At 54.1% G+C, this 52,383-nt stretch overlaps 1 protein-coding gene across 1 annotated transcript; it reads right to left on the bottom strand.

Moving 5' to 3' along the window:
• Positions 1 to 21,414: 21,414 nt before the first annotated feature.
• LOC123950513 (solute carrier family 2, facilitated glucose transporter member 5) lies at positions 21,415 to 40,079 on the bottom strand. The gene is made up of 12 exons (XM_046018347.1): positions 39,924 to 40,079; positions 33,962 to 34,060; positions 33,207 to 33,367; positions 30,923 to 31,047; positions 27,069 to 27,221; positions 24,544 to 24,669; positions 24,224 to 24,411; positions 24,007 to 24,117; positions 23,487 to 23,588; positions 23,087 to 23,162; positions 22,270 to 22,397; positions 21,415 to 22,177 (listed from the first exon to the last, which is right to left on the bottom strand). Exons 1-12 carry the CDS (start codon positions 39,954 to 39,956, stop codon positions 21,974 to 21,976), a joined length of 1,506 nt encoding a protein of 501 aa, XP_045874303.1. The 5' UTR covers positions 39,957 to 40,079; the 3' UTR covers positions 21,415 to 21,973.
• Positions 40,080 to 52,383: the final 12,304 nt, after the last annotated feature.

Genomic DNA, 52,383 nt, shown 5'->3' with positions numbered 1-52,383 from the left:
AGGTGGTTGACAGTGTGAATTTTAAAAAATATTTTTATTAATTATTTCTCTTATTTAAAATGTACAAATTGATATTTGGAGATATGCATACATCTGTGATCTTACTACCGCAGGCAAGATGATGAATGTTTCCATTATTCCAAAAGTTACGCCCAGGCTGCAAATGACCTATTTTCTGTAACTTTAGATCAGTTTGCATTTTTAAAAAAGATTTTATTTGAGAGAGAGAGAGAGAGGAGCAGAAGGACAGGGAGAGAGAATCCCAAGCAGACTCCCTGCTGAGCATGGAGACTGACGTGGGGCTTGATCTCTGACCTGAACTGAAATCAAGAATCAGGCACTAATTGATTGAGCCACCCAGGTGCCCTGATTTGTTTGCATTTTCTACAATTTTATATAATTGAAATAATACAGTATGTACTTTTTTGGGGGGGTCTGGCTTCTTTCACTCACCAGAATACCTTGAGATTCATGTCTTTGAAACACTTGTCCATCATTCATAGCTTTTTATTGCTGAGCGGTACTCTGGTGTATGGATATACCACAACTAGTTTATCCCACTCCCCTAGGGACACACTTTTACATTGCTTCCAGTTTGGGGCCGTTACAAATAAACCTGCTACAGACAGTTGCATTCAAGCCTGTGTATGGACAAATGTTCTACCTTTTTGGGGTAAGTACCTAGGAGTGGAAAGTGGGCTCACTCATAGACGTACCATTCCATTTGTAAGAGACCGGCAAACTGGTTTTGCAAGGGGTCATTCCATTTTACAATCCTGGCAGCAGTGCTCAGGGGCTCCTGTCTCCACATCTAGTCGGCACTCGATGTAGTCAGTCTTGGTGAGTTCCAGCATTCTAACAGGTGTGTTGAAGTAGCTCTTTGCATGGTTTTAATTTGCATTTTTCTAATTACTAATAAAACTGAGCTCCTTTTCCCATGCTTATTTATGATCTATTTCTCCTTTGGTGAAGTATGTAAATCTTTTGCCCATTTTTTTTTTTAATTGGATTGTAAGTTTTCTTATTATGGAGTTTCGAGGATTCCGTATACTTTAATCCACCTAGATGCAAATCTTTCTTGCTATATGATCTGCAAATATTTTCTGCTGGTCTGCTTGTCTTTTCATTATCATAGCATGTCCATGTATCAATATTTACTTTTCTGAATTGTGCTTTGGGCATTGTCTCTATGTAACCCAAATTCACAATTGTTTATTTCTCATGTTCTATTCTACAAGTTTTAGAGTTTAAGGTTTTAACTTTGGCCTATGATCCATTTGTAGTTAATCTTTATATATGGTGTGAGGTAGGGATAGAAGATATTATTTTTTTTACACATGGATATAATTGCGCATTTGTTAGAAATACTACCCTGGGGGGCCTGGGTGGATTTATCGGTTAAGCGTCTGACTCTTGGTTTCAGCTTGGGCCGTGATCTCAAGGTCAGGAGACCAAGCCCGCCTGGGGCTCTGTGTTCAGCATGGAGTCGCTTGTCCCTCTCCCTCTGCTTCTCTCTTCTGCTTCTTCCCTTGCTCTGTCTCTTGAAAAAAGACATAAAGAAAATCTTAAACAAACAAAACCAAATACTATCCTGTCATGGGGCTCCTGGGTGGCAAAATGAGTTGCGTGCCCGACTCTTGGTTTCGGCTCAGGTCATGATCTCAGGGTTGTGAGATTGAGCTCCAAGTCGGGCTCCGCACTTAGCACAGAGTCTTCTTTGGTTTTTCTTCTTCTCCCTCTTTCTCTGTCCTTCCCGCTCATGTTCTCTTTCTCTCTCCCTCAAATAAATAAAAATAAATCTTAAAAAAAAAGAACTGTTATCCTGTCACCATTTAATTGTTTTTGTCAAAAATCTGTTGTTATGTGTGTTCATTTCCAGATACTTTATTGTGTTCCATTGATCCATTTTCTTTTTTTTTCTTTTCTTTCTTTTTTTTTTTATTTGACAGAGAGAGATCACAACTAGGCAGAGAGGCAGGAAGAGAGAGAGGAGGAAGCAGGCTCCCCGCAGAGCAGAGAGCCTGATGCGGGGCTCGATCCCAGGACCCTGGGATCATGACCTGAGCTGAAGACAGAGGTTTTAACCCACTGAGCCACCTAGGCACCCCCATTGATCCATTTTCTACATGTACTGTTCTGATTACAGTTTTATAGTAAGTCTCGACATTAGGTCATACAATCATCCAACTGCATCTTTTTCAACATTCTTTTGGATTATAGTTTCTTTGCATTTCTATGGAAATTGTAGAATGAGGTTGTCAATTTTTATCTTCCCTAAAAAAGCCTGCTGTGACTTTGGTTGGAGATGTGCTGAATTTATAGATGGAGTTGGGGAGGATTGAGCCAACCTTGCATTTCTAGAATAACTTCCGGTTGGTCATGATATTTTATGATCCTTATATTATTGGATTCTGTTTGCTAAAATTTGGTTAATATTTTTGTATCTATGTTCATGAAGGATCATGATCTGTGGTTTTATCGTAATGTCCTTTGTCCGGTGTTGGTATAAGAGTAACACTGGCTCCATAGAATTACCTCTCTTGCCCAGCTGCCTGTGCAGGCATTAGATGGTGACACACGGCATCCTGCCACAGGGTGAGAGGAGGCCACCTCCCCAGGAAGGCGGTGGAGTCCAGAGCCCTGGTCTCAAGCTCTTTTAATTCTCTAACCAATGCATTAATCAGGACTCAGGCTTCCTCATCAATCATGAGCTTGAACAGTTTTACTTGAAAGAAGTGAATCCACACATCATTTGGGATTTGGTGCTAATGTAGAATCATAGAATGGAGCTCTGATTGGCCAACCACTTCTCAACCAGATCAGAGACTAAAGTTTCCGAAGTCTTCCAGTTGCCAAGGTTGGGGGGTGGGCACCAAAGTCTCTGAGCTCTCCCCCTCCCCCAAGGCCAGGGGCAGAGTCCTTCTCAGAGAAGGAGGTCTTGAATGCACCACCTGGGGACACGAGCTTCCTTGGAGGACAGGGACAGTATGTGAAGCCCAACATCTGTGATTTCTTCTTGCTTGTCAGGAACTTCCCCTCTGTTTCTCTCGACAAAAATTCGGTTTACTCCACAAATGTTTGGCCCTTGGTCTCAGGGATACCACATCGAAGTAAACAGGAGTGAGGAAATAGATTCTAGTGAAGAATGAGACTGTAGACACCAATGGCCTCCCACACCAAGAGACAGGAAAATGGGAGAAGAAAGGAGGAAAAGAGTGACAGGGATAGTTCCGGGCGAGGCCTTTGTGAGTCACAGAGGAGTTTCTTGGAGGCCAGTTTGACTTTACCTCTGAAGGAGGGAAATAGCTAGAAAACTGGGTCCCACCTCATGTCAAAAAGGACTTGTTAGCCCTTTAACAACAGGGACGTGGTGTTCTCTGGGACAATGTACATGCCCTCAGGTCAGGGGAAGGAGGTGGGGTGGGGCACCTGCTCCCTTGGCCCCGGCTTGATTTCTATTGCCTTTGAATATGGTGGACCAGAGGTTCCATGTAATTAGTTCTTCATTATCATTCATTATTATTAAGTAGGAAACCGCCTTATTTACAGAGTTTGAAGCCGTGCCTAAGTGTCTGAGAGTTGGCCCCTGATCGAATTTATAGAAGGGGAAGTGTTGCATCTTTCCTGGAGCTCCTTCTGCCTTGGGGGTGGTGGGGGGGACTGGGAGTGGGGGTAAGGGGCTGCCCACACGTGCTTCCTGCTGTACAACCCCACACACCTGGACGGCGAGGACAAGAACCCCACAGCGAGGTTGGAGAGCCCCCGCACAGCCCCATCTACCATGAAGGTGGCCGTCCAGGAGGACTGCAGGAAGACCTCAGTCCTCACCACAGAGGCGATGACCTTGAGGCAGAGAGCACAGGACGAGTGGAGCAGAGAGGGGCTCAAGGGCCCTCGAGGACTAGTGGTACCTGACTGGCTCTGGCCCCAAACCTGGACCTCCCAGAGCATAGTCTGTTCCAGGTGGCCAAGGGAAGAGGCGGACATCTCTCACCCTGCTTCCTATCCTTCCAGGCTCCTCCGGGGTGCGCCCGCAGCTGCAGGGCATGGAGACAACCTCTGTGGGGGGACGTCACACTGAGTTCACTCTCCCCTGGTGTGGGTGCCAGTTTGAAATTCTCAGAGAAGGGGGAGCAGAGCTCGAGGGGAGCTTGTGCCTGGGAAGGGCTGCCCCCCTGTGGTGGGCATGGGGAACTGCAGGCACCTGCGGCTTGCCCCTTGCCTTGGGGGTTTCTCAAACTTCTTTCCTTAAGTTTTGTCTAAAATGTCCTCACCCATTTTCCCCCCCCAGTCACCATCCTTCATGAAATTTTAATGCCACTGATATGCTGTATATCTGTTTTATATACTGTATGTCTATCTATAGCTTTATATATAAAAAGAGGCACGTTCTGTCCCTGCCCCCAACCACCTCTCAACCCTTGACGGTGATACCGCCACGGGGAAAATGCACAGTCTCACTGGAGGGAGACGGGCGGGAACTCAAAGCCCCAGAATGAGCTGCCCTTAGGAAGTCAAGTGTGAGACGCCTTCCAATCTTCGGGGCTCTGGACCCCAAAACGGTGAGAGCAGTTATCTGTGCTGCCCACTCTGTCCGGTTTCCCTCTCCCCTTCCAGAAGTCTGGCAGCCAAGCAGTCCTTTAGAACGTGGCTCACCTGTCAGATCCGTGCAGCGTCTGATCTGAGTCTGTGGGGGCGTCTGATCACCCCCACTCTACAGGCAGGACCCTGAGGCCCGGAGAAAGGGTCAGGAAGGGGCAGAACGCAGGTTCCTCACACACTCACCAGCGTTCTTCCCACTGGGCCCCCCGCCTCCACATTCGAGGCTCACCGGAAAGGCTCCTGGCCAAAAACCCCACTTAACTCTCCTGAAACGTGGCTGTGTCGCTGTGGTTCGCAGCTGTATCCCAGGGCCTGGGGCAGCACCGATCAAGGTGGGTCTCCATCCTCGTGTGCCGGAAGGATCAGCCCCTTCGTTCTGGTGTTCCAACAGTTCCTTCAAAACCGAGATTCTGCAGGGAACGTTCTGGTCTTAGGAGTCGCATACCTTCTCCCCAGCAGTGAGAACGGGGTTTGAGCCTCAGGAGGACCCACAGGGAGAGGGAGCCCGGAGTCTGGAGGCTCCTGAGGAAAGGTCTGAGGCTGTGAGCAAGTAGGCGTGGGGGGCACAGAAGACTGTAGCCGGGGGTCAGGGGACCGAAGACACCTGAGACTTCGGGGTGCTGGAGGCTAAGGCAGGCGTGTAGAGGGTTTGGCTGTGAACTGAGGTGTCCCCAGGGGGATCTGGAGGGCATGAGCTCCTTCTTGGCAGATCATCTCCCGGTTGGGCATCCCTGGGAGCGCCGGCCCGGCTGTGGCACAGGTTGGCACCTGGAAAATGTGTGTTGACTGAACGAGCCTGAATTGGAACGGTCTTCAAGGGAAAGGTAAACCGTGCTGAGCCTTCAGGTATGGGCCGGGGCTGGTGTGGGAGCGAAGGGAAAAGCAGAGACAGTGTCAAGAGCATCACCGACTGAGGACTTCGTTCATTCAACAAGGACTTCCCGAGCACCTGCCCTGTGCCAGGTCTGGAAGACGTGTGGGGTGTGCAGGCGCTCCAGACCCGAGGGGACGCCCCGCGATGTAGGTGAACGCACGGGAGATGCCAGGGTAAGACGGAGCAGGGACCGTATTCTGTGGGGACAGGCAAGGCTGTCTGGGCCTGATGGGGCTGGCCTGGGACCGCTGAGAGCTCAAGGCCAAGAACCCCGCGCACAGATGAGCCCACCCGCCGGTCCCCCCTCCCCGGCACCAGAAGGAGCCGCGCCGCATTTCTGAGCACCCGCTTGGGCTTCAGGGGCTCTGCGGCAAGAGAGAGAGGAAGATCGGGGCCCCGAGCGACGCCCAGTCTTCTCGTGTCCGGGGAGAGGGCTTCCCACGCCTCACCTAATCGAGAATAACGCAGTAGGAGCGCCCACCGAGGGTTTGCCGTCTGCCCTTCCCAGCCGTCGGGCCACTCGATTCATGACACGCCTCTGAGGGAGGCTGTTAGCTGTTCAATGCCACAGTGTGGGATCAGAGCACAGAGACCCCGAACACAGAGCACAGGGACCCTGGGCCTCTCGGGGATCGAGCGGTGTCCCAAGTCAGACGATCCTCAGGGGCTGGCGGTGGGACCTGGCCCTATGCTCCCTGACAGAATCCTTCTAGAAGCCACCAGACCAAGAGAGCGGGCAGACCACCGCCTCCACAGACAGGGCGACAGCTGGCTGCGAGGGCGGCCTCCCAGAATGGGGGACACATGCCGGGTGACGCGGGCAAGAAGAGCCAGTGGAGGCTTCCGACTCACGTTTCCACGGACAACTGCGAGCTGGAGCAGGAGAAGGGCAAGAGGAGGCGGCTAGGGCTGGAGGGGCGGCGCCCGGACACAGAGCCGCAGAGCCGGAGGACGGAGGCGGCGAGGGAGAGAGCTGCTCGGTTAAGCCGCTGCCTTCGGCGCAGGTCATGATCCCGGGGTCCTGGGATCGAGCCCCGCATCCGGCTCCCTGCTCAGCGGGGAGTCTGCTTCTCCCTCTCCCTCTGCCCCTGCTTGTGTGCTCGCTCGTTCTTTCTCTCTCTCTCTTGCAAATAAGTGAATAACATCTCAAAGAAAAAAGAAATACCTATTTTACTGAAAATGTTTCTCGTTTTGCCTTCACGAGATGGTCGCAGCGTCAGTTACCTGCTCGTTTGCCCGTGTGTGGAGGTGAAGCCCCCCAGCCTCGGTTCAGGTCGGGGCATCACCGACGACTCACATGTGAGGGGTGCGGGGGCTGCCCGGTGTAGGGGGCTCCAGGGCCCCCCCACAGCTGCGTGCTCCCCCGCCGAGCGGACCAGCCCCACGGTGCCAGCCTGCAGGGGAAGGGAGGACGGTCAGGCGCCCCCATGGCCCTGGCACCTGGAATTCTTGGGCTTCCGAGAGGCTTCTGGCTCTGCTCCCTCGGCCAGCTGCTCCTTATATGACTAAGCCTGCGGCCCGGGGAGGATCGTTCCTGCTTGTCGTGCCAGGAGCGTGATGTTGGCGCGGGCAGGCTCGACGCCACCATCCTCCCTGTTCTTGTGATCCACAGACCCCCAGCTCTCCTCTCCCCGACCCCCACACCCTCCCCACGTAGGAACATGCCCACTGGGAGGCACCAGGCTGGTCAGGAGGCTGGGGGGACGGGGAGGAGCAGGGGAGGGGTTAGAAACAGGGAGGAGACTTTCTTGTGCTTTCCAGGGGAAGGCCGGTCGAGCATTGGCTGGTCTGAACCATCTCAGCAGGTTCTGGGGGTACAGGGGCTGCCCCGCCCCATCTAGAACCTGCCCTGGGGTGGTTAGGGCTGGTGGGTCGTGGCCCAGAGCATGAGAGCCTGTGGAAGACGGGCCTGGGCTGTGGGCTCCCGATTGACTGATTTTCTACAGAAGGTGCACTCGTGGGCCAGGCTGTTTTGCTCTTTCTAGAAACTGGCTAATTGTGGGAGGCAGGGGCCGATCCTCTGGGGTTAGTAAGGCCCTAAGAGATCAAAGCATCAAATACAGAAACTAGAACAGGTCCCCTCCCTTGGAGCTGTGACGGTCATCTGATTGGCCGCCTCCCCATCCCCAAATGATCCTAAAACCTGTATTAAAAAAGAGCCCCCATTACCTGCTGCTTTGATTCACGGTGTGGCCGTTGGAGTCTGGCTTCCCATCGTGCTGGTCCCACTCAACCCATACACCCCCTTTCCACTTCCTGGATGGGCACGTTCCTTCTTGAATAGTCCAAGCCAGAGCCCTGTTCTTTCCAGCTAACCTTCCCTCCATCCTTCCGGTTCCCATAACACCTCCAGTTCTAGCCCAAGCCTGCCCCCAGCTTCAACAGCGGTGTCCCCCAGAGGGCCAACCCAGTGCCAGGCCCTCATGGTCACTTCCAACCCTCCCAACAGCAAGGCGTGAGTGGTGCCCATGTTACATATAAAACTCAGATAAGTTTTACAGCAACAATCCATCACTCCCACATTAGTACAGCGAGTAATGGAAACACCACAACCTCTCTACGAAGAACTTGAATCTGACGGTGAAGCGACCCGGTCAAGGTCACATGAGTGGTCCCAGAGTCCACGCCCCTCAAGTGACCTCAGGACCAGTGTGACCACACCTCTCTGTGGACCCCTGGGGCTGCTGTGTGGCTGCTGGGCCCCTGCTTGGAGACCTGAAAGGGGAAGGGCGCTTCCCGGTCACTCACCGAGATGATGGTCATCACTGCGTTGACTGTGGCAACACCAACTGTTACATACCGGAGTGAGTGGCCTCTACGCCCACAGACACGTCGTAGATCATGTCTGCATCATGGCTGATCTAAAACAAGGGCTCAGGGGTCGTGAGGAGAGGCCCAAAGGCCCAGGCCCCTGGCTTACCCTTCCCAACTTGACAACAGTCTTGAAAGCCTGGACAGGAAGGAGGCGGTGGGTGGGGGGAAGAAGGGCTGTGACCTGGAGTCTGGAGGTCTGGGGTGGAACCTGCCTCTGCCCGGGCCTCCAGTGGCAGCAGGGACCCCTCTGAGCCCCAGATCTGACTCTGTAAAATGGGAGCTGGTTCAAAAGTTGGAAACAGAGTTACCCAATGACCCATCAATCGCACTACTGAGTATTTACCCAGAAGACACAAATGTAGTGACCCGAAGGGGCATGTGCACCTCAATGTTTATAGCAGCAATGTCCACAGTAGCCAAGCTATGGAAAGAGCCTTGATGTCCATCCACAGATGAATGGATAAAGAAGATGTGGTCCATATACATAATGGAATACTATGCAGCCACCAACAAGAGTGAAATCTTGCCATTTGCTACGACGTGGATAGAACTAGAGGGTATTATGCTGAACGAAATAAGTCAGAGAAAGACAATTATCACATGGTCTCCCTGATCTGTGGAATTTAAGAAACAAGGCAGAGGATCATAGGGGAAGAGAGGAAAAAATGAAACAAGATGAAATCAGAAAGAGAGACAAACCCTTAGAGACTCTTAATCACAGGGAACAAACTGCGGGCTGCTGCAGGGGAGGGGCGTGGGGGGCTGGGGGTCACCAGCAGATGGACATTAAGGAGGTCACGTGATGTAATGAGCACTGGGTATTATATCAGAGTGACGAATCACTGACTCTACCCCTGAAACCAATAATACATTGTATGTTAACTGAAAAATAAAAATAAATAAAATTTTTAAAAGAGGAAGAAAAGAAAGAAATGGGAGCCGAACCAGACTGTTCTGTCACTTTGTTCCTTTACATCTCAGGCCTCTCCACGGACTCTTCACCCCTCAGTCTGGGTGACCCAACCCGGGGCAAAGTGCCCCCCAGCCCGGCCCCCAGGACATGGGCGCCCACCGCACTTCTGAAGGCCACATGTGCTGTTGGTGGTCCCTGCCCAGGCTGTCTGCTGCTCCTAACGTCACATAGGAACGTCCTCGAGTCCCCGAAGGCCAGATGCCACCTTGTCCTGACAGGCTCCTTGAACACCAGCTGGGTTACCCAAACAGCCCGTGATATTTTGGGAAGCGACCCTCTTCCCTCTTTTTTCCAGATCTCCACCCTTCTTGCCATACCACGGATGGAGTTACAGTGAAAGAACCACGTTCGTGGTGAGGCCACCATCGGCGACCATCGGCCACAATCGGCCACATGGTGTGGTGTGAGTCCAAGGTAGGTTCCTGACCCTCCCCCGGGAGCCTGAAATTTGACCCCCCAGCTCATTCCAGCCCAGCAGGCCTCCTGCAGAAGCGGGGAGAGGACAACTGGCTAGAGACTGGGAGATTTTGGGGACTGAGCAGGAAAGAAAACATTCCTGTTGCCAGAGAAAAGCAAAGCAGGCCTGGAGGGGAGGCGGATCTGGGAGACAGAACCTTCCGGCTTCCTCCCTGTGGTGGGGACCCATCCGGCAGGGGACAGGATTCCCAGCCACAGGGCACCAGAGGGCAGAACCGCATTGCCCAGCAGGGCGCAGGAAGCGTTTGGCGGGTGTGATGAAATCAGATGGCTTTCAGGCCAGCCTCACAGACAGGCAGGCAGCCCCCGCAGGCCTCACCCCTGCTGCTCACCCCCCCCAACATGCTGCTGGGTGCACCGGCCACCCCTCACCGCCCAAGTAGTGCCTTGATCCCAGAGGGATGCGGAGGCCCAAACGGGAGGAAGTTGAGAACAGTCAGGCCGCCCTGGCCTTCCCCGCCAGGTCCTCCAAGTCACTGACCACTGATGGCTGCTCGCCCGCCCTCGGGACGCAGGACCTCGGCCCACCTCTGGCCACAGCCCACTGTTCTCCTGGTGTGGTATGCTCGCTTGACCCCAACTGGGTCCCCAACACTGTGATGGTGCCCGCCGGTCACAACCGCACCCACCTGGGTCTGGCTCCCAGCTCACAGCCCTCAACACCAACCAACCCTGAGGCCGACTCTGACCTTGATCGTCATCTCCACTGACCACGCCCACGAGCTGCCGTGAATGCGCGAGTACCAGGGCCCCTCCACCCTGTCGCACGGGCACCAGCGTCTTGGGGCGCCTCTCCCGTCCCAGCAGCGGCAGGTCCCCTGCTTGGGCGCCATCGAGGGCTGCCTGCCGGCTTCCGGGGGGCAGCCGGTGAGCCTCCAGAGCCGCCGGAATCTTCCCCATCTTGCTGAGCTGTTTCTTCGTCACCTTTCAGAACAGCCCCTGGAGGCTCTGGGCGGCCTCCCACGGACCTCCCCGTGTCCGGACTCCTTCTCTACAAAGTCACTGTCCCTCCTCCCGCATTCTGCACCCCCCAACCATGAGAGCCAAGGGCAGCAGGGACCCAGTCCTTGACAGGATGGGGCTGCCTGAGACCCAGCCACAGAGGGGCTCCACATTTTAAATTGTAGAAAATCATTATAGTTTAAAAAATGTGTCATTAATTCACTTTGCTGGAAGAGCATCGTTTTTCCTCATAATCATATAATTTAAAGGTTGAGCCCTAAAAGAAAGCAAGCTGCGTCTTGTTCCTAAAGTTATGACTGGAGCATACACTCCACCTCACGGGATGTTGGGGTCGGGAGCAGCACGGGCCCAGCGTGTGGGAGCCCCTTCTGGAAGGTCTGGGGTCGGGGACGCTGCCAGGGATCGGGGAAGTCCTGGGAGCCAGAATGGGGACTAGGCCCAGGCGGTTAACCTCTGGGCATTGTGTCTCCGGGACCAAAGATGAGCCGCTGTGGGGCAGGGGGTGTGGCGTGTGCGGTGTGAGGAGAAGGGCGGCAGGGACTCCTGTCGGGGATGGCCCCCTCCCAGATTCCAGCTGAAGATCGCCCGCACAGAGCTAGGGGATCCTTACCACTAATGGCCTTTAACTGATCACCTGCTGGTTCTGAGTCTCTTCCAAGGCCCCTGGTGGTGAATCCACCCATACAGGAAACTGTGTGGAATTGGGGGAATTTGAAATGTTTATGAACAAAACAAAACAAACCCCACTGTGTTCTTTTTTTTTTTTTTTTTTTAGACTTTATTTGACAGCAAGAGAGAACATGAGTGCTGGGGACACGAGGAGGGAGAAGCAGGTTCCCCTCTCACCAGGGGTCATGGGATGGAGTCCTGCACCGGGACTCCATTCCGGACTGCATCCCGGGACCCCAAGATCCCAGGGCACCAAGATCATGACCTGAGCCAAAGGCAGATACTTAACCCACTGCACTACCCAGGTGCCTCCCTCCACTGTGTTCTTGTGGGCTTTTCGTCCCCCCACCCCACCCACAATGGCCTTGCCTCCTATTTCCTGAGATATAGAAGCAACCAGAAGAAAACGTCCAAGGGCCCCCTCCACCGCTGCTTCCTCCGCACCCACGGCCCGGCCCGGGTTGTTCCGCTGGCAGCCGAGCACCCTGCCTCTTTCCTGCCAGAAAACCCTCTTCCCTCCAGCCCCCGCCTGCCGCCTTCTCTACTGCAGAGCCCCTGAGCTGTGCGCCCCTTGTCTCCAAGTCTCCCCCCTCCGTTCCCAGGCATCGTCTGTCCGCGTCACTCACCAAAGCTGCTCTCCTCACCCACGTCCCCCAAGCTGCTCATCACCCAACCAGAGGTCACCTTGCGGCCTCATGGGTGTCCTCCAGGAACCTAGCAGAGCTGAACGCTTTGGCCACCCACTTCCCCTTTGACCTTGGCGGGTCACGGTACCCGTGGGCTTGCCTGGGATGGCCTGCAGCCGGAAGATCCGGGCTAGGAAGAGTCCCGCGATGACAAGAACGTCCATCAAGGTTCCTAGAGTGCCCCTAAGGGTCTTGGCAGCCACCTCGCCCAGGGGCTGGGGAAGGCTCTGTAGGAGATGCTTGGTTCTAGCAAGAGAAAGATCAGAGAGGAAAAGCAGTCCCAGCCTCCCGAGACCCAGAGCCCGGGCTGCGGCTCAGTCCCATCTGCTACTCCCTCAGCTTCCCCACGGCGCCGGCCTTGGCTGCCCGGCAGCTCATGGAACCCCCACCTCCCCTCCATGGAGATGGCACTGGGCCATGTGGGCGGTGTCGCCTGCACTGATAAGGAAACCTTTGCAGGATCCTCAGACCAGGGTCTCAGGAGCGCAGCCTCTCCTTCCCAGTGGCAGAGCCCAGGCCACGCGTCACACACGAGGAGTGTGTCCCTGGGTAGCAGGACTTGAAGACAACTCTTTTGCTTTGACTTATTTCCTGATTTTTCTAAAGCACAGATGACTTGTGTCATTTTTTTTTTCTAAATAGAAAAAACCACTCTAGTTGAGAAACCTGCCTCCCTTGCTGACCGAGGCTTCAAATTCCGTTTCCTCCCGCTCGAAGCCCTTTCTCCTCAGTGTAAACTGTACGACCACCTCGGAAGATACCGTGTTAAACCTCATCGATTATTTATGCGTCCAGGCAAAGTGTATTTTGAGAAATCCTTCCCTGATAGGAGGTCTGGTTACATCAGGGAAGGGGAGAGGCTCGAGGTTTGCAGTGACCTGAAGCCCTGTCTCCCTGCTTCCAGCCTTGGCCAGTGGAGCAGGGTACGTAGGACTTAGATCCTTCCTCCCGTGGCTGAACCTGAGCGTGGCCTTGGGACTGCACCTGTTACCCCAGGTGCTTGCATAGACCCCCAGCATCACTTGAGAAAAGATGATTAGCTTTGGCCACAGGGCCGACTCCCATCAGGATGGCCGGGATGATGGCAGGAGCGTTGTTGAGCTGCGGCGCTCCCTTTCTGCAAAGACAGCAGGGCTCAGAGAGCAGGGGGCTGAGGTGGGCGAAGCTCCCTTGACCCGAGGTTCTCCAGGTCGGCCATTACAGATGTGCGGGGAACGGGCCCAACAGAGGCTGCTGGCTGGCAAGAACCAGTGGGCAGAAGTCCCACGAAGGGAACTTTGGGGTGACCTGGGGGGTGGAGTGGGGTGTCAGGGCATGGTGACAGTTGGTGCTAACTGGAAACAGCAGGGAAGGAGAAAGGAATGGCCATTTTGGTAGATAGGGAGCTTCCCATCACTGGTGGTATTCAAGAGAGACTAGCCTAGAGGCAGGGTGTCAGGAATGCCAAACAGGGACTCCCGCAGCAGATGTGATGCAGAGTTGGACTAGATGATCTGTAAGACCCCTTTCAAGGCTCGAAAGCCACGAGTCTGTGAAGGGGAGTGGCTGAAAACAAATTTTGGGGCTGGATGTTCCCTGGCTGCCCCCAGGATCCTCCGCCCCCTTCCAGACCGTTCCATGCCCCATGCCGACTCGCAACAATGGCGTCCTTGCCTACCCCACACCCCCAGCTTTGACGCAGGTCTCGCCAAAAGAGGTCAGGAAGGGAGGGAGAGCACCAGCTGCGGAGCGGCGGTGGGCTCTGCACCACGCTTTGTGGTCTCCCTGCTCCCTGCCCACCTTCGAGAGCCGTCAGGACCCTGATGGACACGGATGCGCCGCGTCAGTCAGCAGCAGGGTAGAGGGGGGCACTCTGCTGCCGGGAGCGGGTGTGTGTGTGTGTGTATGTGTGGGTGTCTCCAAACAGAAACCTAGGAACCCCTCCTGCTGCGAAAACCACCTGCTAGGCAACACTGAAGGTTCAGCAGGTAGGCACACCGGTTTTCTCAAACACCTGGGGTGGCCACGCCCCCGCGAGAACTGCCATCAGGGCCCGAACCCTGAGAGTAGGTGACCAGCCAGCCCCCGGCAGAGGAGAACCAACAGCCCGCGCGTGCCTGCCACCCCCCCCCCCCATCCCGGTCTTTCTCGAGCACCAGAGAGCCTCAGCTCCGCTCAGGGCTATCCAGACCCCACGGGGACATGGCTGACGCCACCGCCCTTTTGGGGCTCAGGGTTCTCAACTGTAAAATGAGGGCGGTGATGAGACCATCACTGAGATCCCACATCCTGGGACTGAGGGCTTCAGGCAAGGGAGTGGCCGCCAAGCCTGAGCTTCGAGAGCAGCTCGGTCACTCTTGGTGAAGCTGAGACCAGCTCAGCCTGAACGACAAAGAAGCCTCGTTCCAGAATCATTACACTATGCTGCCTGTTTTCTTCGTTCAAGTTCCCGTCGGGCAGATTGCTAATCAGGTGCTTAGAGGAAGAGGTCCTGTGGTCCCGCTATCATAAAGAATTAATTTTCAATTGGCAATGCTTTCTTTTGTGTGTGAAAATTGAATGGCCATGGTTTGCTAAAGGATAGTTTTCTTTAGAGCGCTTTCTGCTCCCTCCTAAGAACTACCAACCTTGGCACATCAAGTCCAAGTGTGATTGTGAACTGCAGAGAGTAGGTTGGAGGGTGTCTGGCTGGCTCGGTCCGGAGAGCCTATGACCTTGATCTTGCCCTTGTGGGTTTGAGCCCCACACTGAGTGTAGAGATTACTTAAAAATAAAATATTAAGGGGCGCCAGGGTGGCTCAGTCCTTAAGCGTCTGCCTTCAGCTCAGGTCATGATCCCAGAGTCCTGGGATTGAGCCTGGCATTGGCCTCTCTGCTCAGCGGGAAGCCTGCTCCTCCCTCTCCCACTCCCCTGCCTGTGTTCCCTCTCTCGCTGTGTCTCTGTCAAATAAATAAATAAAATCTTTCGAAAATGTTTAAAAAAATAAAATAAAGTATTGAAAAAAGAAAAACAAAGAGTGGACTCCAAAGGGAAGGCCCTGACATCTCGGCTCACGCCCCTCCCTCTGGGAACTTGACCTCGGAATCCCTCCTTATCTGCAGAGTCACGTCCTTGCAGCACCCGGGCTGCATTAACCAGGCAAAGTACAAAGAGCTATTGTTCACTCTCACACGAGGCACGAGACAGGGGCATGTGCAGTGACTCAGTCTGAACCCCAACCTCGGAACCACAATGCTGCCGAGACCGCCCAGGGAGGGGCTGGGGCTGTTACAGCGCGGAGTCCCTGGGCACCTGGCCAGGAATGCAACCCCATCAACAAGCATTTATTGAACGCCTGCTGGAAGCGCCGGGAAGGCATAGGCTAAGCGCCATCCAGCACTCTGCTCTCCAGGGCTGTGCTGCCTCCATGGGGTGGCTGACGGAGGGAATGCTGTTCTGTGCAAGGGACCTGGGGAGAAATCCCAGGAAATTCAAGGGCTTGCTTCCAGGACATGGTGTCTGTGGCCAAGTGGGGACTAGACTTCAGGACTCTTGATTTCCAAGATCACACCAACCCCCCCCCCCCCCCCACCAAATGCACAACTGCCTAGAGAACAGTGTGGCTTAAATGACAGCAACACATCTTTATCGGCCACACCTGTCAACCGGCAGGCCAACTATCAACGACCCCAGCAAGCTATCAAGAGGGAACACAGACAGAGGGCAAAACCATGGGAGCTTTGGGATCTGAATGTTCTGTGTCTCCCCAAGTAGTTTATATGATGAAACCTCATAATGACTTTAAGACCTGGAAAACATTGCTCCCTCTGCAGCCAAGAACACTGGGCATCTCAGGAGAGATGACGATGTAATGTTCTCAGCTGCCCCTTGTCATTGTACTGAAGGCTGTTTCTGCCAGTAGCCCAGGACACAATTGATTCTCTGTTGTTAAAGCCTACTATAATGTGGGGTGAGATGAGGAGCCAGACTGCACAAAAAGTTGCTAAAAAGCCACTGTTAGGGATGCCTGTGTGGCTCAGTCGTTCAAGTGTCTGACTCTTGGTTTGGGCTCAGGTCATGATTTCAGGGTTGTGAGATCAAGCCCCACATTGGGCTCCCTGCTCATCGGGGGGTCTGCTTGGGATTCTCCCTCTCCTTCCCTACTCCTGCCCTGCACACTCAATTTCTCTCTCTCTCTCTCTCAATAAAATCTTTAAAAAAAAATTTTTTTTTTAAAGATTTTGTTTATTTGACAGAGAGAGATCACAAGTAAGCAATGAGGCAGGCAGAGAGAGGGGAGGGGGAAGCAGGCTCCCCGCTGAGCAGAGTCCGATGTAGGGCTGGATCCCAGGACCCTGAGATCATGACCTGAGCTGAAGACAGAGGCTTCACCCACTGAGCCACTCAGGTACCCCACTCTCTCAATAAAATCTTAAAAAAAAAAAAAACATGCTTTAAAAAAAAAAAAAAACAAGAAATGCTGTTACTAATTGTGTGACACTAGGCAAGGGATCCTCCTCTCTATAAACCCTAGTTTCCTCATCGGTTGTGGAGATGACGTAGGCAGTGTGATATGGTGATGGTGCATTCATGACCGAGAAAAGATCACTGTGGGTGTGTTAACACCTGCCATGAGCCACTAGGGCAGTGCCCCTTATGAAACATTTGTGAATAAAATACAGCTATAATGAATGACATCGTAAAAGTAGGGCAGAGCTCATGTACCAAATGATGGTAATAGACCATTCATAGACTTTTTCCCACAGTTGTGCCCTATGTGTCCTGCATCACTGCTCCTTCCTTTTTTTATTGCTTACTCCCTCTCAGTACACAAACAAGACTCCTGCCCTGTAAAACCTAACACGACTCCCTCATCCCCTTATGCAATAAAACTCCTGCAAGTAGCTGCCGGTCCTCGCTGTCTGTCCTCCAGTGCGCCCACTGTCCCTCGAACCCACTCTGGTCAAGCTTTGGCTTCCCGCTCTCACCTTGGCTGCTCTTGTCAAGGTCATCCATGCCCTCCATGAGGTCAAAGCCATAGTCAGTTCTCGCTCTTCATCTAGACTCACCAGCAGGGACTGTCCCTCCCCCCTGACTCGGATGTCTTGCTAGGCCTTGGGGACACTCTGCTCTCCAGATCTCCCCCACCCGACACGGACCCCTTCTCCTTTTCCTTTGCTCCCCCTCATCCTGGTCCCGATCCCTTGATGCTCCATGCTTCAGGGAGGAACCTGAACATCCATGGTTCATTCTCTGACCCCATTCTCTGTGCCATCTGCAAGTGGCCTTCCCAGGAGAAGGGCAGTGGGAGGAAGGCTCAAAGCCACAGATGGGGAACTCAGATCTACTTCTCCCCGACCCCTCTGTCCCAATATGCCTGGAAAGGATGACACTCCGGGGAGAAGCAACTCTAATCAGCCCCTGGTCTCCTGAGGCGGGCATCCGGGGGCGTACGGCAGGAAGAAAGATGGGCAGCTGCCTCCTACCCGCCCTGCGCCCACCCTGTCAGGCGTGTTGACCATGATGATGTTGTAACCACACTGGAAGACCAAGCCGAAGGCTGTGTTCAGACTCACTAGTGCAGGTATGGGCTGGAGCCTCTGTGGGAGACAGGGCTATGGTCAGGGATTCTGGGGGGCCACTTTTGGCCCCTGGAAATGGGGAGTAGCAGAGACGGGCTGAGCCCAGCTGGAGGCGGCAGATGCCTGGGGGGCGAGGACGGCTGCCCACATACCCATTTCCTCTTGGGAGACCTGTCTATGCATCTCCCTTATGCCTGGCCCTGGGCCATGGGGGGCTGCTTCAAGGACAAAGGTCCAGCAGTCTGCTGTCCTCATGGAGCTTGCATTTTAGTGAGAGGAGCCCCCCACCCAAACTGCACACAGGTGAGAAATGCAAATACAAATAATGTCATGAGGACTGAGACGGGGTGATGGGCTGGAAGCCAGTGGGCGGAGAGGGGTTGGCTTTAGTAGGGTCCACAGGGACTCTGTCTCTGAGGAGGAGCCTTTGGGCTGAGAGCTGAATTTTGTTTTTAAAGATCTTGTTTTATTTTTATTTATTTATCAGGAGTGTTTATTTATTTGTCAGAAGTGGTTTTGTTTTTAAGATTTTATTTATTTACGAGAGAGAGCACAAACAGGGGAAGCAGCAGGCAGAAGGAGAGGGAGAAGCAGAGAGCCCAACATGGGGCTCGATCCCAGGACCCTGAGATCATGATCTGAGCCAAAGTCAATGCTTAACCGACTGAGCCACCCAGGCACGCATAACGATTTTATTTTAGATGATCTCTACACCCAGTGTGGGACTCAAAACTTATGACCCCAAGATCAAGAGTCCCATGTTCTACTGACTGAGCCGGCCAGGCACGCTTCGTCCGCTAAATCTTACTCTGTGAAATCCAGAAGTGTGGACCTGCTGGTGAAAGCCACCTGCCCCCTGCCTGATGGGGTCATGAGCGCGTTCGTCATCCCAGGGCTGGCGACCTCTCCGCAGGCATGCTCCTTCCCCAGTGAGCTCGGCCTCGGCCTCCCTCTGCTCCTTCAGAACCTTCCCTCCTCCCAGCAAGACTCAGCCACTCAGAAAACACTTAGTGAGCCCCGAAGCCCTCCCTACCCCCATCGCTCTCACTTGCTAATTGCCCTGACCTTGACTGACCTTGGTCAGCATCCAAAAAACCTCCAACCTCCTGACACTTTCCAATTTTCCCCAAGAGCCCTTTCTTCTCCCTCTTTGCTTCTCTTTGTGTCCAGATGGGCCCCCTGTGGTCTCCAAACCTTTCCCATAGGACTAGTCCATCAGTAACAAAGTTTTGAACACCAACCTCCGGAGTAAGCATATTTATTTATTTTTTAATAAAATTTTAAAAATTAACATATATTGTATGATTAGCCCCAGGGGTACAGGTGTATGAATCGTCAGGCTTGCACACTTCACAGCACGCACCGTAGCATACACGCTTTTTCTTTTCTTTTTTTTTTAATATTTATTTTTTATTTAAGTGCTGCTCAGGTATAAAACAGACACTCCAAAGGGCATTGTGAAGGGAGGAAGCAAGGAATGCAGTAGTCCCCCCGATCCATGGGGGATTCCCTCCCAGACCCCCACGAAACTGCGGATAGCACTGAACCCTGGGAACACTATGTTTTCTCCTATACATGCACACCTGTGATCGAGTTGAATTTAGATATTGGGCACAGGGGCACCTGGGTGGCTCAGTGGGTTAAAGCCTCTGCCTTCGGCTCAGGTCATGATCCCAGGGTCCTGGGATCGAGCCCCACATCGGGCTCTCTGCTCATCGGGGAGCCTGTTTCCCTCTCTCTCTGCCTGCCTCTCTGCCTACTGGTTATCTCTGTCTATCAAATAAATAAATAAAAACTTAAAAAAAAAGAAATTGGGCACAGTAGGAAATTAACAATGAAAGACAACAATTATCAATATACTATAATAGTTATGTGACTGTGGTTTCTCTCTCCCAAGCTCCAAAGCCACGTGACTCATGTCCTTCTAGACACTTCTCAAGTATTTCATGAGTTCCTCCATCTCCGCGTGTCCAAAATGTTAGTCTTTTCCCCAAGCCTGCCGCCCCACCCCCGCACCCCCTCCACCCCTGGTGTGTGAGAAACCAGGCAGGGTGGGAGGTGCCTCACCTGTGAGGGCTGAGGGGTCCCTAAATCCTCTGTCTCCGAATTCTCCCACATCTCGGCCCGACCTCTGCTGGCTCGGCAGGGCCCCCCTTATTTCTTACTGACTGACCCCCACCCAAGTCCCCCGCCCTCAGTCCCTAGCACGGCCACAGCCCTTCCTCGGACTCAGCAATCACCCAGTGCCCAGGCTGTGCCGGGCACCCCGTTCAGACTCAGTTTGTCTCACGAGGACCCACCCCTTTCCAGACTCGCTGGCCGACCCGCAGTTCCCCTGAATACTGCCGTGCGCTGTGCGCACCTGGAACGTCCATCCTTCCCTTTCCTGCTACTTCCTCGGCACAGGGGAGACCCTGTGGTCTTCCCTGATCCCACACCTTCCCTCCCGTGTAGCCCAGCACCGGGCCCACGCCTCCCTCTTGTGGTTCCTAACCCATGGAAACACGCATGTCTGCAAGTGTTTCTTTTTTTGAGAGGAGGCGGGGGAGGGGGAGAAGGAGAGAATCTTAAGCAGACTCTGATGCGGGGCTCGAGCCCATGACCCTGAGATCATGACCTGCGCCCAACTCAAGAGTCAAATGCTCAACCAACCGAGCCCCCAGGTAGCCTGTTTCTGTAGGTAGCTGTCTGTGTTTGTATTAAGCTGACGGGAGCTCATACCAGGATCTCCAATGCTCCTCTAGGGCCAAGTGGATTATCCTGGGCTCCGTGTCTTGGCTTATCTGCACCAGTGAGAAGCCTCCCACCACCTGCCATCCATTTACCTAATTGCTTAATCCCAGTTATACATGGATAGTGGTCTCTCGGTGCATTCGTACCTGTGGCTTTATTTGTCCTCAAGATCGATGCTCATTCTCAAGCTCTTAAAAATAACTAAGTACGTAATACATGCCAGCCGCTGATCTAAACACCACGAACATGGTCCTTCATCCTCGTAACCATGGGAGACACTTATTATTAGCTCTGTCTAACAGAAGAGGAAGCTAACGTGCAGGAAAGCCGAGCAAAGAGCCCATGTCGCATCATTACCAAGCGGCAGAACCAAGGACAGGAGCTCCCACCTCCTGGATCCTGACGTCCCGGCTGGACGGCTCCTCTGTGTTGAGAGCTCCTGCGTGTGCGGCTGCTTCCTGGGCCCCCTTCGGCACGGCAGGCCCCTGCAGCAGGAGGTCAAGGGTGGTCCAACCCCGGCAGGGGTTCTGGGCCCTCGCTACTCTTTTGAGTTATTTAATTCATCACCAGTGGGATCCCCGTTCTACCCCAACAAAGGCTGCTCCTAAACCCCACCTCTGTCCGACCTGGCCCCTGGGTCTGCCTCCCTCCCACCCAGAAGCAGATCTCACATCCTGTCTCTCTCTCTCTCTCACACACACACACGCGCGCACACACGCACACACACACACACACACCCTCTCTAAGAAAAGCCTCCAGCTCTGCTGTATGTTCGGGAGTCGGGGAGGGGAGGCGACCTTCCTTCTCCCGGGCCCCCTTCCCAGTCTTGCTTTCAGGGCCCCTCGGTGTTCACTGTGCACCTGAAGACAAGCAGGGGAGCCCGGATCCGAAATTTTAAAAGATCACAGCTCTCCGACCGCCTCAGCTCTCGCTGCTCCCCTTCTTCCAGCAAATTCTGTCTCCGGGCTTCCTCCACGCCAGGCCCTGTTCCAGGCAGTGGGATCCCGGGATCCCGGGACAGAGCCGTACCCTGGAGCGGCTGACGCTTCGGCACAGACTCCCCACAGGGAAGAAGCAGGTGCTGGTGAGAAGTGATCATATGTGTTTTATTGAGCACACAGAGGCAATGCCATTGTCCTCCAGAAATACAATTCACGATTAACAATCTCCAACTCCGCTAAAGTCCCCGCGGGGACCTGCCCCAGCTTCTTAGACGTCATTACGTGGGACATCTCACTTTCCAGGGCTGGTGTTTCTGGAGATGGATTTGGCAGGAGGAAGACTGCCTCCGGTCCCGAACAGACCCGTGAACAGAGAAACAGAAGAGTTCGTTTCTCTGGCAGATGGGGTTCCTTCTGTCCCACTGCCCCAGCAATGACTTTGCTCGTAAGAGCTGGTGTGATCAGGGGCCACCCAATGGCGAAACCAGCTCGGTGAGGGGCGCCTGCTCACTGCGAGCCGGGGTTGGTGGTGGGTCAGTGTGGAGAGAGACAATGCAGAAGCCCTTTGGACGGTCCCAGTGGAGCCTGCGTTCCACACCGGGCTGGTCCTCATTCCAGATGTTCACAGACACCTGGCTGTCAGGAAGAAAGCCCAGGAGGGACGCTCCACTCAGACCCACTTATCAGCTCTTCTTCTGAGTTACAGCCCCGAAGCAGAGATCGGGAAGTCCTTCAGTTCCTCCTTCTCTGGGTGCACCTCTGACACCTTATTCATCTTGGTGAAGATCTGGTTGATCTCCACGAATGTCTTGCCCTTGGTCTCAGGGACAACCAGGAAGATGTAGATGGTGGTGAGAAGGCATATCACAGCAAAAATGATGAAGCTGTAAGGTCCGAGGCCCACCTGTGGGAAGAGGATCGGGGTTCACTTTCTCGAGAAGGTTCTCCCCTTACTGCTGAGGGTTTGCACATCTGGGGTCCCCGGGGCACACTCACTTGGATGAATGGGAAGATCAAGCCCACGGTGAAGTTGGAGAGCCAGTGGACACTGCCCCCCACCATGAAGGCGGACGGCCGGGAGGACTGCAGGAAGATCTCAGTGATCAGCAGCGAGGGGATGGGACCTTGGGGGACAGAGCAGGAGAAGAGGAAGAGCTGTCTTCTCTTCAGAAGCAGAGCAGGCCCACAAACGGCCCCGGAGCCCCTGCCATGTCAGGTGGCCTAGGCATCGGGACCTAAGGGGCAGCGTGTCCTGGGAACTCCTGAGCTGGTGGCAAAGCAGGAGAGAGCCTTGGGGCGCCTGGGTGGCTCAGTGGGTTAAAGCCTCTGCCTTCGGCTCAGGTCATGATCTCAGGGTCCTGGGATCGAGCCCCGCATCAGGCTTCTCTGCTCAGCAGGGAGCCTTTTTCCTCCTCCTCTCTCTCTGCCTGCCTTTCTGCCTACTTGTGATCTCTGTCTGTCAAATAAATAAATAAAATCTTTAAAAAAAAAACAAAAGGAGAGAGCCAACAGCAAGAACTGGGCACCATGGGTGATCCCGCGTGATGTCCCAAAAAGGGGCCTGTGGCCACCCGTAAGGATCTCTAGGCCAACCACACAGCCCCCGTTTCAACCCACACAGTCAAGGCTGTTTTCTGCTCTCACTCTAATTACGCTCCCTCTAAACCCCTTTGCGGTAGGAAGGCAGGGAGAGAAGCCATTCTGGGGCTGCATCCCGCCCTCCAAGGAGTCTCTCCAGGGAACAGAGGTTTCTAGGGCCGATGGTGCAAGAAAGGAGACCAGGACAGCATAGAGCCAGCGCTGCGGTACGTACTGGGCCCGAGGGCGTGTCCGACCACGTAGGAGATGACGCAGGCGATGCTGACGTACGGCATCCAGGATATTGTGTCCTGTGGGGAGAAAAGACGTGGGACCACAGCCGGCATAGCAGGGACAACCGGAGATAGGGACCGTGGGAACCTTGGTCCCCAGACGGCCAGGGGCTCTCCGGGGGCCGGGACAGGAAGGGTCCTGGCTCCTCCAACAGGCAGCCCCACCCGGACGCCCCCGGACAACCAGCCATTCGCGAGCACTAGGCTGCTCTGGGGGGAGGGTAATGGGGGGCGGATGGTCCCCAGGCATCTGATTCCATGCAGCTGCTCAAAGGTCATTCTGCTCTTCTTCCCTGGGATGCAGGCGAGGGTGCAGGGCCTGGACGGAAGCCCCCTCCTCACCTGCAGGGCCAGAGCGGCCGTCAGCACGCAGCAGGCGGTGAAGCAGACGGAGAAGCCCAGGAGGAGAAGGACCCTCCGCCCCAGGAGCTCCACCACGAACACCTGCAAGGGAGGGGGCACGGGGCAAGCCGGGAGGTTCAGGAGGCCGCCGGCCGAGGGGGGCACACCTCTGCCTACGGCTGCCTTCACAGGAAGCCCCCACACTCCCCCTTCTGGGGGGCATTTGTGAGGAGAAGCGGGCGGGCTATGCCCCCAGCAGCCGCCACACCACCCAGCCCAGCGGTGTCGTCTGCCTCTGGCACAGGGAGCAGCCCCAAATGTCAGCCACGTCACACGGTGGAAGCTTCCAGAGTCCGGGGGCAGGGTCTCCACCCTGGGGGTGGCGTGCACAGGCTGGCATCTGACAGAAGCCCAGAGGCTGGAGACGAGGACCTCAGGCACCTCAGATGGAGCTCTCTCCCCAGCTGGGGCCCCCCCACTCTTCAGAGGCCTCCATCGCCGGAGGCTGTCGGGGACTCACGGCACAGGCGGTCATCAGCACGTTGACGGCCCCGGTGCCCACGGTCACGTACTGGACGTCATGATCGTTCACCCCTGCACTCAGGTAGATCTGGTCTGCGTAGTAGTAGATCTGGAAGGGACCCCCAGAGGCTGGTGGGGACCTCGGGGCAACGCCCGTGATCGGGCGAGCCCCGCGATGACACCGGCCGCCCGCCCCGGCCCCACAGCCCCCGTACCGCGTTCACCCCCGACAGCTGCTGGCCGCCCATGAGGATGATGATGGAGATGACCTGCCACCGCAGGGACCTCATGCTGAACAGCTTGAGCACGGAGATGAAGCCCGCGGCCTTCTCCGCCTCGTCCTCCTGCCGGATCTCCTCCATCTCCGAGGCCACGTCGTCCCAGCCCCGCAGCTTCTTCAGCGCTGAGGGAGGGGAGCAGGGGGATGGGCTCAGGGGGTCCCAACTTCCCGGGGCTGGGACGCTGTGGCCTCCATCCCCTGCCCCTCTCCCAGGGTAAAGCCCCTGCCCCCCTCCCCCCCACGGTAAAGCCGTACCGTTTTTGGCAGCCGCCTCATCCTTCTTTTGAATCAGCAGGTACCGGGGGCTCTCGGGGAAGAAGGGCAGGAGGAGGAGCTGCAGGGCCGCCGGGATCCCCGTCAGCCCGAGCAGGATGGGCCAGCCTGCGGGGAAGCCAGTGCCCATGTGAGCGCCGGCCCCAGCCACATCAGCTGCCTTCTGCTCCCCCCCACCCCCACACTCCCCTGCCCTGGATCCCAGCCGGCCGCTCTGTCCCAGACTAGTTTCCTTAAGGGCCTGACCCAGAGCTGGTGACACGGGACCCCCCTCCCGTGCCCAGGACTCTGCCGGGTCCCCTGGGACACATGAACTGGACGGGTCCGAGCCGCCGTGACCCCAGAAACGAGAAGCACAAACAAGGCCAATGTCCGTGATGCTAGAACGGAGGCATGAAGCACGGTGCAGCCGCAAAACAGGATTCTACACCGCCCGGGAAAGGAAGCAAACCGCGACGGGAGCCAGCGTCGGCCCTTCCCGCACGCAGGACGGCCAGAAGCAGAAGACTGACTCGGTCTTCGCAAAACGTGGTAAGCAGCCACGGGGAGACGCAAGGATGGGCTGATGAATGTCAGCGCAGGGCTGGGCGGGGGGGCAGGCCCGGGTCAAGGGCGCGCAGAAGGCTGACTGGCATGGCTCCAGGTGGGACCTGCGTCCAGACCGAACACGGGGGCTTGATTTCGGGTGGAGCAAACGTACGTATGTTTGTGTTTCACGCGCTCTTCATTCTATGTTATTTCTCACGATAAATACGTTCCGGTGAGCGAACGAGTAGTCTGGGCTCCTTCTAGGAGCTGCTAACACCCTCCCTCTCGCCCCGTTCCCCAAGGGCTCACACTCGTGATGACGCGGACGTCTGCGTGCCCCGCCCTGCTCGAGTGGCTCTTCAGGTGTTAATCACTTCCCCACCAGCCACGTCGTGACACGGGTGCCAGGACAAGCCCACCGCACGCCTGCAAACGCAGCCTTCCCTTGCTCCCGACTCTATCACCCAGCACAGCCAACGGCAGGCATGGACCGCTCTCCGATCTGGGCCACTGCCGTCCGGCTCGGGCCCCCACCCCACCCGCTCCACGGAAACTCTCTTGGAGACACCAAACTGCCAAATCCAGACGCCCTGCTGACTCCTTCTCGTCCTCTGCCCCTTGCCCGCATGTCCCCTGCACTGCTACTCTCTTCCGCGCTGCCTGCCTTCCTTGTTCTCGAGCACCTGTTACCTGCCGGGACTCGTGCTGGAGATTCGGAGACGCCTAAGGCCAAAGCCCTGCCCTCCACACACTCCGCCCAGAGCAAGGGAACCACCAGTGAAATAGTCTCAAGAAAGGGTGGACAGATGCAGTCCACAGGGCACTTACAGTTCCCTGAACGCACAAAGAACTCCTGCATTTCTGCCCCCCTGGCCGTGTCTGGACTTGCTGGTCCTCCTCCCCCACTCCTGCCCCAGGCCCTCGGCCCTCTCTGAGGCTCCTCTCCTGGGGCAGAACCAGCCACTCCCTGCCCTACACCACCAGCAAGCACGTCCCGGGGGACACCGGGGCTCTGCAGACTGCCTGCGTCCTGCCGATCATTTACGTGCCATTGCTGGGAGACAGGAACTCACCCCTTAACCCCTGGTCCCTGCTCCTTACGAGGGTGACTGAAAGGGGGACAGTGGGCGTTAAACATGGACCTTGGCCCAAGCCACCTGGGCACATCCTAAGGAAACCTTGGCCATATTATCCAACCTCTCTGTGCCTCAGGTTCCGCGTCTGTGAAATGGGTGTAAAACCAGGATCTGCTTTAGAGGGTTGTTTGGAGGAGTGAATGGAATTAACATGAAGACCTGGGCCTGACCCACAATAAGCACGTTTTACGTTCTGGCGGGTGTGATTGCTAAGGGCAATCTCCCTTTCCGGGGATCGAACCCTGAGACCTGAGGGGGGTATCACGCAGAAGCAGTGGCAGTTACCAGTGGCTGTGCACCTACTATGTGCTGGGCGTGGGCTCTCCAGGAGGGACACAGCAGGTCCACAGCCACGGACTCCACAGTCAGGATCTCAGGTGGGGGCCGGCCCTGCGGCTCAGAATCTCACCCCCCTTTCCTGGCCTAAGGAATGGGACGATCACAGAGCACCCCCCCTGCCCCGGCAGCGTAGCTGGGAGGCTGGAGAGGCAGCGGCAGGAAACCTCCAGCCTCACACAGCCTGGAGCCCCGGTGGCCGTCACCGCCAAGCCCTGGACCCCTGTGTGGCCAGCCAGCGAGGAAGCCGGGAGAGAGTCAGGCAACGGCTCTCCCTTCTCGCTCCTTCCAAAGCCCCTCATCCATGTCCTCTGAGGGACTGGGAAATGTCAGCTACACGGTCCCTGTCAGTGTACTGAGGGCCCGTTCTGTGCAAGCGCTGTGCCAGCACCGTGGGGCCGGGCAGCGTGGTGAGCCCGACCAGCCGACCCGAGAGGAGAGAGCAGCTCGCAGAAGCATCCAGTCGCAGCAGAGGGAGGTCTGGCGTCGGGGGCGGCCCGACCTTACCTTCTTGGTTGGCAAGGAGGCTCCGGAGACCGAAGATCTGAGCCACGAGGATGCCGACAGTGATGAAGACCTGAGGGACCACCCCGAGGGCCCCCCTCAGGTTTTTGGGGGCCAGCTCCCCCAGGTACATGGGGACAACATTGGAAGACAGACCTGGCAGGGGATTGAAGCAAAAAACACCATCAGGAAACATTAAGTCTGGCAGGGACAAGCTCTGTCTCCAAACACACTCTATTCTTTTGGTTTTTTTTTTAATATTTTATTTATTTAACAGACAGAGATCACAAGCAGGCAGAGAGAGAGGGAAGCAGGCTCCCCGCTGAGCAGAGAGCCCGATGCGGGGCTCCATCCCAGGACCCCAAGGTCATGACCTGAGCCGAAGGCAGAGGCTTAACCCACTGAGCCCCCCAGGCGCCCCCACACTCTATTCTTATCCAGCCATCACAGCAGCTGGGTGGAAACTTTTGTCTCCAAACGGCGAGAGTAAGTAAACCCCTCTTCTAATTCCTCATCCTTTAAACTGTAAGGGAAGAAAGGATCGTCTGAGCCCAGGAAGTCTGTTGACAAGTAGCCTTGCTTCTCGACTCGTCGCCAGGGCCAGGGGACACAGGTGGCCTTACCCCTGGGCCGCCCTCTTAGCTGGCTTGGTGCCAGGGAAGAAAAGCCCAGGTGTGGTCTGGTACCTTCTCCCCCTGGCTCCTTGGGAGAAACTGTTCTGATGGGGCCCAGGACCCCTGCCCACCAGCTTCATTTATCTGCAAGCATCACAAACGTGAATGTATATCGGGGAACAATTGCCACTTCTGAACACCCACTGTTTAGTTTTCTCGCCTTACCGGAACAAGGAAGAACAGGTGGGACTTAGATTTTGTAGGCTCGGAAGCATCTGCACACAGATCATCCATCTAATTCTCCCCGAAGCCCAACAACAAGAGGCCAGGAATCTTGGACGGAGGCCAGGTGGGTGGTCACGAGTCCCAGTACTGAACACCCCGTCAGGAGTCAGGCTGGGGCTCAGAGACACGTGGGTTGGAGGGGGGCTCCGGCCGCGGGGAGGTGGAGGGGACAGCGTGGGCTTCGTGGAGTTGGAGCTGTTGGCCGGGGCGGGGGGGTACTGGATGACGTCCGCACAGGAGGGAGATTCTGAAGCCAAGGGTTCAAGCCTGGCGATTCCGCCCAAGGGTATCTGCTCGGTGTTTTAGCAGAGGCTCGCTGCTATTCACACGGGCCCTTCCCAGTTGTCAGAGCAAAGAGGGGCCGTCTTTGCAGCAGCCTTGAGAAGTCTGGTGGGGTATGTGTATGGGGAGACCCCACAGGCCTAGTGCCCAGAGGGCTGGGAGGAAGCAGGGACCTTCGAGGGGCAGGCTTCGTGGTCACCACTCAGGGCCTGGTGGGTGGGGGGAACTTAGCAGTACTAAGCAGCAAGTACTTCACATGACAGGGACGAAAGTCCAAGAGGCAAACATCAGGAGGTTTGTGAAAGGACAGGGTCCCCCTTTGTGCTGGTGGAAAGCAATTTCCGTTCTGATTTAAAAGCGACACCAATGGGCAATCCCAGCGGGCCTGTTGGGACCGAGTTGGAGAAGGTGGTTTTACGTTTGAAATCCCTTCAGTGAAAGCACTTGGGGTTCTTGCCACGTGAGCTGACTGACGGTGAGCCAGCGAGTCTCACGTCCCGCTGTCTGTCCCTGCATCCCCTTTGTCGCCCTACCCTCTTTGGCAGAGCAGTCATTCCCTTCCTTTTTAGGATGTCTGAGCGGCCGGCTGCTGGCTCGCCCAGCTTCCTGACTATCTCCGGAGCCCTGTGAAAGAATGAACTGTGAATGGGTTAGGACGTGAGATCCAGATGGGATCTGAGGACCTAGGAAACTCCCAACACCTGCTCAGAGGGCCTGTGAGATCAAAAGCATTCTCTAAGAATGCCGAGATAGCGCCTGGTTCGTTCTCCTTCTCCCGTGAGCACACAGTGGAGCATTCCAGAGGCTACATGGGACGTGGTACCATGGCTATGGAACGCAGAAGCAGGTTGGAGAAGCCAGCTGTCTTCTCTGAAGCCAGACATTAAAGAGATTTGCAAAAACGCAAAGCAATACCCTTCTTCTCACTAAGTGTTTTGGTTTTAGGATATGTAGCTTTTATAATGGGCTTCTGGTTGCCATTTAAATGAATTAAATGAACATATCTTGGTTGCAATCTTTTCTTTCTGTTTTTTTTTTTCTTTTTTAGATTTGTATTTATTTATTTGAGAGAGAGAGAGAGCGAGCGAGCGAGCAAGCATGAGCAAGTCAGGGGGGAGCAGAGGGAGAGGGAGAAGCAAACTCCCCTCTGAGCAAGGACATGGGGCTCGATCCCAGGACTCTGGGTTCAAGAGCCGAAGGCAGATGCTTCACCGGCTGAGTCACCCAGGCGCCCCTTGGTTGCAACTTCTAAGTTGTAAATATTGACCAATACAACCCACATGAGCAAAAAGCTCTTTGGAGCCCTTAGTGATCTGAAGAGGGTAAGAAGGGCCCGAGGCCAAAACTTCTGAGAACCGCTGACTTGAAAGTCCTGCTTTTTTAAGAGTAAAGGGTGGGGGTTTTGTGATTCGTTATCTATTGGAGCCTAATAGCTCCCCATTGGAACCAACCCTAAAGGGTTGGATGGTCCACAGAAAAGCGCTTGCCTGCACCTGCCCACAGCCCGAGCCTTCCAGAATCACTAGCCCAGCCCTGCTGCGGGGGAGTCTTGCCAAGTGCCCTCGGGCTCGGGGATGGAGGCAGAGGGAAGCTCATCCCGGGGCCCATCACTCTCTCCACCACAGGCCCCCTCCTCTCTTCACGGACCTTATTTTCCTCTTCTTCTCTCCAGTCCCTCAATTCCTCGCTGCTTCCCGACTCCAGGTTCCATACTGCACCCCCCACTGTCCCCACTGCCCACTGAGGGGCTTGCTGACATGCGGCCTGGTTATCCGTCCACCCCTAGCCCCGTGACTGGGAGGAGAAAATGAGACACATGCTGGCAAGGCGCCCAGGATGCGGCATCTTGGCGGTGCTCACCCTGGGGGCCCACCCAGAAAGCGCACGGCTCCGAGAGTGGGCGTCCTGCTCGCCCCCCACCCCCAGGTCTGGGAACTACAGTCTACAAAAGAATGCCAAGTCAGGGGAAGGTCGCAAGCTCGGCTTTAACCCCATCTCTCTGGTCGGAAGCAATGATGGGGAAGCGCAGACTTCAAGGATGGCTTTGGAGGGTTTGCAAGGCGAGAGACCCCAGCCAATCCTTACTCTGTGCAGCAGGTGGGCCAGGGAGGAGGACGTGCAAGAGGACCTCTGAAGAGCCCTTTGCAAACTTCACCTTCCTGCTCTCCTTAGGAGGGATTTGTCCATTAGACTGTCATGCTTTTCTAGCCGTGACCCACAGTAAAAAATACAGAAACACGTTTGACATTGCAGCCTGATTTTCATACACTATCAATAAATGAAGCAAAAGTTCCAGAAGACAATCCTTATCTTTATGACACACGACACTGTCTAGTCTGTCTAGGAAAAAAACGCTGCTCACTAATCAGGGGTCACTGCCCACTCGCTGGCCGCCTGCTGTTGAGAAAACACAGACAAAGGGCCAGATGGAAGCCCACCTCTGCACAGGATCCTGTATTTCTGTCTTTCACACAAGGGCTCTCTCTGTAGGAAGTGCAACAGGGACGCTTGCCCCTGAATGCACCTGAGACTCAGTGTAGGCTCCGGGGTCTAGTTCAGGGCGGAGACGCGAGCAGCTTCTGCTGCGCCCGCGTGCTCCAGTGGCCCCAGAATGGCCCAGACCCCAGCACCCGCCCCTCCTCCCCGAGAGCGGCAGCGCAGCCCAGCATCATTTACCTGCACATATTCCCACCAAAAGTCTGGACACAATGATCATCTCGAACGACCGGGCGACCTCGCTGCACCCCATTAAGATTGCGGGAACAATGGAGAAGATGTTGTTGAAGAGCAGAGTCCCTTTCCTGCAGAGGATGAAAGGTCCGTTAGTCTGGGCGGAGGAGTCATTCATTGCTTTAACAGATGTTCACCGAGCGTCTGGCCGGGTATAGCAGTGGGCTTTGCTGCTGCTTCCGTCTGTGATGGAAGGCGGAGAGGGGTCAAGTGCACAGCCTGGCCGAGGCACAGTCGCCGTGGGAGCCGATGGAGATGACCACAGTGCAGAGCGCATCGGTCACGGGGAGCAGAGGGGAAGATCCGAAGGCTACAATACACTTAAGGGTTTTTGATTTTTTTTAATAATTGTTTTTTTTTTAATAACTTAAGGGTTTTTGAAATCATCAACTCGCATGATGTTAGTAGAATCTTGAAACCAGATCAGGTAAGGACATTAGAAGAAATGGATAGGGCCAACCTCACGGGTAGCACAAAGATGGAAAAATCGTACATGAAATATTAGCAGACTGAATTCAACAGCATACAGAAAAACCTTTCAGGGTTAAAAATGCCACATCTGTCTGGGAAAAACAAAACGGTAGCATTATTTTTTAAATGACGGAAGACTATCTTTGTGACTCCAGGCAGGTAGGGAAGGCTGTCTTCAGACACAAAAGGCAAAAACCGTAAATGAGAGTTTAAGTCTGACCACTTGAACATGTAAACATCTTGTATGAAAAGGATACTATGTCTGTGATTAAGCAATAAAGCAACAGATCGAGAAGATACTTGCCTGATAGGATAGTGCTGCTTGGACAGGTCCAGAGATGGAATTTCCTCCCAGCTGTGTAATCTTGACTAAGGGATAGCATCTCTCTGTGTTTTGTTTTCCCATTTTGAAAAAGGGGATGGGGCTGTTGTATGGACTGGAGGAACTAAAAACCCTTTAAAAAAAAAAACCTGAAAACTCTAAAAATGCATGCTAAAGCTAGAGCCTGGCACACAGGAACCCGTCAATAAATTATTAGTTGCTACGGTTATATAAGGAAACCCCAAGCAAGGGAAGAGCATTTTTATCACGTTCTCAAGCAGACAGCTGGGCAAGCAACTGTGTGCTCCATCTGGACCAAACAGATCAACGTGGACCCAAGTCCTTTACTCCAGGAGACCTGGCCTGCAGATCTGTGACCTGACTGCCTCTCTGGCGGGCAGGGGAAACTGCCAGGTCCAACACCAACCTTCCAGGAAGACCTCAGAATCTTAGATCCCAAAGCAGAGGTTGGATGTTTCTAGTCTGTGACTCTTTTTGAAAAGTACTGGAGAGGGTGCTGGGTTCTGGCCTTGACCCTCAAGCTAACAAGAGCTGTAGCCAAGAAGATGATTTGACCTCACCTAGCCTGTGTGCTCATTCGCCAAGGGAAGGGGCTGGAGGGGAGGAGCTCTTACATACCATGAGTAACAAGGCCGCTCTCTCATGCCCATGGAATTTACACGAGGGAGTGTGATGTCTTAAGGGCCTTTTTTGGAATCAAATATACAACCTCTAATGCTTCTAGAATTAGGGGCAAAGACAGGAGCTTTGCCCTTGATGTTTGCAACACTCATAGTGAGAGTTGCCCCAGGACCATGTGGTTTCGCCCTGGAAGGCCTGACCGTCATCTCAGCCATTTCAGAGTTTTATGGGAATTTAATTTGGGCTCAGTTTTACATATTACTTGATCCCAAGGTAAAAGGACAGAAAAGTGAGTTTGTGGTTGTTTGGAAGGCAGCTATGCTCGCCACCGTACCACCAATGCTTGTGTTTATTTGGGAGTTCGAGAACACTGCGCTGTGACCTACATTGGGACTGACATCGTGGCCCTGTTACCTGGGGTTTGAATCCTTTAAAAGCGCATGCACACACACATACACACAGGAGGAGAGAACTTGTTTTGGTTTTGGTAAGGAACATACCTGCAAGGCAGGAGAACAGAGAGAGGGAGCGAGTCCAGAGCTGGGAAGTACATTCTGGTCTTTCTGGACCTGCCCCCAGAGCCCAAGACCCGCCACACCCACTTCTAGACCCTGCCTCCGTCCCCAGACACTTGGTCAACATCGGGTCTTCTTAAGACCGTATTAGAAAACAGAAATCATCACGCCGGTTATTACCTAGTTTTACCAACAAAAAAACCCGATTTCGGCTTTAGGCTTAGGTTTTGAATGGTCGGGGTCTGGGAGTTTCAGAAGCTGGAGATTCACCTGGCCTTACCTGCCAAATTTATTCACCAAGGGGCCGACCATGAGGGAGCCGAGGAAGCCTCCAAACGGGAACATGGACACGGAAACAGACCACAGCAACGTCAAGGAAAACTCGTTTATGTAGTTATCGTTGCGCTCGTAGTAGGTCTGGTTATAAAACGCTTTCATGAGCTGCAGAGCAAAGCGGAAGACAGCACCAGAATAACTTGACCCGGTTTTGCAGAAAGAGCACCGTGAGATGTCAGGCCCCCCAGTGGACGGCCTGGGTACACAGACAGCGACACTAGTGAGTGGCAGGGAGGAGGGACAAAGGGGTATGGAGAGAAGCTAGCAGGGGCACCCACGCGGGGCGATGCCAGGCCTCTGATAGGCACCCTGCCCAGGACGTGGCTAACCCCAGTCCTCTAGGCCTTTGGACGACCTCTGACCCTCCAGACTCCTCTGGAGAGTGCAAGGCTGGAGAAGACCAGAGCACCCTTCCCCCGCGCCCCCGAAGCCAGCCCCTGCATGCACACCCAGGCCTGACTGTCCATGAGAAGCCGAGGTTCACCCCCATGTGTCCACAAGTCACTCCCTCGGGCCTGCGCTGTGTGTCTCCTCGGTATCTCCCTCCCCCGTGACCTCAGGGCCCACCGTGCGCCCCAGCGTGCACGGACCGCCACCCCGGAGGCCACTTCCAGGCACGAGCTGCTCCAAACCCCCAACCCACTGGCAGGGGTGGGGGGGTTTGCATCTCACTCCCCCCCCCCCCCACCAGCAACTTACCTCAGCAGGGGAATTAACGGCGGCCACGTTGTACCCATACTGGAAGGATGACCCAAAGGCGGCTATCAGCGTCGCCAGTGAGAGTACCAGTGTCAGCCTCTGTGGGAGGAGGAATCCTGGCTTAGGTCATAGGAAGCAGCTGGGGTTCGAGGGAACTTTTACCCCAAAGCCTTCTCGAAGGACGCAAGACAAATCTGGAGATCTGTTGTCTTTCAGCTGCTTCCTGTCTCGAAACCTACCTCTACCACCTCATAGAAAGTTCCTTGAGCTGCAGCATTTAAGGGCTGGATGATTCTCTGCTCTGGGGGGCTGTCCCAGATGCACCGTAGGGCCACCCGTCCCCAGGTGTCTCCAGCCACCGCTAAATGTCCGCCTGGTTAGGGGAAGCGACTGACCCTGAGAACTACCAGGTCAGAAAGACACCGAAAGCTCCCCTGCTCCAACACTCTACCTCTGTGGCAAAGCTTCCCCACCACTCCACCGGGAGCCCGTGTTTGCCGACAGCAGCCAGCAGCGCTCAAGTCCTCCCCTAACAATCGAAGAGGAGACAATGTGAACAATGCTGTTTCTTTAGGGCCACGGATTAACCTCTTCGAGCCTCTGGACTTTGCTTTAACAGCACGAGGAGAAAATATTTAAATACAGGTTCCTGGGGACTCAAACACGCATGTTCTGTGATCATGTTCCCCTTTGACACTAAGGAAACTGAACACTTATTTAACGACGAGGGGAAAGTCGTTAGTAAAGTCATGAAAAACTGGAGAAAAATAAAAGTGGAAAAAGTTTTTCTTTAGAATATACAGAGTTCTTTTTTTTTTTTTTTTAAAGATATTTATTTGACAGAGAGAGAGAAAGAGAGAACAAGAGAGGGGGAACAGCAGAGGGAGAGGGAGAAGCAGGTTCTCCGCTGAGCAGGGAGCCAGACACGGGACTCGATCCCAAGACCCTGGGATCACGACCAGAGCCGAAGGCTGTCGCTCAACCGACTAAGCCACCCAGGGGCTCCGAATCTACAGACTTCATCTTGCATCTGCCCGCTGCCACTTTCTAACTTAATTGCTAGAATCTTCAGTTTCCTCCTCTTTAAAAGGAGGGTCAATCCCACTCCCTCAGAGCTGTCTCAAGGTTGAATCACGAAAGTGTGGAGCTGCGGAGGTGAATCCACGGACCGGGGCCTGGACGTGGCTCTCAGAAGCCGGCCCTGGAGCATCTTCCTCCCCGTGCTCCCACAGAGGCCCCGTCCAGCGGACATGTGCTCCCTCATGGCTGCCAAGGTCCCCGGGTCTCCCTCCAAGCAGCACCTCTGCAGAGAGCTGAGTGAGGGGCCAGGCCTGCGGTAGAGATGCTGCGGCCATCCCTGCCCTGCCCCGGAGCCCCGGAGAGCACGAGCCAGTTAGCATCCAACAGCAAGGGGCGAGACCTGCCAGGAGGCCCCGTAAATGAAACCTCGCCCTCTCCTCCCGCCACCAAAGGAATTAACAAACGGTTCATTCAGCAGGAAGTTTCTGGCAAGGAGGGTAAGAAGCATGAGCTCTGGTTTCCAGTCTCCATCTCCTGGGGCCAGCGTGGGGAGGAGGTGACCAAAGTTGGGGGGGGGCGGTGATGGTGCTCAGGAGAGAAAGTGGGTGCCCGGGCTGCTGCCGTGCTATCCTGTGCTTGCTAAAGGTGGGGAGGGCGCAGGAAGGAACACGCACACACACCCCTCACCCCAGATGCAAGGCAGGGCTGCCCTCGCTCCCCGGGAAGTGCTCTGGGCAGTCCCTCCCTCCCTCCTTCCCTCCTACAGATGGAGGCCCCCTCTTGAGCCGGCATTGTTCTAAGTACTGGGGATACAGGGGAAAACAAAACGAAGTCCCTCCCCTATGGCTGTTCTATTGCTTGATTTTGTGGAAGGGGGAAAGAGGAAGGCAGGCAGGCAGGCAGGCAGGCAGGCAGGCAACTGAAGAACAGTTTTCCTCTTCTAATTCTCTTCCAGGTAAACGATTAACTAGAAACACAATAGGCTTCACTCAAACTGCCAAGGGCCTCTCCTGACCACTTTCTACTCTCCCCTTAGCAGAGCTCCGCTGGGGAGCCGGCTGGTGCCCCAGAACACAGGACGCTGCCAGGCACCACGGACGGCCGGGACCGGGACTGCTTTTAGGAGATCCCAGGGAGCATACGAGAAAGAACTCCAGCCGCAGAGTCTCTAAGCACAGAGCGTACAACTTAACGATCGTGCTTTGTCTTCCTCCCTGAATTCAAGCTCCAGGCATGTTCTCTGGACCCGCAGGAGTCAGGGGTTACCCTCCGTGGAAACCATAAAGACATTCTGGGTAGGTTCTCGCCGACCACGCTGTCCAAATGCCTTCATTCATTAAACAAACAGTGGCTGAGCCTGGACTCTATTCCAGACACCACGCTACAGTCTGGTGAGCAGATCGGCCACCCTCCACATCACGGTCCGATGGGGAAGGCGGACATTTGAAAAAAAAAAAAAACCCAACCTAATAATTTAATAGTTTAACTATCACTGTAGTGAGCTCTACAGAGGAAAAAAAAACACAGATGTGGTTTAAAAGAGGAGCCAGAAGCGAACAGGGGCTTGGGTGAGGGGCGTGGCTGAGCCAGGGGCAGAAGCGCTAGCTCTGGGGCCCATCCAGGGAGGACCGCTGAGTCCTCACAAAGTTGAACAGAGTAACCGTGTGGCCCACACGCAGGTGTCCCCCCAAGAGAAAGAAAGACACGTGCACGCAAACGCTTGAACACAAATGTTCATGGCATCGTTATTCCTATCAGCCCCGAGCTGGAAACCATCCAAATCCGGATCGGCTGATGAATGGATCAACAGGTGCGGTGCACCCAGAGAATGGAAGACGACTTGACCAGAAGGAAAGACAACGGACTGACGCGCACGACACACGGTGGCTGGACCTTGAAAACATGCTACGTGAAAGCAGCCAGTCACAGAGGAGCCCCTGCTGTCCGCCTTCGTCTTTAGGAAAGATCCAAAACAGGCGAATCTAGGGAGACACAGACGGTAGCTGGGTGGTTGCCGGGGGCGGGGGAGAGATGTGGGTTACTGCCACGGAGCACGGGTTCTTTTAGGGGTGATGAGAATGGTCTAAACTTAACCGTGCTGATGGCTGCACCACTGTGCATTTGTGTATTTTATCCAAATTGTATACTTTTCATGGGTAAATTGCATGGTCTATGAGTTACGTTCTCAGGAAAGATACTATATTTAAAAGGCATGTAAAAGAAAACCAGTTTCTTTTCTTTTCTCCCTTTTTTCTTTTCTTTTCTCTTTTCTTTCTTTCCTCTCTTTCTTCCTTCCTTCCTCCACTCCTTCCTTCCTTCCTTTCTTTCTTTCTTTTTCTTTCCTCTTTCCTTCTTTCCTTTCCATCCTTCCTTCCTCCCTTCCTCTCTCCTTTGTTCCTCCCTTCATTCCTTCCTTTCTTTCCTTTTTTTTTCTTTGTTTGTAGGCTTCCCAGGAGGGAAAGAGATTGAGTACTGGGCTGGAGTAGGGCATGAGGGGGAAGGGGCCCAGGTCTCACAGCAGCTTGTAAAAATGACAAATGGCCTTCAGACATGAAGGGGGGTGGGGCGTCTCCTAGGAGGCCGAGGGGAGCCATGACCCAGCTAGCTTTCGGGAGCAACTGCACGTTCCTCATGTCCACAGTAAACCGGCTTCCTGTTTCATACACTGAACACTTTTCAGACTTCGTTAAAAAGCCGCCTTCAGGGCCCGGCTTCCAACTGGATGTGATTCAAGGCTGCTGGGAGGGGGGCCCCCGGGATCGGATCCTACTCTCCTGCTGCTGGCTGTGTGGCCTTGGGCCAGTTACAGAACTTCTGTGTCTCGGCTCCTTCACCTGTAAAATGGGGACGGCCCTCCCTCCCTCACAGGACTGAGGTGAAGAATGAATGAGTTGATACACGAAAAACACTTGAAGGGCCACGCTCGGCTTATAGCGAGTTCTACACGCAGCCCTGCTCTCATCACCAGCGCCGATCGCACCAGAAGGGAAGTTACTCATCCCATCACGCTAGGTGTGCTGTTGATGGAGGACCCCCCCCAAATTATGTCTTCATTTTCTAAAAACACTTCGCTCATTTTTCCCCCTTCAGGCCAAGAGTCCTTTTTCTTGGAAGAAAAATCCTTGATGCACATTGGTCAGATTCCGGTCTTTTCTCTTTACGTATGAGAAACCCAAAGGCAAATGAGGCCATGGTCACGTAGCCAATGGGGGGCAGAGAGCGGGCCCCCTCCCTCAGCCCCACGCAGCCCCTCCACTTTTCCTCGGCTCCAAAATGCCTCCTGGGCTTCCCTCAGTAACCTGCAGATATTCCCATAGCCACCACGGGAATCATTTCCTTTTCATGCATCCCAGGAAGCCCAGCACGTGTCCTGGCTTTTGTCCAAAGGGGCAGGTCTGGCCTCAGGCAGCCGGGAAGGGGAGGCCTCCACCCCCATCCCCCCACCCCCACCCCACCGCCGCCCCTGGAGCGCGGGCTTCCTTCTTTGGAGAATCCAGGGGGCAAGCAACTAGCTAGAATCAGCCCGTACCTGCTGCATGTGACCATTTTACTCATATCCTCTCCAGATGTGTGGCTTCCTTTCAGGGACCACCATGCGGGGCTTTTCTGTTCTCCTGCGACCTCATCTGGGGGCAGAGCTGGCCAGGACACAGACCCGATGAGGGCCTCTGGCAGCCCCCAAACCCCTAAGTTCTTGTCAACGCATAGCCCTTTTCTGTGAGATAGAGGGCTTAACGACCGAGTGCGCTCACCTCTCTTGGTTGTTGCAAGTCAAACAAGATCCACGTGGGAGGGCTCAGTAACCTTCAAAACTTAATTCTCGCAGCGCAAGAACGCCTCTAATGAGTAGAGACGAGGGAGGTTGCTAAAGGGCCTACAATACACAGGCCAGCCCCCCACAGCAAAGAGTCATGGAGCCCCAAATGCCACTCGTGCCCCCTCTAAAGGACGAGCAAAACTAGTAACATTTATGGGGACCCACTATGGGCCAGGTAGTTGGTCCAGCAGCCCTAGGTCTGGTTATTATCCCCATTTTACAGATGAGAAAGCTGAGGCACAGAACAGTTAAACAACGTGCCCAAGTTCCCGCAGCTAGAACAGGATGGAGCAGGAACAGAACCAGGACCTCCCGCCTCCCACACCTGCTCTGAATCCGCAGAGTTTGCTCTCGACCTGTCTGTGCAGTGGTCTCCCCTCCACGCCCGGCTCAGGCATCACCGGCACAGGCGGGTACCTCTGACTCCGCAAATACAAGCAGATGCATTGCAATGCCTAAAATGCGAATTCCTCGTAATAAATTCACAGGCTCTGTCTTCCCGAATTCTCCTCAATCAAGAGACTCTCGAAGGACAGCCGAAATTCTCTGAGCGAGGGGAGTGGGGCAGGAGGGGAGAGGCCAGCAAACTCTTGTCTGGAAAACAAGGGAGCCTCTCCTCTCAAAGGCTGGGCGTCCCTGCTCCCAGATGGGAATCAGGCTCCAGTCGGTTCTGAGTCGGTTCTGAGTCTTTTCTGCATCCTCCCCCTTTCCACGCCGGCCTCGCCGCGTAACTTGCCCCAGAACCGAATGCCAGTGTCCCGAAGCCCCCATCCGAACAAATCGAGAAAAGCACCTCACCAACATCGTGGGAGGGTTTTGCGGGGCCGGGGCGGGTGGGGAGGGCAGAGGCCCTTCTCCTCCAGCTTTTCTGGGTAAGGCACTGGGGACCACGAACGCCTTCACCGCTCTCCAATTTGGCGGCAGGTACTTCTCCAGGCTGTTCGGGCAGAGTGATCCCCGGCCGGTCTCCAAAATCTAAGTGTCCCTGAGTCGGTCTCCTAGTCCCTGTCAAAGCGAGCTGGAAGGTTCCCTCCAACGAGGCCCCGACCCTCCCGGGAGCAGAGCCGAGCAGCCGTCAGCAGCAGGCCGCTCCGCGCTCCTTCCTTCGCGGGGAGGCCCACTTACCCCCTCCTTCTTGGTCGGACCCTGCGGCTCCATCTTGGGCCTGCCAGAGGGGAGCGCCTGCGACTTCGCTTCAGCCAAAATAACGAAAGCGCTGCGTGGAGAGAGAAGACATTCGGGTTGCACTTTGGCCGCGCCAAGGATCAGCCAATAGCATTTTTACGGCCAGCCCCGCACTGAATAACCCTTTCAGGAGTCCCGAGGGGGGTGTGTGCGTGTGTGTGTGTGTGTGTGTGTGTGTGTGCGTGTGTGTGTCTTCTTTCACTTCTTTTAAATGCAAAGCTTGGGGGTTGGCTCAGCCGGCGGGCGCCCCCTCCCCCCAGCACCGCCGGCGGCGCCTGCCCGATGGGGCGGCCTGTGGCATCGGCTCCTGGAGAACCTCCACCCGTCGGGCTCGTGATGAGTGACTGGGAGAGTTATTTCTGTCACAAACACTTGGAAAGCCACTGGCCCCACATCGGACCAGGTAGCACGAGGCCAAGGGTTAGGGTCACCGGAGGTTTCTCGAAAGTGGTCCCTGCCAGGAAGCCCGCAGCCCGACTCTCTGGGAGTCAGCTTTCCCTCAAACAACCGCGCCACACTGGCTCCGAGAGTTTATTTTCCTTTGCGAGGACCTGAGGGGCCTGAAGATGCGACTTTCTGGGTGATCGCCACTTCTGCAAAGGCAGAAAATAGCTCAGATGCCTTTATCTGCAGGGCAGGGAAAGTGAGTCACGGCCGCTGGCCTGGGTCCACCGGGCCCGCCAGGCGTGAGCAGCCACGGGGGCCTCCTGTGCTCAGCGCGTGTCCGCGCCGCGTGGGCTTCCTTGGAAGCAGGGGCAGCCCGGGTCAAGGGGCCAAAATCCAGAGCAGAGTCCCACGAGGCCCACAGGCTTCCATCTTTACGGGAAATATTTCCTGTTTTACTTGCTGCGGTGCAGATCTATTAATTCAGCCATTCCTCTCCTTCCCTCCCCAATTTTTTTAAAATTATTTTTTTGAAAGATTTTATTTATTTATTGGACAGACAGAGATCACAAGCAGGCAGAGAGGCAGGCAGAGAGAGAGAGAGGGGAAGCAGGCTCCCCGCTGAGCAGAGTCCGATGTGGGGCTCGATCCCAGGGTCCTGGGATCATGACCTGAGCCGAAGGCAGAGGCTTTAACCCACTGAGCCACTCAGGCAACCCCCCCCCCGCCCAATTTTTTTTTAAAGATTTTACTTATTTGTCAGAAGAGAGAAAGAGAGAGAGAGTGCACCCAAGCGGGGGAGCAGCAGAGGCGGAGGGAGAAGCAGCCTCCCTGCTGAGCCAGGAGCCAGAATCCTGAGATCATGACCTGAGCCCAAGGCAGACGCTTAAACCAACAGAGTCACCCAGGTGTCCCCATCCTTTCCCAAATAAATACCACAGGAGTCCACCGTGCGCTGGGCACCATTCCCACATCAGTAGCAGGCTTGGGAATTGGGACCGGGGTCTTACATGCAGGAGACTGTGAGGAGGGTGACGAAGGGCCTGTGCGTGTGCGTTGGGCGGCCCCTATGCCCCCGTTGCGAGGGAGGATTGGCCATTTTTCCCCACCGGCTCATTCCCTGTCCTTTCTTTCTGTGTCACAGCATGACACCCAATGAAGGTTTGGCAAGACCAGAGGTTCCCAATCATTTCAGAGAGCTCTGGAGAATTCTCCAAAGAAAATGCACTTTGGTGGGGCGAAGTGGGGGAAGGGGGTGAAGGGAAAGACACAGATTGTGTGAACAAAAAGAAGTGGCCTCAGTTGGCAGCCCTGAGTCATGGCCAGGCCCACCTGCCCCTGGCCTCCTGCGTGCTCGGTTAGGTGGCGGGGGGGGGCGGGGGGAGGCGGCAGGGGGACTCCCTGCCGCCCCCCCATCGCCTGACCTCCCCAGCCCCAGCGAGGCCCTACTTGGTTCCTGTGGGACTCAGGCATTGCAGGCATGGCCATGTGTCACCAGCACCCCAGCAAGACCAGCCAACAGGGTACAGCTCCTTGCCTGGGCTCCTGCCACTGGGAGCACCCAGGAGCGAGCCCGAGGCCTGGGGGCTGCACCCCTCGTAGGTGCTGTCTGTCCCTGCTCCAACACTCCCAGCCCGGGGACTGGGCCCAGCAGCCTGGGGTCTCCAGCAGCTGTTGAGCCCAAGGAAGGGCCCTTGGACTCAGGGGACCTGGGTGTTCAGATGGGGGAACGGCCTGCCAGTTGGAGGCACACCCCTGGCAGGTTGACTTGGGGTCTGTGGTCTGCACCCCACCCCCTTAAGTGGTCTCCGAGTGGGGTGGGGGTCTCGGACTCTGGTCTCTGGGCCCTGCCCTCCCTGCCTGGCCCTGGTCTGGACTCGAAGAACCTGCCAGTTGAAGCCTATTTTTGCCTTGCGGTTTAAAATGACACTAACGAACACCACCGATCGACCCAAGGACAGGCTGAGTGTGTCCCAGGATCACGTACAAGTTTTTCCGAGAAACTGCGTGTATTTTGAAACTACCTCTACCAAGAGCCAAGAAATCCCTTTTAAAGGAAAAGTGGACAGTTACGGGGCCATGCTCGGTCCTGGCAGGGGCCTCCTGCCACGCTTCCCCACCTTCCACGCAGTTCAGGTCCTCATTAGGAGGATTATTATATTAGGAATTTTGTTATATTATTATATAATCTATATATTATATTATATTGGGATCTTATTATATCAGGATTTTATCATTGAGGGAGAGAAGGACCCAAAGAGGACCAGGTATTAGGGCCTCTTTAACCTCTCATGACCCGGGAAGTGTGGCCCGGGACCCTGGCATGAGGATCTGAGACCCCGAATTTAGCTCCCAAAGTGCTATTACTAACATAAAATGTAAATATGTCAGTGTACAACCTTAGGAGACTTATCAGAATCTGACAACAGTGGTTATCCTGGAACATGAGATCACAGGCGATTTCCACCCTAGAATATATTTCCATTTATATTTTATTCTTAAAAGACTTATTTTATTTTGTTATTTTTTAAAGATTTTATGTATTTATTTGACAGAGAGAGAGAGATCGCAAGCAGGCTCCCTGCCGAGCAGAGAACCCAAAGTAGGGCTTGATCCCAGGACCCTGAGATCATGACCTGAGCTGAAGGCGGAGGTTTAACCCACTGAGCCACCCAGGCGCCACTTAAAAGACTTATTTTAGAGAGAGATCCAGGAGGAGGAGGAGCCAAGGGAGAAAGAGAATCTCAAGCAAACTCCCCACTGAGCACAGAGCCTGACGTGGGGCTCGATCTCACCACCCTGAGATCATGACCTGAGCTGAATTTAAGTCAGGGTTAAGTCAGATGCTTAACCCACCGAGGCACCCAGGCGCCCCTCCATGTACATTTACTGAGCCTAATGCTGTACGGGAAGGGGAGTGCAACAGGGTTCCGACAGAAAAACTGCCTTCTGCCCCAGGTGGCTTAGACTCTACTTGAAGACACAGTTTAGCCAAATAAACACACTGATGAATTTATAACAATAAAAGACCTCTAAAGGTGGGGGTGGAGGGCTGGTCGGGGAAAGCACTCCTAAAAATGTGAGCTTGAGGCGAGACAGGAAGGAAGGCGGAAAAGAGCTTACCCAGACGGGAACAGTATGTGCCAAGGCCTATGGTCGGAGCATAACGCCATCAAGAAATTGCAAGGTCAGTGTGGCTAAGGAGAGCACAAGGCAAAGAGGAAGAGTGTAGGGGGGAGGCTGGCGGGGCAGGCTGGGTCAGACTGGGTCAGACTAGACTTAGTACTTGTAGATTACGCGCGTTAAGGAGCTCGATTTTTGTCCTAGGAGCAGAGAGAAGCTGTTGAGTTTCGAGAGTGATCAGATTTGCATTCTTCCAAACTCCCGGTAGCTACCTCGAGTCACGGATTTGGGGAAGAGGGAAGGGAGTGGTTCCTCTGCTATATGACCTACCCACGGAGGGTAGGGGAAGAGACGAGAGAAGTCAATTAATCCGAGAAATATCTAGGCTATAAAAGTGACTAGACTTGCTGACTGACAGGACCAGGGGCGGTGAAACAGGATGACGTCTGTATGACTGTTGCAATGAAGAATCAAAATGATCTTTCTGAAAATGAAGCTTTTCAGAATTACCAGTTTATGTAGGAAAATTCAACAAAAATGTAAAATGTTGAAGTTGCACCAGAAGGCCGGGGGCCAAATCCCTGGGCTGTTTTGAGACCAAAGATATCGGGACTTGGGGTCACTGCTGGTCTCACCTCTCCTAGGAATGTTCTGGAATCTTCAAGTTTTGCCAAAGACCTTTTTTGAACAGACTGCTGTGGCTCCCCCAACCCCAAATCAGTTTGCTCCGTCCCTTCTCAACAGTAATAGAATTTGGGGAAGGACCTCTTGGCTGTCCAAAATAAAGCCTGCGTTTCCCTGGGTCCCTTGCAGTTGGCATGGACATATGACAAAGCTCTGTATAACACAAAGGGGTCACCGGTGGCGTGACCGGATTTGGTTTTGTGTTCAGGTTAAAAAACCGCGTGGGATTTGAGTGGGTCAGCCCCATCCGTTTATTCCCCCTGGAAGCCCTGTTATTTTTATGTGCCACACAGTAGCACATGGGGTTCCCTAGGAGGACGTGCATGGTGCTACAGCAGAAACGCCGGCATGGGCCTCAGGGGGCCACAGACTGAGGCTGCCTGCCCAGGAGCAGTGTGCACACGGGATTGCTGGATTCGAGGGAGGGGCGGGAAGGGACTGGGTCGTCTCCATTCCAGGTTTAGATAAGGAAGGGGTGAAGAACAGGTCCTAGCATGCATCCAGCTATCCAGACCCTGTGGTCCTGGGGCAGTGTAGGGGAGGTGTAGGGGGTCCGGTCTGTTGACCTAAGACTTTTCAAGCCTGGTGCTCAGTGGGGCCAACCACGCACCATCCCGGCCGGCCATCTGGCCATTGGAACTCAGCTCGGCAGAGCAAAATGTATCAGATCCGAGTTAGCGTTCTTGTTCCTTAGGCCAGTTGGGAGCTACTGAATCTGGCTCAAGACTCGATCGGGCGTCGCCAGGGCAGGGAGGCTGCCCGTCATGCTCCTACATGCCTGGTGAGTAAACTTCAGAGACTTTACAAGGTTCCCCTATTCCTACCAAGAACAGAATTTGACCTTGCTTATCAGCATGCACGGGCACAAACGGGTGTGTCCCCCAAGAACCACGGACAGAAAGCATGAAAGCCAGGGGGTCACGAGGCTCCTCCGGGACCCAAGGGGCCTCCCTCAGTTACACATTACCGTAGGTAGGCAGCTCTTTGTTTAGAACTGTCAGAAAAACACACAACAAAGCTTCCTATCTTTAGTATACAGTTTGCTCTATCTAGGATGTGGGGTAAGTGATCGCCTGAACTTTCTCACTTTGCAAGACTAAGGCTCCATGCCTGCTCCATGTTGACTCCCCAGTTCTCCTTCCCCCCAGCTCTAGGCAACCTCCACTTGCCTTTTTGTTTCAATGAACCTGCCTACTTTAGTCACCTCATACAAGCGGAATCATACAGTATCTGTCTTTTTGTGACTGGCTCATTGCACTCAGCACAGTGTCCTCAAGTTTCATTCGTGTTGTAGGCAAGGCTGTGGACAAATTGGGAGGCTCGGAACATTGCTGGTGGGAATGCAAAATGGTGCAGTTGCCGTGGAAAATAGAAAGAAAGTTAAACAGAGAATTACTTTATGACTCGGCAATTGGACTCCTAGATATATACCCGAAAGAATTAAAAGCAGGTACTCAGGCAAACGTACGTACGCACGTGTTCATAGCAACACTATTCACAACAGCCAGAAGGTAGAATCAGCCCAAATGTCCATCAATGGATGAATGGATAAGCAAATAGTGACATATACCCACAATGAACTATGCAGCTATAAAAAGGAATGAAGTGTTGCTACATGCTGAGTGAGCCTCCAAAACATCACACTAAGCCAAAGAAGCTGGGCACAGTAAGGTACATATTGCATGATTCCGTTTATATGAGAAATCCCGAATAGGTAAATCCATAGAGACAGAACGCAGATTGGTGGTTGCCAGGGGCCAGAGGGAGAGGGAAGTGGGGAGGGACTGCTTAATGGGCGTCAGACTTCCTTTGGGGTGGGGGGATGGGAACGTTTTAGAACTAGATAGAGCCCCGGTTACGGTTAGGCTGTGAATGTACTAAATGCCGGGAAGTTGTACACTTTGCATGTTCTGTGAATTTCACCTTCCTACGAGGGAACACTGAAACAGTGTCTAATGATCTCACAGCTACTTTGTATCTTTCCAGAAAGTGTCTAGTGGCATGTTAATAAAGTTAAAGCATACCCTTCTCCCCCAAGGTTAAAAATTATGACTCTAGTACAAAAAAAAAAAAAAAAAGCAGGTGTTAAAGATTTTAACTCACTACGGAGGGACCCAGGCAGCTGTTTTAATTGGTTGGAAAGAAGAGCTGACTGGTTTATAGATCAGGAATGCTGGAAGGAATTTGCAAATGGATCTAAAGTGGCTTCCCGGGAGGGCAGTCAGGGAACCTCTCCGGACAGCATTGGTTTAGTGCCTCAAGACAGTTATTTTGTGCTAGGATTGTTATCTGCAACGTGCAGAATTGTAAACTCCAAGGCAGTATGAGGCAGAGCCCTGTGGAATTACGAAGCGTAATGCGGTCAGGTGTGGTTTTCCCACCGAGGCCCGCTTCCTCTACATCGTTTGCAATTAGCCTCGGTGGGAGCATCACCGTTATCAGCAAAGGCTATAAATCAACACACAGCCCCAGGCCGCTCCACACCTTTGTCCAACACTTATGGCACCCCCATGGGATTAGTTCAAACGACAGGGCCAGAGAACGCATCTTACATCTCCAACCTGGGGTCTTGAGGGACAGGTTAGGGAAGCCAGCAGCCCTACAGGGGCTGCCGGGTCACTCCAGTTCCCCTCGAAGCCAAACCATGCAAGCACCCGCGCATACTCCTGAAGGCCCCGGAAGCACAGTTCCTCCAGGCCTCGCTGGCTTACGGGCAGGCAGCAGCCACAGCACCTTGGGAGCTTCCAGAAACGCAGACTCGCAGGCTCCATCCGTCCCAGACCTGCTCAGAGCCTGCATTTGAACCAGCTCTCCCGAACATCGGAGAAGCCTGGCTGTGTGGACATCCCGCCCCGAGGCTTCCCAGATCTGAGCCCCACCAGAGCAGACTTACCCTCTAGCCTTACACGGCATCCTGGGCTCTCACTTAGGGTTGGTGGCTGGCCAACTTCAGACAACGCCCAGCACCTGTCCTGACTCCCCGCTCTTGCCTTCTGCTCTTGGGGGGGTGAGAAGCAGGAGACCAGAACCGGCTGCAGGGAGAACACCTTCTCCCCAGTGCCTTGGGCCCAGGCAAACCCAGGAATTCGCCCGTCTGCCAGGAAGAAGAAAAGCTACAGGAGGGATTAGCCGAAGGGAGGGTCTCCTCCCACTTCTGGCGAAATAGTCACGAGGAATTCCTCAAATGCTTGATAAACTGGGGAGGCCCAAGAGTCTCCCCTCTCAGGGCTCCCGGGACTGCTGGGCCCAGGGCCTTGGGAAGATGGCAGGGGCTGTGTCGGGGGGGGCGGCCAGGAGGAGAATCTTCGTGTCACTTAGAGATCACGACAAAGGCTGACAGTGTATGATGACTGAGCATCGGGTCTCCTGTTGGTGCCACTAGGCCCGTGTTAGATGACACTGAGGCGGAGGGAGGTCACGGTTATTTGTCCACAGTGAACTAGAAACGGCAGCACCGTGGCTGACCCGGTGTCTTCCTTCCAGAGCCTCCTTATCCCCGAGCCTGGCTGTCGGGCTCACCGGTTGCTCCTGCTCCCTTTCTTCGGCCCGCAGCCCGTCTGCCCCCGCATGGCTTGACGAAGATGACACGGACACCACCGTGTCACTCGCCTCTTCCCACAAGACTCCGGCCCAGAAGGATGGAAGCGGCACAGAGCTTCATGGTCCCCTAGAAGAACTCCCCAGAGACACTCGTCGGCTCTGCAATAGAAAGCCTCAAGCGACATTTACACCCAAAACTCAAAAGTCCACTTCCAAATTTTTACCTCGGATACCCACTAATCCGAATCCGTGATCTCATGATCCCGGTGCCTGGCTGGCTCTGGTGGTAGAGCACGCGACTCCAGATCTCAGGACTATGAGTTCAAGCCCCACCATGGGCACACGGGTTACCTTTAAAAAAAAAAGTACATATATTTCTTTTTTTACCTTTTATATATATGCGTATGTATACGTATATATGTGTGTATATATATATTCTCTCTCTGTCTCTCTCTCATTGAGGGACATAAGGGAGGTTTCAAAAAGAACTTTCATATGCTCATGAGGACTGACCTACAAGATACCAGGAGGCCTTGCCGTTGTCAGGTTGAGGTTGTTCTGGTCTCACTGGGGAGTGGGAGGTGGGGGGGAGGTTACAGGGTATCAGCTTTGTCTTCAGCTAGCTTTCTGCTCCCTCCCTCGTCATAGATAGATGGTTAGAGAGTGTGTGTGTGTGTGTGCGCGCGCGCATGACATTTTGATCCTTGCCCAGTCAAAGTGCATTGAAAGACCCGCCCTAAAACACACTTCACAACAGCCCCGATATCCCCACGGGGCCCAGTCCGTTCTGAGATGCAGTAAGGCTCCGTCCCAGGAATATTTTTCCTTACGCAGACGTGCGGCACGTGGAGTTAGTGGAGGACAGTCGGAAGAAAGGCGCTCAGAGATAAGCCCCCTGCCCCCACCCCCTACTCCTGGTCCTAAGAGGAAACTACCCTTAAAAGGAAAGAGATCCCCTCCTGTTATTCTAGGCTTTACTCTGTGCCCCCGCTCTAAGTCTTATTCCTGGGAGGACTTACAAGGAATGTGACAGGAAGGAAAGGAAAGGTCAGCTGTCCTGACCCAGGGTTCAACTCGGGAGTGGTGGCTGCCGCCCTCTTGATCCCCAAGGCTGCGGAACCACCCAGGAGGGAGCCCTCCACCCTCTCCTACCGGACGGATAGATGAGCACGTGGACAAAAACCTGTTCGGGTGACAGGTGCAGCGAGGGTTAATCAACCCACACCAAAAAGCTCATAAAAAAAACCTCTAGATTTAAACGCCAAATCGGCAACCCTCTTGGGTCCTTCCCTCTTTGGGAGCTTTCTACTATTGCTCGATAAACTGTTTTGCTACCCACCACCCTCCGTCTGGTCTACCTCTTCATTCTTCGAGGCGGCACGACCAAGAACACCGGAGGAAAAGAAGTTCGCACGGCAGCCGTCCGGCCCCCACTGAGAAGCACCACCTCATTTCGCCCCAAACATAGTAATGACCTGGAGAACAGACGCAAAAGAAATGTGTCCATTTCTGGATCCTTTGTCATTTATAGTCACTGTTCTGAGGCTCTTGCGAAATGAGTTTTGTCTTCAAGGAGATTCATAGAAAGGGCTTTTGACAAATAGAGGTATTTGATATCTTTGAGATCATAAAACTGAAATGGGTAAACATTTCCAGAACTAACTAAAAAACTACCTTCAAACTGAACAAGAATTAGTAACGTGGAACTACGTGACCTGAAGAAGACGTCGTTAGATTTGTGACTCTTGTTTGAAACACTGCTGGTTCTCTAATGTTTGCGCTTTCAGGTTAAGGAAACTTTCTCTTAAGATATCCGTGGTTTATGGAAACATGATAAAGTATTCATTTGTGAGCACACCGTAGCCTTTCTCTCTACCTGAACCCGCTGAAATTCAAAAGGTCTCGGTAGGGTGCCTGGGTGGCTCAGGTCCTGGGATCAGGTCCCATGTCCGGCTCTCTGCTTGGCCCAGAGTTGGCTTCTCCTTCTCACTCTCCCTTTGGGCTCTCTCTCAAATAAATTTAAAAAAATCTTTTTTTTTCTTTTTTTTTTTTAAGTGTTCTTTCCTCCATGGCAATTATAATCATTTGCATCAGTTCAAAAGGAAGCTGTTCTTGTAAGAGGACACCATTGGAAACATCGGTTGCTTTACCAAAGCTTTAGCTGGAATGTGCATTTGAGAGACATGCAGGACTCAGATGTGACCAGGCAGCTTTAAGGAACTGAGCCTGACTTTATGAAACATGGAGCCAGTGGAGCCCCTTGGAAATGTTGGCCTGATACCTTGCTTACCGAGGTTCCAGCAGCAGGAAACTCAGAATATTTGGGGACCTCAAGAAGAGGAAGGCACCCAGATCTACAGGTGATGAGGGAACAGAAGGCAAGCGGAGGACAAAGCAGAAGCTGACGCCCCGCCCCCACCCCCTCCCTCCCCCTCCCCCCATGGGTCGTATGTGACATTCCTCAGGCACTCCTGGCTGCCCTAAAGGAAAAACAAAGAGTTAACCTGTAGAGATCACAACCCCGCAAGACCCAAGTCTCCCTCAGTTCACAAATGTCCTAGTGATTTATAAGGAAGAGGATTTCTTATCAACAGCCTAACTTCCAGAGACCCATAACTCAGTTCCTGAGGCAGAAGGAAATGGAAATAAAGTTGAATTTCTTCTAAACCTGAAGCTCATTGACAAGGACGTGTGATGGAGGAGTGTGACATTCCATCGGGAAACTCTCAACGGTCTTCCTGTTAGAGCCTCATTAGAGGGGCCAACAGCCTTGGCTGGGCGGTAACCAAGCCTCCGGTATCCTGCCAGTCTGCTTTAGCATCGGACAGCCCTTCTGTACACCCTTTGTCCTCAGCTCCCCACCCCCCGAGTATCTAATCAGCCACTCCTCGGGACTGTAGGGCAGCAGCTCTTTCTGCCCACGGGTCTTGTCCCTGTGCTTTAATAAAACTCACCTTTTTTAAAAAAATATTTTATTTATCTGAGAGAAATCATAACTAGGCAGGCAGAGAGAGAGAGGAGGAAGCAGGCTCCCCACGGAGCAGAGAGCCCGATGTGGGGCTCGATCCCAGGACCCTGGGATCATGACCTGAGCCGAAGGCAGAGGCTTTAACCCACTGAGCCACCCAGGTGCCCCAAAACTCACCTTTTTTGCACCAGAAATGACTTAAGAATTTTTTCTTGGTTGTCAGCTCTGGACCTCACTTATAGTCTAAATCTTCATCATTTGGCACTGAATGAGGGGCTTTGAGTCTTTACATCTGGACTCTGAATTTTGATGCAAAGTTGGTAAGTACTTTCTCTCCTCTTCCTTTCCTCTCATTTCGGGGCCCCGCGAGGAGTGTGGTCTTACTGGAACATTTTCATGTCGATTGCTCAGGTTGTGATCATCTAGCCCCTGGCTACTCTACGGGGAGGAGAAAGTCTGCCTTTTGGCTGGAAGTCAGTACCCTAGCCGGAGTGGTAATAAGACCCAGAAACTTGATGCCCTCTCTGTATTCCCGTTCTTTTTTTTTTTTTTAATTTTTATTTATTTGACAGAGAGAGAGAGATCACAAGGAGGCAGAACAGCAGGCAGAGAGAGAGGAGGAAGCAGGCTCCCCGCTGAGCAGAGAGCCCGATGCGGGGCTCGATCCCAGGACCCTGAGACCGTGACCCAAGCTGAAGGCAGAGGCTTAACCCACTGAGCCACCCAGGCGCCCCTGTATTCCCATTCTTATATAAAGTTGTCTCTCTTGGCCATGGGACAGCCACCTAAGTCACCAGGACGGCTGCCAATCTGAAGACTCCCATGTGAGGTTTCCTCCTGATTGATCTAATGTGATCCCCTCCACATCCCTGGTCTAGCCACTCCTGGCCGCGGGAACTCTACTGGGAGCCGGCTGAAACCAGTATCCGAATGGATTAAAACCCAACGGGGGACCGTTTCCTAGGAAAGTTGGCTGTAAGGACCACATGGGTTGGAATGTCACTTAAACCATGATGGATTTCTATCTTTACAGTTTTCTGTCCTGTCCTAACTACTTAAAGCTACAATATTGGATAATTGCCCTTGCAAAAACTTTTCTAGTATTTTCCACGGGTTAAAAATGGCAGGGCAACAGCGCAACTTTCAGAGTATACGATGGCAGAGTAAAGGGTGGGAAGGGGAGGGGGAGGGACACCGGCATCCAGGACTGTGATCGATAGTGATGTCTTGTGTGAGGGACGCCTCCAGTCGCTTTTGACACCCAGGAGCCTCTGACGTATCCTGCGTGGGACGCCAGCCAGGAGTCGGGGGTGCGATTTGGTAATGGACTTTCTTTACTTTTCTGGGAGTGTGGCCTCAGCAGGCTTCTTTGGTTCCCAAGGACTCCTCCTTGGGTGCCTTTTAACCCCCTGGAAACAATTCGGATTGCAAAACTTAGGACAGGACTGAGCTCCTGGAACACTGCATGGCCTCCGTGGGATCTATCGGTGATATTTCCTCCGCGGGAAACAGGGCAAATGGGCCCTGGGCACCTTCGATGCTCATAGCGAGGCCTTCACTGCTCTACACCAGGACCCCGACCTAAGGGCCTGTGACAGAATGGTTATGTCTGGTTATGTCTGACTAGTAAACCCCCGCCTGACATAGTGGACGGTAATTATCTGACTAAGCCGCCTCCTGGTAAACCCGGGTTGCTGGAGG

Source organism: Meles meles, chromosome 1 (assembly GCF_922984935.1).
Source record: "Meles meles chromosome 1, mMelMel3.1 paternal haplotype, whole genome shotgun sequence".
NCBI classification, from domain to species: domain Eukaryota; kingdom Metazoa; phylum Chordata; class Mammalia; order Carnivora; family Mustelidae; genus Meles; species Meles meles.
Note: the sequence above shows the minus strand (reverse complement) of the source record. Positions and strands in the feature narration are given on the sequence as shown.

Coding starts and splice junctions, on each gene's coding strand:
- LOC123950513 (XM_046018347.1), bottom strand. CDS start 39,956: ATGGAGCCGCAGGGTCCGACCAAGAAGGAGGGG. Junction 33,368..33,961: donor CCGTTAATTCCCCTGCTGAG/GTAAGTTGCTGG, acceptor TTTGCTCTGCAG/CTCATGAAAGCGTTTTATAA. Junction 22,178..22,269: donor TGATCTTCCCATTCATCCAA/GTGAGTGTGCCC, acceptor CTCTTCCCACAG/GTGGGCCTCGGACCTTACAG.